Source organism: Neophocaena asiaeorientalis, unplaced genomic scaffold (genome assembly GCF_003031525.2).
Source record: "Neophocaena asiaeorientalis asiaeorientalis breed wild unplaced genomic scaffold, Neophocaena_asiaeorientalis_V1.1 scaffold357, whole genome shotgun sequence".
Taxonomy (NCBI): Eukaryota; Metazoa; Chordata; class Mammalia; order Artiodactyla; family Phocoenidae; genus Neophocaena; species Neophocaena asiaeorientalis.
In genome coordinates this window covers 2,095,109-2,163,082 of record NW_020173270.1, presented here as the reverse complement: position 1 = coordinate 2,163,082, position 67,974 = coordinate 2,095,109, and the positions used below count along the sequence as shown (strand labels likewise).

The 67,974-nt window shown below is 51.7% G+C and overlaps 2 protein-coding genes across 3 annotated transcripts in view; both read right to left on the bottom strand.

Annotated features, from left to right (window-relative positions):
• The window catches only part of TIMM44 (translocase of inner mitochondrial membrane 44), a 14,141-nt gene extending 3,264 nt beyond the window's left edge, over positions 1 to 10,877 (bottom strand). The window contains exons 1-10 of the mRNA XM_024745942.1: positions 10,744 to 10,877; positions 8,851 to 8,952; positions 5,902 to 6,072; positions 4,825 to 4,905; positions 3,955 to 4,104; positions 2,841 to 2,980; positions 2,461 to 2,546; positions 1,747 to 1,839; positions 1,526 to 1,650; positions 104 to 154 (exon numbers count right to left, since the gene is read on the bottom strand). Coding sequence (XP_024601710.1) covers positions 104 to 154; positions 1,526 to 1,650; positions 1,747 to 1,839; positions 2,461 to 2,546; positions 2,841 to 2,980; positions 3,955 to 4,104; positions 4,825 to 4,905; positions 5,902 to 6,072; positions 8,851 to 8,952; positions 10,744 to 10,827 — 1,083 coding nt within the window. The 5' untranslated portion in view covers positions 10,828 to 10,877. The remainder of the gene's footprint in view (positions 1 to 103; positions 155 to 1,525; positions 1,651 to 1,746; positions 1,840 to 2,460; positions 2,547 to 2,840; positions 2,981 to 3,954; positions 4,105 to 4,824; positions 4,906 to 5,901; positions 6,073 to 8,850; positions 8,953 to 10,743) is intronic.
• Positions 10,878 to 30,918: 20,041 nt separating this feature from the next.
• Positions 30,919 to 53,997, bottom strand: ELAVL1 (ELAV like RNA binding protein 1). 2 transcript variants are annotated; one of them, XM_024745769.1, is made up of 5 exons: positions 53,804 to 53,997; positions 47,202 to 47,305; positions 43,175 to 43,328; positions 38,320 to 38,455; positions 30,919 to 35,534 (listed from the first exon to the last, which is right to left on the bottom strand). In XM_024745769.1, exons 1-5 carry the CDS (start codon positions 53,973 to 53,975, stop codon positions 35,210 to 35,212), a joined length of 891 nt encoding a protein of 296 aa, XP_024601537.1. In that variant the 5' UTR covers positions 53,976 to 53,997; the 3' UTR covers positions 30,919 to 35,209. The 2 variants fall into 2 exon arrangements, with proteins under 2 accessions (XP_024601537.1, XP_024601536.1); XM_024745768.1 differs by having other exon boundaries at positions 30,922 to 35,534; positions 38,320 to 38,545.
• Between the last annotated feature and the right edge of the window lie 13,977 nt (positions 53,998 to 67,974).

Sequence of the window (67,974 nt, the reverse complement as noted above, 5' to 3'; positions counted from 1 at the left end):
CGACATCTCAGCCCTTCTCGGACTGAGCCACCCAAGCAGATCTCCTCTGAACTGTGATTTCTTCTGAGGCCTAAATAGGGGGGGAAAGCAAGCAAGCACTTACAGCTTCATAGCACCAGTCTTTGAGAATGTCGAGCTCTCCAGAAATCATGGCCTAAAAAGGGAAAGACAAAAAAAAAAAAGTGTGAGAATGAGAGTGGGCTTTTGAGGCAGGTAAACTCTGGAGAATACTCTCCAGTTAGAACCTTTCCTCTGCAGACCCCCGGCCCCAGCCTCCGGGTCCTAGTCTGGGGAAGGGAGACTGGGCCAGGCTGCAGCAGTGGGAGCAGAGCCCCCACAAGTGACAACGGGGCAGCCCAGGCTGGGTCCCAACGGCCTGCTGGAAGGAAAAGGAAGGTGGCAGCGTTTGGGGCTCTCGCCCTGGCTGGGAAACCGACCCAAGGAGGCCAGGCAGGGCATTCTACCTCCCCTGGGGACGAAGAAGCCTTAGGCAGCCAGGTCCACGTGGGACGGGGCAGAGGGGAAGTGCAGGGGAGGGTTCCCAGGGTGCAATGAGAGAAGCTTCCACAGGAACCCAGAGACAGGGCTGGATCTGGTGAGGGAGAGGGTGGGTTTTGGGGGGAGTGGGGTGGTGAGATGCTGGTGGGAAACCACAGGGAATCTGGGGGCTGAGATAATCTCAGCCCAGAAGATTCTGCCCGTGCTTGGGCTGCTGCTTTGGGGAAATGCTACACTTTCACCTCCTCCCAAGCCCGCCAAGTGTCGTGAGGGATCTGGGAACTCGGAGGCGGGAGAGGGGGCCAGGCAGATGCGGTGCGGGAGGAAAGGATGGACATTCTCACGGGGCTGGACGGGCTGCCTGCGGTCCCACTAAGGCCGTGCCAACAGCCCCTGGCTTGGCTGGGCTGCGGGATGCCTAGGCTCCAGCCCCAGCCTGGGGCGGGGGGGGGTCTCGAGGAGGGTGACCTTGAGCAAGTCGCCTCCTCCTTGTTTATGTGCCAAAAGGAGAGGCGAGAAGACCAGAAGATGAGCTTCAGGGCTCCCAGAGAGGAAAGGCCCCTGGGCTGCTGTGCTGGTCCTGCCTCCCTGCCCTGAGTCATGCGCTGCCCCCCGCAACCTTGAAGCAGCAGCCGGCTTCTCCCAACCCCTGAAAGGCCCCTGGCCTCTGGGAGACAAACACCTGGCCCCTGGCAGCTTCAAGGGAACAACTTCAGGAAGACAGCTCGAGGGAAACAAGCCACGGGGCTCCAGGCTCCAGTGGGTGAGAAACTCAGCCCCTGGGGCAGACACACCCTGTGGGCGAGGCAAGAATGGTCAGGGCACCGGCCCAGGGACCAGCGGGGGCTGCAGGAGACCACAGCGGCCTGGCTTTCTTGAGCTGCTTGACTAACAAGGGCTGGGCGTGTGGGGTGCTCAGGCCTCTGTCAACACTGGAGCCACCTCTCCGCTCAGAAGCCCTGTCCACAGCCAAGCGGCCCTGCCAGAACTCTCCACAGGGCCGCGGCCCTGCCAGCCGCACACCCACCTCCAGGACGTTGGGGATGATGTCGTTCTCACACTGCTGCAGAAAGCGGTCCTTGTCGAAGGCGGGGTCCACCCGCAGGATCTCCGTGAGCACCTCCGACATCTCCGTCTTCGAGAACAGGCCCCCTGGGGCAGCCGAGCCAGGAGTGGGGTGAGGGTCCGGGACCCCCTCCCACCGCCGGCTCGGGCTGTGGGGGGACGGTCCCGGGGCAGCCCACTCACCCAGCAAGTCTGTGACCTTGTCTGTCAGCAGGCGGGACGCCCGGATGAAAGCGTTGTCGCTTTCGTCATACTTCATCTTCATCTCGAAGAATCCTGTCGGGGGTGGCGGATGGGGTCACGGGCCCCTTCCGGAGAGACACACCCACTCCATCGCAGCCCCCTCCGAGCCTGCTGGCCGACCCTGGGAGGCTGCAGAGACCCCTCCGCCAGGGGCTGAGGGGAGCCGAGTGAACGCCGGGCGCCACCCCTCCTGGCTGCGGCTGTCGCTACTGAGGGAACACAGGCCTCTGGACATCCTCATTTGAGGAGGGCCAGGGCTCCCTGTCAGCGCCTGGGAAGCCACGTGCCCCAGACTGAGCAGAGAGCTCTGGGCCTTGAGCTGGCTCCTGGCCCGTGAGGGGGTGTGTCGAGGCCAAGTTCACACGGAGGGGTGGCTGGCGCGTGCACCTGGCTGCCTCACAGCGACACTGGCTCCAGCCAAGCTGGTGGCCCAGCCCTGACGGCGGCCGCCTGCGCCCGAGAGGTACTGCTCGCTTCCCCTCAGGCTGCCCGCGCCCTGCGCTCCACTGCTCACTCGCTGGGCGACCCTGTGGGAGTGACTGGTCCTCTCCGACCCCCGCCTCCTCCTCTGCCTCGTGCCCGGCCCTCGGCGAGCACTCGGTGGGTGTCCATCACCGGCCCGCTGTCAGGCAATTCTGAGATGCGAACACTCACGGTTAAACACCACGTTGTTGTCCCTGAAGTCCTTCCACTGCTGATACCACCTGGAGTCCTTGTGCAGCACGACCCCCAGGGCCTCCCTGCGGAAGGTCGGGGAAGCCAGTGAGCGCAGCCCGGGAGCTGCTCCGCTCGCGGCCAGAGGGGGCAGCAGGACGGTGTGATGACCCCGGCCTCCTGCCTTCTCTTTGCCCCTTCCTGCCACCCTACCCTTCCCCTCCCGGTTCTCTCAGGGTGCCTGGGAACCTCGAGCAGAAAGAAACCCCACAAACTGACTTGGGTAGGAACCCTCTGCGGGTCCTGGGAAACGGACAGCAGTGCAGGTGCTGCAAAGGGAGGTGGTGAGAGGTGGGCCCCTTGGCAGGTCTGGTACCTACTCATTGGCCTCAAACACTTTCTCTTCCTTGAATTTCTCTCCGGAGAACTCTTTCCTTTTCCTGAGCCGCTCGGGCCGCCTGTAGGGCCCGGTCTGCCCCAGGACACTCTCGTCGATCTCCTTCTTGACGGACTCCACACCCTGCAGAGCACAGCCGGCCACGTAGGAGCTGGGGCTCCCCAACACCCCAGACCAGCAGCTGTGGACCCACCCCAGGGCCATGCCTCCCAGGTCTCAAGGTCACGTGACTCGCAGGTGCAGGGCAAGGACACGCCCAAGCCTCGGGGGGGAGGCAGAGGGGAGACCCCAGCTCTGACTTCTGCCCCCACCTGCCCCCCGCCAAGAGCTGCCCCCAGATGACCCTCACATTCTGAGGCCGATTCCACACTCTCGCTGGAAACATTCCTTCACATGGACCAGAAACCGGACAGGCGTCCTGAGAGGCTGCCTCTGCCCCACCACCTCCATCCGAGCTGACCCAGCCTCTGGATCCCACCTCCGCAAACCTCTGGAGCCCATTTCCCTCCTGGCTCCATCACCCAAGGCACTCTCCGGCCTCCTCTGAGCTGCTGCCGGAATCCTTACCGGGAGGCTGTGCTTTCAGGATGAACCTAAACTCCCCGCACAGCCTCCAGGACCCTCTGATGTCCCTGCAGCCACTCTGGCCACACCTAGCTGCGTGGGGCACCCTGAGCCGGTGATGCCCGCTCCCCTGGCCCGGCGCCTTCCCCAAGCGTTCCTCTGTCACGTGTTACTTGGAACTGCCTGCCCCTTCCCTGTCCCTATTCCTGTCCCAGGATGCTCTGAGAGCAAGAACTCGGACCTTCTCTCCTGAGGCCCCATGGCCAGTAGAGGGCCCAGCGTGTGGTAAGTGATATTGACGGAATGAATTCAGGACCTCAAGTGACCCAGAGCCCGACAGTCTCTGGGTTCTGGATGTGAGCTAAGGGTGTCAGCCACTGACATCGGGTTATGTGTAGCTCCCTCGGGGCTGTGACTTGCCCGAGGCTGCTCAGCCAGGAGGGGCTGAGGCCTGGTGTGCCCTGCAGCCCTCGGTGAGGTATCTCGGGGCTGAGCCCAGAGAGCCCGCGGGCACAAGCCCCAGCCCGGCTCACCTGGGAGAGGGCTTTGAAGGCGGCGGTCCTGCCGAGCTTCTCCCCACCTTTGGACACAGACTCAGCCGACTGCTTGGCGGTCTTGGCTGCTTCTTCCACACCCTCCTTGATCTTCCGGCCAAGGTCGCTTCTACTGACTTCGTCAAGACTCTACTGAGACAGAGAAGAGGGCGGTGTTGGCGTGGCACCCGGTGGGGGCCTGCGGGAGCTCCCCCCCGAGCTAACAGCAGACCCGGCCTCCAGAGGGCGGGAGCAGGTGTCCTGAGCCCATCTGGCTCACGGAGCCAAGACTGGGGTGCACATGCCCCAGAAGGCTGCCTACGATTTCTGGGGCGCTGGACCCTAGGGCTCCGGCCTGGAACACGCAGGAAGGACAGTACAGGAGCAGCAGCCCCGGGGTCAGGACACGAAGGGGAAGTAGGTGTGTCCAGCGCGCCAGGCTGGCCTCGAGGTAAAGCCCTGCCCCTCTCTCCAGCCCAGGAGAAGCAACAAAAAGAAAGTCTCCCAGGCCCTCCAGGAGTCTCGCCCCCACCTCCACCCTGTCGGGGTGGGGGGCGGGGCGTGCAGGGTCCCAGCTTCCCTCTAGCCTAAGGCAGGAAGAAAAGCATCCTCCTTTCACCCTCCTGTTCTCGCCTGTAGTTCAGAGGCTTCTAACCTAAGTGGTGACTCGCAGGCCAGTGGGTTAGTCTGAGCTCTCCCTCCTTCCCAAAGGCATCCTGCACTTTGATTCCGGAAGCCTCCCGACCAGGCAGCCTCCCCCGCCTGCTCACCCCCGGCTGCCCCCAGCATTGCTCCGACTCCTCCGCCAGAGGTGAGGAACAGATGGGCTCCGGGGGCCCTAAGGGGCCTTGGGGGTCCGGAGGCCATTACCTCCTTCACGGTGCCAGTGATCTCCCCCAGCTTCTTCCTGATCACCTCGCCCGTCCGCATGGTTTCTGATTCAATGGTTCTCTAGGGTAAAGGATGTTGTATCTTTGTGTTGCGACACACGGTCTAAAGAAGTGTTTTCTCAGAAGTCCCTTCCTTCCTCCCCAGACACACTCCGTTCTTCCACCCCCTCAGCCTGTCCACCCGGCCCCTCCCGGCCCCCCAGGGTCCCTGGCTGTAGGCTGGGACAGGGACCCTCCTGAGCACAGGGCCCCAGGCCCCGCATCTGTCTCTGGGCGGCAGGGGGTGATCTTGCCCATATGCTCACCAGTGATATATTGGGGGTGGGGCGGGGCATTCTCAGCGTCATCCTGCCTGGCTCTGCCCCCTCCCCATCACCCGGCCCCAAGCTCGGCCTGCGCTGCCCCCAGACGACACCTCGGCTCACTCCTCTTCCTTAATGAAAAGGAAGGGCGATCTCCCGCAGGGTCGGATCCCTCACAGGTAGTTACATACAAGTGAGTGACTTGGGGAGACTCAGGGGTACAGGCGTCGCCCATGGCCTGGGAGGGGCGCCAACAGAACAAAACCCCCGAGGGGCCTGGGGCAAATGCCCACAACCCCAGGCTCAGCTGCCCACAGGTGAGATGGGGGTGCCGCCGGGCAGAGCCCTCAAGGGCAGACAAATAAAGGGCGCCAAGCCCATCCGCTGGCGGGTGCCTGGCAGCTGCTCCGTGAGAGACGGCGGCAGCGATTGCTATAATAATTACACCAGCCCCGCAACTCACTTTCTACCCATTTCAGTCAGAGGCCCTCAGGAGCAGCGTATCTCAAACCTAGTGCCCGAGGGGCCCGTGGAGATGCAGATCCTGATGCAGCAGGTCGAGAGGGCTCTGAAACCCCGTCAGTGCTGCTGGGCCGTGTGCAGAGAAGGCTGCAGTCTCACCGCTGAACTGGAAGGCTGGGGGCCTGCTCCTGTCCCCTCACTCCCCGGCCGCCCCAGCACTGCACTGGGAGGGAACTCCTGGCTCTGAGAGCAAGTGTGACTGCCCAGGCAGACTGAGAGCAAAGGGGACTCACGTATTTCCTCCTGGCTTCCTGGAGTGCGTCGGACTCTTCCAGCTTCCGGGCCTCGTCTCGGAACTTTTTTATACTTTCTTTCATTTCTTTGTTTTTGGCTAATTCTTGTTTGATATTATCTAGCAAGCCGGAGAGAAAGCCTTTCCTGTTTCCAGAAGAATAGGATCTGGACTAGAAAGAATGTAAAAGGAACGAAGAATTTTTTCATTTTCTCCTTTCTGTTGATATAGGTTTAACAATGAATACAAGCCGCACGGCGTGGCCAAAAATAAATAAATAAGTAAAAAATTAAAAATAAATAAAAACAATATTTGGGAATTCCCTGGCAGTCCAGTGGTTAGGACTCCACACTTTCACTGCCGAGGGCTCGGGTTCAATCCCTGGTTGGGGCACTAGGATCCTGCAGGCTGCTCCGTGCGGACAAAAACAACAACGAAAACAAAACAAAGCAAAACAAAAGGCAAAAAAACCCCATAATGAATAGTTATCTCTTTTAGAAGAGATAACAGACAAAGTAAAAAGCCACCAGGCGGTAAACTGTGGGACAAGATATTCAGCAAGAAAAAGAAATGAGTTGGGCTTCCCTGGTGGTGCAGTGGTTGGGAGTCCGCCTGCCGATGCAGGGGACACGGGTTCGTGCCCCGGTCCGGGAGGATCCCACATGCCGCGGAGCGGCTGGGCCTGTGAGCCATGGCCGCTGACCCTGCGAGTCCGGAGCCTGTGCTCCGCAACGGGAGAGGCCACAACGGTGAGAGGCCCGCGTACCGCAAAAAAAAAAAAGAAAGAAAAAGAAATGAGTTATCAAGCCATGAAAAAAATACAGGAGTCACATGACATGTTATGTCAATTACATCGCAATAAAACAAGATGCGGAGGAACCTTAAGGGCATATCACTAAAGGAGAGAGGCCAATCTGCAAAGGCCACAGGCTGTAGGATTCCAACTCTAAGATCCTGGAAAAGGTGAAACTATGAAGACAAGGAAAAGGCCGGTGGTTGCCAGGGGCTGGAGGAGGGGAGGGAGGGTGGACAGACAGAGCACAGAGGATTTTCACCGCAATGAAACTACTCTGTAACCATACTGTTAATGGTAGATACGTTATACATTTGTTCATACCCATAAAATGTACAACACAGAGAGTGAACCCAATGTCAACCACAGACTAAAGTCAACAATAATGTGTCAATACTGGCTCATCAATTTTAACAAATGTACCGCCCTAACGGCAAGATGTACAACCGGAGGAAAACTGCGTGCCCGGTGGGAGGAGAGGGGGACAGGAGGTTGATGGGCAGGCCCTGTACTTTCCACTCAATATCCCTGTAAAACTAAAACTGCTCAAAAAAATAAAGTCTATTAAAAAACAAAAGAAAATGCCAGGCCCCTTCTCTCTCTGGGGTGAGAGAAACAGGCACAGCTTGGAATCCTCATGGGGCCTCACACACGCCCACCCAAGGAAAAGGCCAACACCCAAACGGACCCTCGTCCCAGGACTAGAGTTGAAAGGACTCTGTGGCCCCTTATCCCAAAAGAGCCGGCCCAGGCACTACTCCAGGGGCTTCTGGGCCCAGCGTAACTTCTTCCTTTGGGGCCACTCCCGAGTCCCCAGCTGGGCTTTACATGTCACCCAAGGGCCTGGGGACTGGTACAAACCTCCCTCTCTTGGCCCACAGGATCACAGTCTCTGAGAGCCCAAGCTCAGCGTCCCCCCTCCAATCCCCACAGGAAAACCCAACCGAACACACCCAGAGGCCAGAAGACAGCCTGAGGCCCTGCTCCAGGCACTGCCCTACCCGAGACGCAGCCTTCGGGGTCAGACACAGCCGGCTGTAGATGCCTGCTTCGCCCCCCGTGTAACTACGTGCAGGCTCGGGAGAGAGAAATCTTAGAGGCGGACCGTGAGCCAGTAAGTCACAGGGAAATAGCTGCACGGGCTCAGCTGCTCCCACCACCCCTGCCGGTGTGCGGGGTCCGCTGCAGCGGCTGGGGGTTCACCCTACCAGTTTCAGGGGCGACTGCTTACCCGGTCCCTGTCCAGCCCCAGGGAGAGCAGCAGCAAGTCTGGGTGCCGCCCCACAGGTGCGGTGGCCCGGCCTGGCAACAGCAGGCTGCTGTCTGGTCCAGATGTGCCCTGACCAGCCTTGCTCCAGGGGAAGTCCAAGTTCTAAGACTGTCAGGGACTGCGCCAGCTCGCGGCAGCCCCACCGCTCACTCCAGGGCTGCAAACTGGGGGTGAGGGCGGGGCTGGACAACTAAGGGGAAGAGCCAAAGGGCATGTCCCAAGCCCACAACAGCCCCAGGACAGGATCTGGGAGATAAAGCATGCTGAGGCTAGAGGGCTGAGATGAGACTCAGAAGGGAAGGGAGGGTGTGGGCTGCCTGAGCATGTGGATTTGGAGACTGTGAGATTTCAGGCTTTCTTCCCCATGGTGGTAAGGAACCAACAGAAACGTGGTTGAAGAGAAATGACAGGGAGGGCAAAAAAGCTCTAGAAAATGCTCTCTGTGAGGAACAACATAAAGAGGAAGGGAGAGATGGCCTGGGGAAACCCAGCTCCAGGAGATGGATGGGTGACTCTGCTCAAATGCCCAGAGGGCTGTCACCCAGCAGAGGGCACAGCCTTGCTTAGCGAAGGACCCACACGTGGGAGCCACCGGGAGGTGGATTTCAGCTCAGCTAGAGGAATGCCCTTCTAGCCATCAGAGCTGAGACACGCTACTTTGTGTGAGGCAGGAGCCCTACCCCTAACAGTGTCGAGCACTTCCCGGGATACCAAGAGGACCAGGCCCACTGGGCTCTGTAACTCCGGAAGACCTTGGATGTGGAATGCCTGCCAATCAGACACCCCCAGCAGTGTGGACAGCATCCTGCAGCCCTCTCTCCTGTCAACTAGGTCTGATTTTCACACCTCCCCCTCCTGCCGGCTTGCTTGTATCCTGAGTCACTCACCAGGGTCAGCTCTCCACTCGGCCGGGGCATCTGATAGGTACGATGGGGTAGTGGCACTAGGTTGTGGCTGGAGAGAAGATGGACTCCCCCTCCAAGGCATCTCTAATTGAGGGAGAAAAGAGAAAGATCCATTTAGACTAGAGGGTGATGAGGAAGTAGGCCACGCTAAAAGAGCAGGGGTTGTCTGAGACTCATTTGACGATTTTTATCACATGTCTGCTCCATGCTAGATGCTTGACCATCTTCCCAAATTCTGAGAAGCCAGCGGAATCTGGTGGAAAGAGAAAACGCTCGATTTTGCACCTCCGGGGCCCATATCTACCCTCCTGCCTCTGAACGTGGGGGAAACCGATGGGTCCTAGGAAATGCCAACGTATGGTGGAAGAAGGCTAAATATGCCAGTCTAGCTGAACACCTTAGTCTGAAAATGGGCAGGCTAAGACTCGATGCTGGTGGCAAGCAGTCTTCTCTCACCAGCCCACCCTACTTCTGCCAGCCTTGGAGGACCAGAGGCCCGGGCTTCAAGGGGTAAACACTGCTAACTTGTCCCAGGCACAACCTTGGAATAAAGCTACCATGTCCTGGTCCAGGGTTGAGATGTGAGCGGAGCAACTTAGGGGCGTCACCTGGGCAAAGATGCTGCTAACCTCATGTGCAGCGCCTCTTTGGTAAGCATTTCTTCTCCTACCAAATGATGAACTTAAAGCTCCATGAGGGAAGCTCCATGCAGGTCCTGTTCAACGCTACACCTTAGCACCCAGCACGGAGCTAGGTACACTGATGTCAATGACCTGATAGAACCACTCTTCCATTTCCACATCCCCTGGGCCCTTCCTCTCCCCATTCCATGCTTCCTGTCTCCAGTCACTCTAAGCAACACCCCGAACTTACACAGATGCCACACTCTCCTATAGTTACTCAAGAGTAACTCTTGGGAGTTGAACTAACTTGTTTTACTCCTCTGAATGCCTACGCCCACTGATCCTGGAGCCACTGACTTCAGCAACAGCCTGAAATAGAAGTGGATGGTTGTCTCACTGAGGAGAAAAATCCCCCAGCAGGACCAAACCTGAGGGTGGTTCTCCTTGGGACGTGTCCAAATCCAAACACGTGTACATGCAACCTTTAAAACCTGCCTCAAAAGACAAGCAAGTCCAGAAAAAAAAGCTCAGTCCTGAGTCAAAAACACCTTCTTTCTCCTGACACTCAGATTCCTGGCAGATATTTTCCTTCCTCCAGAGTCTGGCTCTGGCGTCAGACTGACCTGAGCTTTGGACCAGGTCAGCCACCCCACTAAACTCTTGAGACCGTGCGCGGCTTGCTTAACAATTCTGAGTTCCCAGCTTCCTACCCTGTGAAACAGCGACAAACAGCTGCAACGTGAGTACTATTTTCTGAAGCCGCTTTACACGCCTTGACCCCCAGGACATCTATGAGCCCAGGCTCTTAGCCAGGGCGACAACTACCTCCCACACTTTCAGAGGATTAAGAGAGGCGATGCAGGAAATGCTCCTGGTAGGGGGACGTGGCATATAAAGGTGAGCTGTGACTGTCACGGTTTTTTGCCTTTTCCTCGCTACTTTTTCTCCACTGAGCACCACGGACACCATTCACTCCTCGGTACACATGGGGTCAGCCAGGAAGTGAGGGGCGATCCGCTCCCGGCCCGGCACGCCCGGCCCCCGCCCTCCGGCCTTGCTTCGGGATCCACGTTCCGAGGCCTCGCTCCGGGGCCCCCGCCCCGGCCTCGGCTGACCCAGCGACCAAACTCCTAGCCTCTCGCCGAGCTCAGGGAAGAGCCGAAGGGGTCAAAGGCCTGGGGAGAACGAGGCCCTGGAGGTCACGGGTCCGGAGCTCCCTAAGCCCGCCCCCCCGGCCCCGCACTCTGCTCACCCGCGGGCAGCGGCACCAGCATCCCCGCAGCGCCGCCGCCGCCGCCATGCTGGAAGATCCCGTGTGACCTTCTCGCGGCGTCATCCGATAGCGTCATCCGCCGCGTCGGCCTAGTGCGGCCCGGGCCTGGGAAAAGCGAGACCTGCGGGTGGGGTTTGTGGGAGGGAAAGGCCTATCACTGGACAGGGCTCCCAAGGAGGGCGGCGCCGTGGAGGGAAATCCACGATGGGGGCGTGGCCTAATAGTGGGCGGGGATTCCTAGAGAGCTAGGCCTCTGATAGGGCAGAATTTCGGAAGAGCGGGGACTGTGACTGGATGTGACCTGGGGGGCGGGTACTCCTGTGAGGCAGAGACGTATGGTTGGATAAAACAGCGGGGGGGCGGAGCCTGAGGGTGTGGATTCTGTCGCGAGCTGTGATTCTCCGACTGGCAACTCGGGGTTCTCGTGGCCGGAAGAACGGGTAAACAGAGCCACCCACACCGACGCACCAGCCCGAAAGCCACTGACTCTGGCTCTCACTGACAATGATGGACAGTGACCAACAGACGGGCAAGTGAGTTGCTTCACGAGCAAGGGCGAATGAGCCCACTTTTGTACAGCACTTTGGGAAGGCGCCTGTTGGTTTTGGTCCAGAAAAGGAACGGGGAGCTGAGACCTGGGTGGTGGTGGACTACTCCTCCCTCCATCGATTCATTGTGAATTGATACACCTGGCCCTGAAGAAGCTCAAGCCTCTGTCATGTCAGCACCCAGATACTATTTTCCATTTGGAGAATGCCGCCACCAAGTGGCGGTACCTTGACATGGCCATGCAATCTGAGGCTGGGGAGGGGTGGTGGGCTGGTACCCCGGGGAGAGTTAATGTATGTTGCCTTTGCCCTATTGAAACCTTTTCCATTACTAAACTGTGATAAGGTCTATGGGACTTGAAAGGGAGGCAACATACATTCCCTGGCTTCAGGATTGGACAGATCTGCGTTTCCTGTAACTCAGGACCTCCACCTCGAGGTGACAGAAGGGATGAGGGCTTCCACTCGGCTTTGTTTGAAATGTCTTTACTGCAAGAGGAGCAAACTAGTTAAGAGGTTGGGATATACAGGTTTGTTGTTGAGAAAGAGGTCTGGGCTTCTTAGTTGTAGTTGAAACCGTGGAGTTGGACAAGGGCACCCAGGGGGAGTATGTCAGAGGGGCACATCAAAGCCCCATAGTCAAATGGAGGAAGAAGAGCCCTTAAAGGAGACTGGGAAGGACTGGTCAGCAGGTCAGAAGAGGACCTAGAGGGCCTTGGAAAAGGCAGGTAGAGTAAACAGTGCTAAATGTTGTAGAGAACTCAAGCAAGGTAGACCAGGCCAGAGCTCTATCTGTCGTTCTTTTCATTTTGTAGTATGGAGGAGGTCCCTGGGGAGACAGGCTAGAGGGTTTTGGTTGAATGGTGGCTGTGGAAGCCAGGTTTCAGTGGGCTGAGATTTTTTCTTTTTTTTTTTTTTTACAGAGGTGTACTGGAGCCAGCTTGTACTGCCTGACAAGAGCCAACTATCAAATTTTCAGGAATTTTGGGGCCAGTTGTTAAACACAACCATTATTTAAAAATTGATTGTATAAACTTACGATCAACTGGATTATATTAAAACAAAGGTAATAACTACTCAAAACTCAACACTTCTTAATTATGTTACTATCTATGTTACTGAGGTTATTTGCATATATCACATCTGTAGGCTGGAAATACCATACTATATGCGGTGCATCTCTTATGCATTTGGTCTTTAATGACACCACATTAATAGCCTGAAATTGGCCGTGGTGGGAGTATTTACTCCCGTGGTGGGAGTATTTAGGAATTGACAAACACTACAGATCGGTAGCTTTCTGGTTTGTTTGGAGGGCCAGTTATTAAATGTTTAACCACCACATAGAGAGAGAGAACAGAGACGCCTCCAAGGAATCTTTGCCGTGCTTAGAAGGTGAAATGATGACAGCTGGAGGGACATATGGGGTAGAGTGAGGGTGGTTTGTGTTATTCCCACCTTTTTATTTTGAAAAATTTCAAAGCTACAAAAAAGTTGCAAGAACACTATAATGAACACTCATATACCCTTCACCTAGATTCATTTTGCTACACTTGCTTTAGCATTCTTTCTCTATGTATATGCAAACAAACATATGTATGCAAACAAATATATATGTGTTGTCAAACTCAAGGTTGTGTGCCCAAGGAACAGTGAGGCAAACAAACCGAAACATTGGACTTCGGAGCAGAGAAAGGTTAATTAGTTGAAGAGGCACCAACCTGGAAGATGGGAGACCTAGACTCATCTCAAATCCATCTTTCTGGCTGGCTGTGGGCACAAGGTTTTTGTTTTTACTGAAGTATAGTTAATTTACAGTATTGTGGTACTTTCAGGTGTACAGCTAAGCGATTCAATTATATACATATATGTATATGTATAATGATTAAAAATTTTTTTTTCCATTATAGTTTGTTACAAGACATTGGAAATAGTTCCCTGTGCTATACAGTAGGTCCTTGCTGTTTATCTATTTTATATATAGTGGTGTGTATCTGTTAATCCCATACTCCCAATTTATCCCTCCCCCCCTTCCCCTTTGGTAAACGTAAGTTTGTTTTCCATGTGTGTGAGTCTGTTTCTGTTTTGTAAATAAGTTCATTTGTACTATTTTTTAGATTCCACATATAAGTGACATCATATGGTATTTGCCTTTCTCTTTCTGACTTACTTCACTTAGTAAGCTTTTCTCTACGCCCTTCCATGTTGCTGCAAATGGCATTATTTCATTCTTTTTTATGACTGAGTAATATTCCATTACTTATTATATATACCATTACGTATACCACATCTTCTTTATCCATTCGTCTGTTGATGGGCACTTAGGTTGCCTCCATGTCTTGGCTATTATAAATAGTACTGCTCTGAACACTGAGGTGCATGTATCTTTTCAAATTAGAGCTTTTGTCTTTTCTGGATATATGCCCAGGAGTGGGATTGCTGGATCATATGGCAACTCTATTTTTAGTTTTTTAAGGAACCTCTATACTGTTCTCCATAGTGGCTGTACCAATTTACATTCCCACCAAAGTGTAGGAGGGTTCCCTTTTCTCCACACCCTCTCCAGCATTTGTTATTTGTAGGCTTTCTAACGATGGTCATTCTGACCAGTGTGAGGTGGTACCTCATTGTAGTTTTGATTTCCACTTCTCTAATAATTAGTGATGTTGAGCATCTTTTCATGTGCCTGTTGGCCATCTGTTTGTCTTCTTTGGAGAAATGTCTGTTTAGGTCTTCTTAAAGGCAAAAAAAAGGTAAAAGGGAAGGGGTCTTTGTGATTTCAGCTCCCTGATAAGACCTCAGTTGCAGACTTACCAGCTTCGTCTTGTGACTTGGTGTGTCATTGGTGATTGTGATTGATCTACATGTTCCTGCAAAGCATGCTAGTAAATCATGGTCTGTTGTTGAAGCCACCAGTGGGTGTGGTGTTTTGTTATAGCCGCCCTAGCTGACTAAGACAAGTCTGTTCTCCCGGATCAGCAGACTAACCCCAGGCTGCCTGGAAACCTTCCCAATGCCGTCCAGTGAGTGTGTGTTACAGTGGGCTGGGCACAGTCAACAGCAAGGCCAGGAGTGGGACATGGACCAAGGCAATGGGGAGTGTGTGCGTGGCAGTGTGTGCATGGTGTCCCCGGAAGGGCAAGATCTGGGGCTGAGATGATCACAGAAAGACTCTTTGTATTATTCATCTACTGCTCTGCAACAAATTACCCAAAATGTAACGGCTTAACAGAGAGTAGGATGGTGGTTGCCAGGGATTGGGGGTAGATACACAAGATGCGTGAATTCTAGAGCTCTCTCATACAGCCAGCCTGGTGCCTACAGTTAATAGTCTTGTACCGTGCACTTAAAACATTTCTTAAGAGGGTAGATCTCAGTAAGACAGAGAAAGAGAGATATCATATGATATCACTTATATGCAGAATCTAAAAAAAAAGTGGTACAAATGAACTTATTTACAAAACAGAAACAGACTCACAGACTTAGAGAACGAACTTGTGGTTACTAGGGGGGAAGGGTGGGGGGCAGGGATACATAGCGAGTTTGGGATTGACACACAAAAAATTGTAAATCACTATATTGTACACCTGTAACTTATGTGATATGGTACATCAACTATACATCAATCAAAAAGAAAGTGAAAAAAAAAGAGGGTAGATCTCATCCTCCCCACGCCCCTCAAAACAAACAAACAAACAAACAAACAAAAAGCCAAACACAAAACACAAAACAAAGGGATACATAGAAAACTTTGGAAATGATGGACGTGCTCATCACCTTGATGGTGGCAACGGGGTCTGTGTGCAGATGCTCCAACCCATCAGATTGTATACACTGAATGTGTGCAGCTTGTGTATATCAATGGTACCTCAATAACGCTGTGTGTCCTCACATGGTGGAAGGGGCAAGGGATCTCTCTGGGGCCTCTTTTATAAAGGTACTGGGGCACTTTGATGAGAAGCATCTGGAAGTTTGCCCCCCTAGGCCCAACTGGGGGAAGGTTCTGCTCCAAGGTCACTCACGTGGCTGTTGGCAGGATTCAGTCCCTTGCTGGCTGATGGATGAAGGGCCTCCGCTTCCCACTGACTGTTGCCTGGCGACCCTCTTCAGTTTCTGCTTCCATTATGGCGGTTGGCTCCCATCCGAGGGTGCAAGAGAGGGCCAGCAAGACAGTCTTTTGTAACCAAATCTTGGCTGTGACATCCCACCACATCTGTCATATTCTGTTAGTTGAAAGGGACTCGCTAGGTCCTGCCCACCCTCAAGGGGACAGGATCAGACCAGAGCATGAATATCCTGGAGGCTACTTTAGAGGCTGCCCCCCACCTACACTCTTTGTAAGTGTTAGAGCAATTTGATTCTATGGCCTGGGGAGGCCAAGACTGAGGGCTAACTCAAACGTTATTTGTTACGGTTGTACCAAACAGAACCTGGGGCAGAAAAAGGACATTAGGGGAAATCTGAGAAAATCTGAATAAAGTATGGACTTCAGTTCATTATAATGTATCGGTATCAGTTCCTTAATTGTAACAAATGTCTCCTACCAGTCTAAGATATTGCTAATAGGGGAAATGGTGTCTGTGTCATTATTTTTAATGAATAGATGCATAATTTTAATGTATTCGCCTTACTAGTCTCAATATAGGCATTAACGTAAAAAAAATAATTAGGGACCATTCTTCGTCTTCTGTTGGGTTTTTTTTTTTTTTTGTAACATAAAACTTTATTTTTTAGAGTTTTAGGCTCATAGCAAAATTGGGCAGAAAGTCCAGGGAGTTCCCATATAATCCCTGCCCCCCAGCCGCCCCACACAGCCTCCCCGCCACTGTCAACATTGGCACCAGAGTGGTGCCTTTGTAACAATCAATGAACCTGTACTGACATCATCACCACCCAGAGTCTATGGTTTACATTACGGTTCACTCTGAACATTCTATGGGCTTGGACAAATGAACAACGACCTGTATCCACCATCACGGTATCAGACAATCATTTCATTGTCCTAAAACTCCTCTGGGCTCTGCCTATTCGTCCCTCCCTGCCCCATAAGCCCTGGAAACCACTGATCTTTTTACTGTCTCCATAGGTTTGCCTCTTCCAGAATGTCATAGAGTTGGAATCATACATCACGTAGCCCTTCCTGATGGGCTTCTTTCACTTAGTCACGTGCATTTAAGTTTCCTCCATGTTTTCATGGCTGGGTAGGTCATTTCTTTTGAGTGCTGTCCAGATATACCACAGTTTATTTAGCCACTCACCTGCTGAAGGACGTCTTGGTTGGTAATTATGAATAAAGCTGCTGTAAACATCCACGTGCAGGTTTTTGTGCGCTGGTAAGTTTTAACCTCGTTTGGAAAAATCCCAACAGGGGCAACTGCGGGATCAATTACTTCTTTTTTATACACTCAGAATTACTTCTTTTTTATACACTTCTTTTTTATACACTCAGTACATTCAATATATACACTGATATTCAGTTCTCGCTGCAATTAACGCCTCTGTCAATGCCTTCTAGTCCTAACATTTTTTTCCGTTTTATTATTGTATTTTATGAAGGCTCTAGGTTTAATAATGCCACAGCTCCAATTTTACGGTAACGGTAATCGTTATATAATCAGGTTCTTAATATTTTTGACCTCATTGATTTTTTTTTCTGAAATTAATATCACTGATCAAATAATCCTTAGAACAATAATAGCTACGATTTGTAGAGCTCTTACTGGGCTAGGCAGTGTGCCAAGTGCTTCACACATTGGTTTAGGGAGGCCCTCTGTGGCTGGAAGGAGCCTGAGTTGGGTGGGGGGGGGGGGGGGGGACAGCCATCTAACCCTGCAGCTGGGCCTCGTGGGCAGAACTGAACTGTCCCTCCAGCCTCAGACTGGGATGCAGGCACTTGGTTATTAAGAGAAATCTGTTGTCTCCAACCTTCCTGCTCCCCTTCTCCCAACGACCCCCTCACCAGCTGTTATAGGCAGAGTGGTGTCCCTCCAAAGTCATGTATTGAAGTCCTAACCCCAGGACCTCAGGATGTGTGTTTGGAGGGAGGGCCTTTGAGGTGGTAATTACGGTAAAATGAGGTCACCGGGGTGGGACCTAAGCCAGTATGACTGGTGTCCGTATAAGAAGAGGAGATTAGGACTCAGACACACACAGAGGGACGACCATGTAAAGACACAGGGAGAAGACAGCTGTCTGCAAGGCTAGCAGAGATGCCTCAGGAGAAACCAACCCTACAGACACCTTGACTGTGGACTTGCAGCTTCCAAAACGGCAAGAAAATTAATTTCTGTTGTGTAAGCTGCCCAGACTGTGGTCCTCTGTTAGGGCAGCCCATGCAAACTCAGACAACAGATTCTCTACCTCTCCCCTCAGGCTCAGAGCCCCTGCGCACACCCAGCTTCTGCTGCCCACGGGCCTCCGCCATCTGTCTCCCTTCTGTCTGGCCTCCTTCCCACTTCTGCTGCCCCCTCTACCCGGCTGACTCTCTCCTCCTTCTCCTGTTCTCCTTCCCCAGGAATAATAATAGCTGCTGGCACTGGCTGTGTGCCTTCCCTGTTCCAGACGGCGCGCCAGGCCCCAGGAAGCGGTGTCTCATTTAGCACCAGCCCACCAGCCTTCAAGGCGGATGCTATCATTAGCGCTCTCGTACAGACCGGCACCCAAAGCTTGCAGAGGGAAAGGAAGCTGCCCGTACTGACCAAGTCAACAAAGAGAATCTAGCTGGCCCGGTTAGGGCAGAGCCTCGGACCCAGGTCACAGCATAGACCCCTGGCCCCGTCGGCTGTGCCCAGACCAGGTGATGTGAAAGCAAGGGCCGTCTGTAAGACAGGCTTTGAATCCTCCTTCATATCTGTGAAGCTGGTGGCATCATTCCCTTTCCTGGCAAGGAAGCAAAGGCCTCCAGAAGTTAAGCCACTCAAGTGCTAGGATGGGGAAATCGAAGGCGTTTGAAAGGAGCCATAAAGGGCAGCTAGACTAGAAGGCTTGCTGTGGGGACAGCACCAGCAGGGGATGAGGACAGATTGGGGAAATGTCAGGGGGAGCAAAAGAGCTTGGCCGGAGAGACTAGGCAGGGACAAGATCACGAGGGTTGCCTAAGCCAGGAGCTCCGGGGAGTTTTAAATGGGGCGTGGCGGGGTGTTGTGTGAGCCATACGGTCAGTTCTGTTTTGTGGAAAGATTCCCCCTCTCGCTCCAGTGAGGAGGCCACCGTGGTCGCTAGGAGATCACAGTGTCCCAAACGAAGGGGACGTGGCAGATGGGCCTGCTGAGCAGCCAGGAGTCAGGGTGCTCAGGACTCAGGGACAAGGAAACCTTTTATGGTGCAGGTCGGTGGCACACCTGGTTGTCAACCTCCAGGTGCGGCCGTGGTGCAGTGCCCTTGGCCATTGCAGGCGGGCGATCGGGAGGGGCTTCTAGCATCTCCAGTGGCCCTTGAGGACACTCTCTCTCTCTGGAACCTCATCTCTCTTCTCACAATTATTTGCGCTTATTAGAGTCTATGGAGGGTGTGGGTGGAATAGTCAGGCAGTAGATGCAGGGCTTCTAAGGCGATCAGGCCTTTCAAAGAACCAGGCCTGACCTCTTAGCAGGGCTGACCTACCTATTAGTTGCCTAGGGCCCACGACACTTTGGGGGCCCTTGCAAATGTTTCACTTTTTTTTTTTTTTAAATAAGAAGGAAAATATATATAATCTAGTTGGAATTATAGTCATCTTTATGCCAACTTAGTTGTAAAATATAATTTAAAATTTTTTTTCTTTTTTTCGTGAAGGATGGGACCCATGAAGGCAACAGTGCCTGGGACCCATGAAAGTCACAGTGGGGCATGATTTTAGCTTACTTCTTTGGCCTTATCACGCTAAGGTCTGTCTCTTCAGTCTTGGGTGCCATTATCAACTCCTTTGTTACCATGACCCAGGAAGGGGAGGTGGGGAGGGAAGAGAGAAAAAAATAAGCAGTGGGACCAATGGAAAAACGAAATGTGGTCCATCCAGACGATGGAATGTTATTCAGCCTTAAAAAGGAATGAAGTTCTTTTCTCTTTCCTTTTCTTCCTTTCTTTTTTTTTTTTTTTTTTTTTTTTTTTTTTTTGGCCATGTGGATTGCAGGATCTTAGTTCCCTGACCAGGGATGAACCTGGGCCCTGGCGGTGAAAGCACTGAGCCCTAACCACTGGACCGCCAGGGAATTCCCAGGAATGAAGTTCTGATACATGCTACAGCATGGATGAATCTGAAAACATTTGTTAAATAAGCCTACGGTTTCTGAAATGCACGAAACTCTACATGTAAAGAGCCTTTCTCCTCTCAGCATTTGGGTGGGCTTAAAACACAGATCTGGTGGCCTCGCTTCCCCTTCCCCACTTAAAATACAGCATAGACCTATAGTTGGCTTGAATGTGCAGAGTTTTTCGGGAGGGATACACACAGGCAGCTCGAGAGAGGAAAGCGAGGTGGCTGGGAAACCAGAGGGAGGGGGAGCTTTCCTTCACTCATCTTTGGACCTTGTATGCTTTGCACAGTGAACATTACTTATTAAGAATAAACACAGGGTTCCAAAGAAGACATACAGGTGGCCAATAGGCACATGAAAAGCTGCTCATCATCACTAATTACTAGAGAAATGCAAATCAAAGCTACAATGAGGTACCAGCTCACACCTGTCAGAATGGCCATCATTTAAAAGTCTACAAATAACAGATGCTGGAGAGGGTGTGGAGAAAAGGGAACCCTCCTTCCTATGCTGCTGGTGGGAATGCAGTAAACTGGTGCAGCCACTCTGGAAAACAGTGTGGAGGTTCCTCAAAAAACTAAAAATAGAGTTGCCATATGATCCAGCAATCCCACTCCTGGGCATATACCCAGACAAAACTATAATTTGAAAAGATACATGCACCCCAATGTTCCTGGCAGCACTATTTACAATAGCCAAGATATGGAAGCAACCTAAATATCCATCGACAGATGACTGGATAAAGAAGATGTGGTACATGTATACAATGAAATACTGTTCAGCCATAAAAATGAATGAACTAATGCCACTTGCAGCAACATGGATGGACCTAGAGATTATCATACTAAGCCAGGTAAGTCAGAAAGAGAAAGACAAATACCATATGATGTAATTTATATGTGGAATCAAAAATATGACACAAATGAACATATTTACAAAACAGAAACAGACTCACAGATACAGAGAACAGACTTGTGGTTGCAAAGGGGGAGGGGGAGTGGGGGAGGGAAGGATTGGGAGCTTGGGATTAGCAGATACAAACTATTATGTATAGGATACATAAACAACAAGGTCCTACCGTACAGCATAGGAAACTATATTCAATATCCTGTGATAAACCATAATGGAAAAGAATATGAAACAGAATATATGTATGGATACCTGAATCTCTTTGCTGTACAGCAGATATTAACATTGTAAATCAACTATACTTCAGTAAATTTAGAAAAAAAGAATATACACAGGAAATGGCGAGTTAGTGCTTAATGGGGGTAGAGTTTCAGTTTGGGGTGATGAGGAAATTCTGGAGATGGATGGTGGGGATGATTGCCCAATAAAGTGAATGTACTGAATGCCACTGAACTGGACCCTTAAAAACAGTTCAAATGGAATCTAAAAAGTGACACATATTTACAGAACAGAAATAGACTCACAGACGTAGAAAACTTATGGTTACCAAAGGGTAAAGGGGGGGAGGGATAAATTTGGAGTTGGAGGCCAGGGTTGGTCAGGAGGTGGGGGGTGGAAGGTGGGGCTGGCGGGGAGCGTGTGCAGCAGCCTTTATTGTGGTTTCCATGGGGAGAAATGGGCAAGGCTTACACTTGGCTAATTTGAATAACTTCAGCAGGCTCTGGGTGTAGGGGCTGGCCCTAGTTGTCTGGCACCTGGTGCCGGGGTGATCAGGGCAGAGGGATATTACCTCCTGGAGTGCGAAAGCCTGATAAAGGAGGTGGTTGCCGCTCTTGGCTCTGGACTGGTGGATTTGTCCACCAACACAAAAGGTGCGCTTGTTGGTAAGTTGCTTACTCTCTCTAGGAATTAGCTAGCCCTGGGAGTCTCTCCCAGATCACCAAGGCCCCAAGATGTCAAATCATCAGAATACAGAAAATAAAGGACACAGTTAATATGCAAGGAACAGGAGTAGCGTCGCCAAAGGACAAAGACAGGAAGGCTGGAGCAGGACTGAGGGCAGGTTCTACGACATGGGTGATGCGGGAGGCTGGGATCGTCAATGCTGAGACCTCCCCCCCATCCCTCCCAGGCCCTCTGCCTTCGAGCCTTCTGCGGAACGGAGGGGATTGCCAGGACCAAGCTTGGGGTCCAGGCTGACAACGCCGGCACCACCGGGGCTCTGTCTTCTTCTGGCTTTGCTTACGGCTTCTGGCAGGTGCTGCTGTGTCTGTGGATGGAGTCGTCCCAGGAGCCCTGCCCCTGCCGCCCTTGGATTCCCCCTGCCCGCTTCCGCCAATGGCTTCTCCGTCCTCCTGCCTACCCTGGCCCCTCCTGATTGGATGAAATCCCCACCCAGTTGCTTGAGCCCCCTCTAGACTGGGCCCCTCTGCTGCCCCTTCTTGAGGCTCACTGTTCTTCTCTAACAATGGATAGTGAAGCATCGGGTTGTGGTTGTGCTTCTTTTTAAATTTCCAATCTCTTGTGAAGCAACGCGCGGTTCTGCTGTATGTGGCCAACACACAGCTGGGAAAGTGCCAAGCGACTTCTAAGACTGGCTTCGACCCTGGGCAAGGAGAAGGCTTAGCTGAGGACGCGCTTGGAGGTCGCAACGATATCAAACGGCTTCCCGCATTTCTAGACACCTCTGCTCCGGTCCTGTACTTGTTTGCTGTGCTCAGCCTTGACCAGCGTAGCACATGCTCCGTGCGGACGGGGACTGTCCTTTTGGGCTCCTCTTTGTACTCTCAGAACCAGCGCATCGTAGGTTGTTATGGGTTGGATTATGTCTCCCCAGATTCATGTGTTGGAGTCATAACCCCCAGGATCTCAGAATGTGACCGTATTGGGAAATAGGTTCATTGCAGACGTAATTCATAAAGATGAGGTCATACTGGACCCCAAATCCGATAGGACTGGTGGCCTTATTTGGACACAGACACGCACACAGGGAGAATTCCATGTGAAGGTGAAGGCGTAAATTGGAGTCAGGCTACCAGAAGCCAAGGAACGCCAAAGATTGCCAGAAACCATGGAAGCTAGGAGAGAGAGATTCCCCCTCACAGCCCTCAGAAGGAGCCAACTCTGCTGACACCTTGATCTTGGACTTCTAGTTTCTAGGACTGTGAGAAGTTTTTCTGTTGTTTAAGCCACCCTAGCAAACTAAGACACGTCTTTAGTTAATGCCCGTTGCACGCTAATATCTGTTCATGAATAGACTCAATATTCCCTACGTGAGCTGACCAATTTGGAGTGCCGAATGGGGTCCCCACATGGGCTGAGCACGCATGACTGGGTCAGCTGATCCACCACGAATGTCAGACTCTTGGCAGTGGAAAGCCCTAAGGTGATTTTTGTTTTTTTAATTGAGATAAAATTCCGGTATCAGAAATTTCTATTTTGTTCTATTTTGTCTTATTTTATTTGCTGTGCTGTGCGGCTTGCAGGATTTTAGTTCCCCAACTAGGGATTGAACCCATGCCCTCAGCAGTGAAAGCACAGAGTCCTAACCAACTGGACTGCTAGGGAATTCCCAGAAAATTCACCATTTTAAACTGGACAATTCAGTGGACTTCCCTACACTCACAAGGTTGTGAAACCACCACCTCCATCTTGTTCCAAAACATTTGCTTCACCCCAGAAGGAAACCCTGTGCCCATTAAGCAGCAGCTCTCGTTCCCTCCTCCCCCAGCCTCTGGAAATAACTGATCTACTTTCTGTGCCTGTACTGGGCATTTCACATCAATAGAATCATATAATGTGTGGCCTCTTGCGTCTGGCTTCTTTCACTGAGCATCACGTTCTCTGGCTTCATCCATGTTGTAGTGTGTCTGTCCGTGTTTCATCCCTTTTTACGGCTGAATGACACTCCACTGTATGGATGGACCACACTGTGTTTATGTTCGTGTGTTGATGGCCCACCTGCCTTAAAATGTTCTACCCGGTGAACATGTACGGACTGAAAAAAAGAATGACCGGAAGGATAGAGGTTGAGGACAGGTGAGCTGTGGGGACAGAGGCACAGGTGGCCCAGGCCCTGCCGCCCTCCCTCAGGGCCAGGAGTCCAGCGGGGACTCCTAGGTCAGCCAGGGGAGCATGGGAGAGGGGGGATGTGGGGTAGGTGATGGGGGGAGGGGAGCAAACTTCGTCCTCGCTCAGAGCCGGGCCTGACCTGCTCCCCTCTCTAGGTGACTGTGGCCGAGGCCCCCCCCTTGGGGTCCTACGGTTGGGACCCCAGCAGGGGCAGTCCTCCACCTGCAACACCCAGACCTTGTCAGGAGGGAAGCCAAAATTCTGCCCTTGGGACCCGATCACCACCCAGCTTGCTTCTCTTTGTACCGAGTATGTCTGCCAGCAAACGCACTGTGGATTTTCATACAGAGAGACCTGGGCTGCATCTGTCCAGGTGCTGAAGACACCAGCTGTGGGGAGCAGGTGTCTCCCCACCCGGGCACCGAGGGCGACAGCATCTTGGCTGCACTGGGAGGTCTGCTGGCTGCACCGGAGGGGGATGCAAGATGCAGCCAACTGGGGCAACGTCTGGTCCCCGGGCTGGTCCGTGCTCAGTTTCATGCTCTGCTGTTGCCATCCTGAAATTCTCAATACATCTTAAAAAACTTCATTTTTAAGTGCGGTAAAATACAAATAACATAAAATGCATCATTTGTAAAAGTGTTCAGCTCAGCAGCATAGAGCACATTCACATTGTCGTGCAACCATCCCCACCGCCATCTCCAGAACTTTCTCATCTTCCCAAACTGAAACTGTCCCCATCAAACACTGACTCCCCATCCCCCTTCCCCATCCCCTGGCTCCCACCATCTACTTCCTGTCTCTGTGGATCTGACTCCTCTGGGGACCTCGCATAAGTGGAATCAGACAGTATTTATCTTTCTGTGACTGGTTTATTTCACTTACCATCATGTCCTCATGGTTCAGCCGTGTTGTAACGTTTGTCAGAATATCCTTCCTTTTAAAAGATGAATAATAGTCCATTTTATGTATATACTAACATTTTGTTTATCTGAAATTCTGAATAAGTTTTGAACAAGGGGCCCTGCATTTTCATGCTGCACTGGGCCCCCCAAATTACATAGCCTGTCCAGCTGGCCCCTGTCACACTAGATCCAGTAGGAGAAATCCTTCCAGGCCCAGCCGACAGCTTACTCAGTCCCCTCCTCCCTGAAACTCCCTGAAGGGAACCCAGAGGGGGTTAAATGACTAACTCCCCCCCCCATATGCTGCTTTGGGGAAGAACTCGGAGAAGACCCAGTGACAAATTTTGAAGGGCCTTTTATGGGTTGAATTGTGTCCCCCACAAAACGTATGTTGAAATCCTAACCTCCAGGACCCCAGAATGTGACCGTATTTGGAGATACAGTCTTTCGAGAAGTAATCAAGTTAAAATCATTGTGGGCCCTAATCCAATAGGACTGGTGTCCTTATAACAAGGGGAAATTTGGATACAGAGACAGACATGCACAGAGGGAAGACGACGTGAGGACACAGGGAGGAGACAGACATCTACAAGCCAAGGAACGGCGCCACCCCTTCCGCTGAGGCTCGCACGGGGCAGGCACGGGGAGAACCCAGGCCTGTGTGAACCCACCCGCCTGTGGATGCCCAGGGGCGGCTGGGATGCTCTCAGCCTCTCCCTTCCCTCTGTCCCCTGACTCCCTGACATGGTGCCCACACCTTCCCGTCTGATGCAGGACCTATCCTGCACTGGGCAAGGGAGGATTCAAAGGGCCTGTAAAGGGGGAAGGTGAGGAAAGGGGTGCTATACACACATCGCGTCTTTAAATGGAAAATGTTTACAGGTTGCATCTTCGTGTGGCCAAAAGGGTTTAAAAAGAACTTGATATTTATTTTTTTGGCTGCGTTGCCAGTCGTCACTGTGCGCGGGCTTCTCATTGCGGTGGCTTCTCTTGTTGCGGAGCACGGGCTCTAGGCGTGCGGGCTTCAGTACCTGTGGCATGTGGGTTCAGTAGTTGCAGCACGTAGGCTCAGTAGTTGTGGCACACGGGCTTAGTTGCTCCGCGTCATGTGGGATCTTCCCGGACCAGGGATCGAACCCGTGTCCCCTGCATTGGCAGGCGGATCCTTAACCATTGCGCCACCAGGGAAGCCCCGAACTTGATACCTTTTAACGTTCTTCTTCAGTCACGAAAGCAGATGAGTGAAATGCTTTAAGATTTTTAAAAATTACCCAAAAACCCCACAAGAGACCAAGCCTTTTGAAAAAGCATATTTAAGGTTTACACTTTTGGTTTTCTGTGGGTCCGGGGCCCCGATGCATCCACAATCAATGATCGTCCTCCTTCGCGCTCTAAGAAGCACGTTGATACCTCCATCTGGGTCACATCTCTTTGTAAGTTTCCCTTTATTCATTCACATTTTATTGTCACCTTGAAACGCTGCCCTGTGGTCCATTTGTTCCTTAGCCCCAGGCCTCCTGAGTCAGAGCACAGGCACCACCGCCAGATGCCCCGTGAAAACCCTTTAGTGGCGTTGCCCCCTCGCGCCCCGGCCCAGTCCACGAAGCCCGGGAGGTGGAGTTTATGCCGAAGAGCTGACATGAGAAGGGCAAGGCCACTCCCAGCAAGGGGAACAGCAAGGGCCAGGCCTGGCATCCGAGGAACACGGACCCCTTCACTGCGGGTGTGACCTCAGCATTCGAGGCCTCCACCGCCTTGACTTGTGAACCTTGAGATAGACACACCCAGTGAGTGCCCCGTCCCCGGGAAAGGCCTGCGTGCACATCTACGCCGTCTTTCAGGGTCTGCCTTGAGATTTCTGTGCAAGCACACACGCATGGCTCTCTGAGAGGCCCTGGGCTTTTGGTTGCCGTGCATCCTGTATGTCAGGTGAGACATGCCCATCAGGCCACTTCCCTGTTTTCCAGGCATGCGGCGATTTTATTGATGTGGATGTGCATTTGTCGGTCACAACTGGCTTTAGTTTCAGAGCCTCTGGATCCTAGGGTCTCTCCCGCGGGGCCCTGGTGGTCCTGGAGCTCCAGCCCCTGCACAGACGATGTCTGAGGACTCGCTCTGCCCCGCTCCTCGGTGCTGCCCCGGGGGCTGGCTGCGTGGCTTGGGTCGGGCAGGTGGGTGGTTTACACAGTTGATCCATCAAGCGTCTCCAAGAGGCCTCACTTGACAGAGAGAAGAGGGCATTCGTGCCTGTGCCTGCCCAGCCCCATCTCTTGTCCTGGGATCCCTCCAACCGGAAATGTCCCTTCAGCAGGGCCTGCCGCGAGCCCTGGTCCCTCTCCCCGACACCCACCCAGCGGCTCTCTGAGCTGCAGTTTCTTCCGGGACCCAGGCCCTCACACCGCAGGGCCCAGATGCCGCTGTGCTCTGACTCTTCAGGCCCTGCACCAAATCCTTCAACTCTGAGAAAACCAATCAGACGGAAGGCGGTCCTTGGAATGAAGGGAAAGGTGGAGTTTTGTTTTTTTTTTTTTAATTAATTTACTTATTTTGGCTGCTCCGGGTCTTAGTTGCGGCATACGGACTCTTTTGTTTAAAATTTATTTATTTATCTTTGGCTGCGTTGGGTCTTTGTTGCTGCGCACGGGCTTGCTCTAGTTGCGGCGAGTGGGAACTACGCTTTGTTGCGGTGCGCGGGCTTCTCATTGCGGTGTCTTCTCTTGTTGCAGAGCGCGGGCTCTAGGCGCGCGGGCTTCAGTAGTTGTGGCTCGTGGGCTCTAGAGTGCAGGCTCGGTAGTTGCGGCGCACAGGCTTAGGTGCTCCGTGGCATGAGGGATCTTCCCGGACCAGGGCTCAAACCCGGTCCCCTGCATTGGCAGGCAGATTCTTAACCACTGAACCACCAGGGAAGCCCAGCATGCGGACTCTTAGTTGCAGGCATGCATGCGGGATCTAGTTCCCCAACCAGGGATCAAACCCAGGCCCCCTGCACTGAGAGCACGGAGTCTTACCCACTGGACCACCAGGGAAGTCCCGGGAAGGTGGGTTTTGAGACTCCACAGTCTCCAGGAAGCCCAAAGAAAACCAGAAACCTCCTGAACAGAGAGGGTGGCAGGCCGTGGGAGTGGGACCCGTGCTTCCACAAGACCCCAAGCTCAGAGGGCCCCATGCCCCACGCTTGGTTTAACGCTTTGCGGTCACCGACTTGAAATTCTTGGTACTTTCTGAACCAGAGGTCCCTGCAAACTCTGTCCCAGTTCGGTGGAGTTTAGGAGAAGCCCTCGGGCTCTCAGAGGACACTGCCCCTGGAGGTCCAGGCGGGGCGGGGGGGTGGTGGTGGGTGGGAGCTGGCTGTGCGCACACGACGCAGGGGCTCAAGAGAAATTCTCTCCCTCGCTTGCTCTGGGGTGACTGAAAGACCCCCGGGAGAGCTGGGGGTTGGGTCCAGGCCCCTGGCACGTGCCCACGGGCACCTGAGCCTCTCCCCACCCCTGTGCAGTTACACAGGCATAAGGTCTCACCTGTGGGAGGAGCCCTGCCCCGTCCAAACCCCCAACTTCCCATCCCTGACTGAACCCCAAAATGGACACATTCAGAGGCACAGAGCTACGGGGCAGGTCCAAACCCAGGATGCTCTGTATCAAACCAGTGAAAAAACCAAAAATCACCAGCACCAAACGGTGTCTGTTTTTCCAACTGGCTAAGCTTCAGGGCATCACCTTTAAATGAGTACGTGGGCAATACTAAGACCTCGCTCACAGTTCAGTGAAGTACTCTGTAAGGTGCACAGCACGCTAGTAGCTAACAGCGATCACCTCTCACCACCACCTCCTGGCTCCTCGGAACTTGCTCCCGCTCGGACGCCACGCCCCGGAGGGCCTCACACGCCCCGGCACACCCACACGTGGGATGGGGGTCTTCGGTCTGTTCTTTTGGACCCCTGGGTGGGCAAAGCAAGGCGTGAACTGGGGAGAAATGCTCCCTGGCCAGCTTGAAGTTTGCTGCGGGACTTCCAGGCGGCTTCCCAGAGCCCGGGGCTGCCACTTGTCCAGGCTTGCAGGCCCACGTCACCACCATCTGTCCTGCTCTGAGTGGGCTCCAGGCCAGGGGCAGAGGGTAAGATCCACTGTGCTGTCCCTAGCGCCCCCGACGCCACGGTAAAAAACACTCTCACAGCAGAACGGTCCTTCCTGTCACTAAACAGAAACCATGGTTCTCAGGGACAACACCAGTGTCTATGATTTTCTCCCTTCTCTTTAGGAAATCCTTTGCAATTGTGCTAGGAAAGTACTGAGGTGAAACAAACAAAAAGACCCAAAAGACAGGGACTTCCCTGGCGGCGCAGTGGCTAAGACTCTGCGCTCCCAATGCAGGGGGCCCGGGTTTGATCCCTGGTCAGGGAACTAGATCCCATGTGAGTGCCGCAACTAAGACCCAACACAACCAAATAAATAAATAAATATTTAAAAAAAATATATCTTAAAAAAAAAAAAAGACCCAAAGCAAAGGGATGCAGGCATTAAGCCCTCAGAGTCTTAACCTTGCACGGAACCACGAAGACGGCACCCCCCACCCCCACCCCGGGCAGGCTGGCGGCAAGAGCCCCCCACCTCGCACGTGGACTCAGCCTCTCAGCTCTGAATCCTGGGGTGGGGGGAGTCGGAAGCTGTCCTGCGCACCAGACGTGGAGCTGGGGGCGGCAAGGCTTTGTGACAGCACACCCCCACTTACACCACTGGCTTCTCAGAGAGGGTCCCTGGAGCATCGGCATCACTTGGGAGTTGGTTAGGTTAGCAGTGCAGAGTCTCGGGCTCAGCCCAGAACTGCTGAATCCGGATCTGCTTTTGAACAAGGCCCCTGGGGGAGGGGGACGCACACTCTGGTCTGTGATGCGCAGGCAAGGGCTGACGCCCAGACCCCTTCTCCTCAGTGCAGTAGGTGTAGACGGCGCCTGCGGAGCTGCCTGGAGGTCCCAGGACACCCCTGGAGCCACCTCCAGCTGGAGCCCAGCCGCCTTCCCCAGGTGGTGCCCGCCTGCCCCTCTGCCAGGGACTCAGGCTGGGTATTCTGAGGGACCTCAACACAGAACCACAAGACACACACATAGAGGAGAAAGAAAATCCAGTGACTTCAGGAGAGGCCCTGTAGTGCCGCTGGGGAAGCACGTCCGCGGGTTTAGCTGAGCCCACTGGGTGCCGGGGAGCCGGGGGGGTTCCTGCTCTCTCTGCCAACCCTAGTCTCTCTCCTTGGATGCGTCTTGGCTTCAGAGTGGCTGTGGTGTGTTACCTACTTGATCTGTTTTCCTTTCCACAAGAATCCTATGGGCTGGGCGTTATGGACCCCATTTCACAGCCGGGGAGACTGAGGCTCGGAGAGAGTCAGGGGCTTGCCTGCGGTGCACACTGGGGAGGCGGCAGAGTCACGATTCAAACCGAAAACTCCGACCCTAAGACTCTTATGCTCCGTCCTGCCTCTTGGTGAGTTCGAACTCACCTTCCGTCACCCGAGGAGATTAGTGTCAGAAGACATTTGGAATGGCCAGGGGCTCAGGTGTGGGGAGCAGACAGACAGGCAACACTCAGGGACAAGACAGGAGGCCCAGGAACCTTTGAACCTGGAGAAGAGGGGTCCCTGGGTCTCCAGGGGGAGGGGGCTGATTTGTGAGTGCGTCCAGGGGGGAGGCCAGCATCTGGGCAGGGGCAGAGGGAGGTGGGGGAGCCAGTCACAGGGCGTGTCCTGGTGCCTTCCTCTCCGTCCTCCAGGCTGGGCTGTCTGAGGGCTCCCTCCTTCCCCACGTGGGTCAAGGCCACGGCCTGGCACAGAGCCTGGCGAGGGGCAGCCCACGCTCACCTAGGAAGGAGCAAGTCACCTGTGGCCCTGGCTGGCGCGTCACTCGGCGATGGCTGCTTACGAGTCACACACCATCACCCCTACACCACCGTGTCTCAACGATCCCACTTCATTTATTACCAAAATATCACAGAGGTCCAGTCATAGTTAACATACAGCGTTTAACACAAACCTGATACCTGTGAAAAGAACTAAGTATTCGGACAATCGAGTCGTTTGGAACCGTAACGCCCCAAACCGTTATCACTCCGTACTCCAAAAATACACTTTTGAGAGCTTTGGAAACTGAATTAAAATGTCTACACAGCTATGAACAATTGTTTAATAAAACTTTTTCATGTTTCCATTACATGTAAATATATCAATTTGGCATCTCTATAAAAACTCTGAAAATGGTGCAAAAGTTTCATCTCTTTGAGAAAGCCATTGACAAAAAATATTCACACTTCACTAAAATTCTGAAAAATGGTCTTCTTTCAAAGCTTCTTTATTAATCTGAAATCTTCTGGATTATCAAAATCTAGGTTTGCTTTTTCCTCCTAAAACACTAAAGAACATTTATTCACAAGGATAAAAAGGCAAACTCGGGGAGATGGAAAACTGAGAAGGACTTTTTTTTTCTTCTGAAAAGCAAAAAAAAAAAAAAAAAAAAACAAAAAAAAAAAAAAAGAAAAAAAAAAAAAAAAAAAAGGCTAGTTACATAAGCATGCCCCAAAGAACACAATGGGATTCATTTTATTGTTGACTTTTGGACAGCAGTGTCATACTTTATTGAAAACAAACCCATGTAAAAACAAAGTTAAAATGAAAAATGGTACCTGAAAAATAAATTATTTTATATAAAACAAATCAATAACTTAAAACACACTAATATACAAAAGGTCTACCCATCTACTGTACAACATGGGAACCAGCTGGGAAAGTGCCCCCCAGAGCAAATCACTGTAAACGGAACGTTACATGGTAAAGAGGTGGCCCCAACCAACAGACAAGCCTTCTCTCCTGGTGGAGGTGAAACAGTCCTACCGAGTCGCAGCAAACCACCGGTCAGCCTATCTTCGGTCCTCATGGGGACTTACAAGGAGTCATTTATTTACTTATTTAAACTACCAAGCAGAAAACTGAACTCTGTCACCAAAAGGTTGTGGAAAAATACAATCGTTAGAAGCCAGAGTCCAATCAAAAGGTGTGGAAATGTGAACCCTGCCGGGGGCCCTACCGCTAGCTACTGTAGGACTGTCCATTCTCGATGCCGCTCAACGGAAAGCACGTGGGGCTTCGGGTGGGGGCCGGGCCTGGGAATCTGATGAGCAGCAGGTGTTTTCCTGAGGAGCTGCCTCAGGGCCCAGGAGGTACCACGGGTCCTGGGAAGATGGGAAGGATTCCAGATGGAGGGTTTGGGGGTTATGGGGAAGAGAGGCCCCCAGCAGCTTATTCTCACTCTCTGTGATCCAACCCAGGATGGGTGCGGAAAGCACAGAGAAGTCCGGTCAGGCTGAATCGGATGGGAAATGGGGCAGCTGGGAGACGTGAACTCTGATTTTCAAGGCCAACAGCGACTGGGGTCAGTCCATGGCCCTAGTCTGGAGGCAAACCAGCGATAAGTTATTGCCAGTGAGTGTCTTGGGATTCATCTGTCTGCCTGACCCGGCAGGGCTCCCCTCGAGCTGCCAGCTCCCGAAGGGCCGACTCCCTAAGCAGCGCGGTTCAGACCCTGGGTTTCCAGCACTAACACCAAGTGCAGACTCTCGGAGGTTAAGGCAGCTGCCCTTGGCAAGGGAAAGACTCACCTTTCGGGGGACAAAGAAGGTGAAACCCACCCGGCGCCACCTGCCCACGGGCTGAGCCCAGCTCCTCCGTTATTCTGGCAAGAGGGTGGCCGTGGTGGCCGGGGGAATCACAGTCACAGGACGCGTGACCAGAGGCACAGCCAGTGCAGAAAACCACAGCTTGCCATATCACATCGAAAAGCTAAAAAGAAAGGCAGCGCCACGGGGTAATAAACAATGGATAACTCAACTGGAACCAGGTTCACAAATCTGGAGCTGCTTAGTGAACAACTCTGAGGGGAAGTTACATAGGCCAAAAGAGAATTCAATCGATTCAATCAAAAGAGAATTCTTTGGTATTTATGTACCAAACCAAAGTTTCAATAAATTAACATCATCTACTCTTAACTTTTTCATCAAAATTCCCAAATAAAAGGAGAGCACTCATTTTACGAAATACAAATAAGATTGATCTATGTAAAAAAAAAAAAAACACAACGTTTTTTTTAACACAGTTTCTTTTGGATTGTAACTTTTAAAAAAATGGCATCTTCCTTTTGCAAACAGGCCTAGAGAGAAGATGTAATGAACTTTTTGGACACAGGGCCAGCGTCTGGCACTTCCATGGGAGTGACAATTACTTTTCAGGAGTAAAACATGTCAAAGGCAAAATCCTCCCGCACGCTCACAGATTAAAACTCCCGAAGAAGCACATTGGGGTTTTCAGCCAGAAGGATGTTCAAAGAGTGGGGACCACGTAAAACGAGAATTTTACTGAGAAACTTCAGGCAGCTCTCAAAGGTCCGTATGCGCTTCACGTTTCCTGTTCGTCTGTGCCAGCACCAGGATAATCAGTGTGGTTCCAATAAAATAGAGGGGAGGAAATCAGCTGCGGTGCTGGCTGTGAGCCCGTCACTTCGCAGTTTAGGCCTCTGACAGAATTCTCGTAGGAAATGGAACACTAGTGCAGGCTGGCAGGATGGTGTGTCAGCGAGGAGACTCAAGGGTCACTCTCAGGACTGGGAAGCTCATCTTCACTGAGATGTTGGCCCGAGGCTAGCACAACCTACACGGCATATTTTTCCAGGAAAACATCCCAGTCCCGGGGTGCAGAGCGCTCTGGGGCACACGCAGCGGGGACCCTCTTTGCATCAAATCTGGGCAAACGGGCCTTGGTTCCAGGAAGAGGCACGCAAGCTAGCTTTGACTTAGAATCTGGAAAATTCTGCTGCAGAGAGGAGGCCCTCCATGGCACTTGGCCAACTTATAAGACAAGGCTTCAACGTATGAACTTGGCCCTTTGTGGGAGAAGAAGAGGGCAACATGGGAAATTCAGGAGGATCACGCAAGCAGCTGGCAGCCCCTCAGTGAAGTATGAGGGAAGCAGTGCGGGGTCGGGGGGGGGGCGGGCAGCCTCAAATGGTCCAGGGGTTGCTCAGAACACAGACCCGCTCTGGAGAACGCTGTGCCTACTGCCCAATGTCTTCCACTTAAATAAATAGATAGATAGATAAATAAATAATGTCGCAATTTCATGACATCAGTAACTAAAAAGCAGCTTATTGTTACATGCTTCAGTCTCGTGTCAAGGTTAAAAACTGCTGGCACTAAGTTACTGTGTTTTTGATTCTCTTGCACACTGGTTATTTATAAAAATCAGATCACGCTCCTGAGGGGTTGCCCGGAGATCGGGCCCTGCCTATTCACTTCTCAGGCCCTCTCTTAGACTCTCCCTGCCGGCTCCCCATTTAAAAAAAACACCATCTGTGATGGCACAATCCTAACGTCACAGATTTGTAAATGCTTTGTCTTGAGGCAAGTATGTTTGTTTCTTAAGATCTTATAAATCCTCCCTGAATGCTGGGCTGTCTGTACCTTACCTAGCCAAAAAGAAAGAAAAGGTAAAATAAAAAACAAAACAAAATTCGAGCAAAACAAAATCAAATTTAATGGTCTTAAATGCAAAAGTAAAAACAAACGAAAAACACAAAAAAGCAAAAGAAAATTAACAGAACAGAACAACCCAAAATGTCAAGGCAGTTATGAAGAGAACTTTGAAGGTTAATCTTTAAAACTACAAATCAAAGGGTTTTTTTTCTTTTTTTCTTTTTTCTTTTTTTTTTTTTTGTTAATAGGTAACTGGCAGGAAGTAAGTACTTTTCTGCTGAGTGTTCATAGGAAAGCAAAGTTTCAAAACAAAATCCGACTAAAATAGAAAAAAGCCTAGCGCTCACGAGAAGGGATGCGAGAAATACAATGCTCAAATGTTTCTGTGTCATTAAAAAATAGAGCTATTTTACGCACTGGGGCCATGTTCAATGCTCTTGAAAACTGGAGAGATGATTGTGAACAACAGTATCTGATGTGTGGAGGCACCATGCATGCAATGTGTGGACAGGAATCGGGATGTCAGAGGAGCAACACGTCTTCAGGCGTGCCTGGAGCTGAGATCTGACTCTGGAATATACTGGAGTTTCCCTGAAACTCTTTGGTCCGTTCCCATTGGCGCCTGGGCTTAGGAAACCCACTCGTGTCCTCGGCAGAGCCTGGCCCGGCCTGGTGTGTGGCCCCCCTCCCCGCTTGCGGCCCACGGCAGACGGGCCCGCTGCCACTGCCGGGGCCAATCGGCTGAGTGAGCAGGAGGTGGCAATGGGACCTGCTTGGGAAAGCAATTTCCTGTCAACCAAAGCAGAAATCGCTTAAAATGTTGAAGCGGTTGAGAAACGCACACAAGGCATCTGTCTAACATCTTTAGTTTAAAAACTAAAACTAAAAGGTCATTTCTTTTTGTTTGTTTGTTTCTATCCAGTTTGTGGAGACATCGAATGAAACGCGTGTTAGACAGTCTCAGAAGTTAAAGCATGCTTCAGTTTCACCACCATCCCGAAGGACTGGTTAGTCAATGCAGTCTACTTAGATTTCTGTTTAATATATATTTTAAAGGAAATAACTTAAGAAACTTAAAATTGGTCTAACATTGTGGGATTTCAAACATTTGAACATGTCGGTTGCATCCCAGAGTATAAAAACCTTTTCACTTCTCATTTAGACTAAGACAAACACTTGTGAAAATTGGCGCAAAATGAGTTGTACACTAACAAAAAAGTTTCAACTTCTTCACTCTTAATTATCTATTCCGTACAAAAAAAAGCATGAGCGAGTTATTTGTGGGACTTGTTGGTTTTGAAGGAAACCTGTAAGATTTTGTCCCCCAGGCGGTAGCCGTTCAGACTTGCTATGGCCATCGCGGCTTCTTCATAGTTTGTCATGGTCACAAAACCAAAGCCTTTGCACTTGTTGGTGTTGAAGTCGCGAATCACTTTCACATTGGTAACTGCACCAAAGGGGCCAAACATCTGCCAGAGGATTCCCTCATCGGCATCTTGACCAAGGTTGTAGATGAAGATGCACCAGCCCGAAGAAGCGTTGCCTGGGACATTGACACCAGAAAGCCCACTCATGTGATCTACACCCATAGGGGAGAACCTAGCAAACAGAGAGCACAGCATTCAGGTCAAGGTCAGTGCGGGCCAGCGAGCTGCACGCAGCCCACGTGAGGCGCTCGGGCTGACACACCCACTCAGTCAAAATCAGGACTTTTCAACTGAGAGGAACTCAATATGGGGGCAGAGGGAGGGCACGGGCTCCCTGCTCTGTAGGGAGTCGACTCTGAGGAGAGACGTCTGCTGCCTGCAGGGGGTCAGGCCTCAGAGCAACGGCCTCTAGTGGCCTCTGACCAGCCGCTCCCTCCACCCCTCCCACCTTGGTAGGGTGGTCCTGTTGAGTCACACCCGTACTTCCCACATTTTAAGTGATGGAAGCTTCTCCACATCCTCTGAGGTGCTGTTACACCCCCAGCTCTCCCTGGAGGAAACCATTCCTCATCCTGTGTCTGTGTCTGTATGTGTGTTTGCGGGGGTATGGTGGGGGTGGGGAGAGGGCTGAATTTTTTTCTTTTCTTTCTCTGAATTTTATACCCCAATCCCACCCACATCAGCACCCTCACTCTCCGAGGGTTCACGTCCGAGCGGTGCCTACATATAGCACACTCCCGTGAAGGGCCACTGCCGGCAGGGCAAAGCTCCGGACACCCTTCCGCTGCTGGCTCTTAACAGCCCAGAAGGGCCAGGGCTGTGAACTGTAAGTCCACCAAGCTTTACCAAAAATGTGGAGCCCCTTTCTAAAGCACAACTTTTAGTCACATCAAAAATAAGCCTTCTACAGGTCGTGGGCAATAAGGATTAAGGAAGATGACAAGATTGTTACTGAAGCCACGTGGCCCTTGAGATGTTTCACAAGCTCAAAAGTAACTGTTGGAGGATCAATTTAAGAATATTTGAGCACGATACAGCATCTCTGAAGCCACACAATGCAACTGGCGAAGTATTACCTGCTCCAAAATAAAATCAGGTTCGAGTTGTGGGTCTGAACCAGGGGTGAGTGGGGGTGCCTTCAAGTGTCACTAAACAGATTCACGCACTCAGCACACGTGGGAGAAGAGTGGCCAGCCCTCGAGGTGCAGACCACTGACACAACGGTGATCGCTGATGCAGGTACAGAAGAATCAAGGCACACTGTGGGCCATGGTTTTGAATTTGCGAGAATAATTTTAAACAGCCCGTACCAAATGTCTGAATTGGTTAGATGACTCGGGAGGCTTGTTAGTGGTGAGACCACAGTATCACTGAAATGGGGGTGGGAAAAGGCACCCAAGTATCTGTATGAGCTGCTTCTCAGTGAGAAATGGAAAGACATTCTGACTTTTAGAAGGACCTCCTTTTCTCCAAGTTTCGTAGGACACGGCGGACCCGTTATCACAGTTAACTAATTCCTGAGATAGATGTTATACTGAAAATAATCGGAGGTAATATTTTACTGTCTTTTATTGACATGATTCTCATTCTTATTCATTCTTGTGAGTTTTCTCCTGCTAGTTGGAGCTGATCTGTTTCATCTCAACTGTCATGAAACCCACCCCCATTCTTTCCTCTGATGGTACAAGAGGAGAACTGACTCTTCATTGACTTGGGGACTTTTCCCAACGTGATAAGAACGGACTGCAAACCCTCTCCTCTTCTGGGTCTTCTTTCTTCTCCTTCTCATCTTAGTCGGCCTTCTGGTGGCGAAACTTCCCGCCCACCCCTTCCTTCCGTCCATCTCTGGAGGTCACGGTCCCTCTCCTGCCTGGCCCCTTCTGCACCTCCCATTTCTCCTTTCTCTTCTCCTCCAAGCTTCCTGGTTTTCCAGAGTTCCTGGGTAACTCACTGAACTTGGCTATCTATACATCCCACCCGATCACCAGTGAGGCCGACCGTGCTGACGTTCAAAACTGGATTTAGCTCACTTCTGTCCAAAGACGCTTCCCCTGCTTTGCCTTTAAAGAAGAGCCAACGAAGGAAGGCCAGCTTTGGAACCTGAGCTGAGTTGAGAACACTGGATTACTGGACTGTGAAAATAAGACCTTGAAAAACAGCATTTGTGGAAATGAGCGGGGTGTTACCCAACCTCACTGCTTAAAACAAAAGACGGGAACCCCGAAAAGTCGCAGAGAGAAATCCTTAACATACCTGAGATTAGCCCTCATGCCACTTCTCAAAACTGGGAGAAGTGGGATCTCAGCTGTTCGTGAGGCAGTAACACACCTGATTTGAGTCCAAGTTACTGACTCTACTTGTCTCTGTTCTGCTAGATCCTGGCGACTAGAATCATTTTATATGGAAAGACTAAGGAAGGTGGGAAAACAGTTCACCTCTAGGATGCGGCTTTTAAACAGAAGGCATATAATAATATTTCGACACCAAATGACTCCACAAGGTAGGTGTATGAGAAAGGTTTGCCTTAGGGCTGCTGATCAAATGTCTAAAACCTGTTTAAAACGCTGGAAGAACGGCTCTTGCCTAAGCACCCCTAAAGCTGCATCTTTTCTCTCCCAGATACGGGATGATCTTTTAAACTCATGGGTCTACTCACGTATCACTAGAAACTGCGGGCTGCAGCGCTATGCACTCACCCTCCTGGGAGCTGGTTGGAGCTGCACTACCTTTTTCATTCTAGTTAAAGGCAACACTTGGATGGAAATAAACAGCTTCCATACAGATACCTTTCTGATGCAGGTAGGGGACATGGAGACATGAAATGGCCGTGAGCGCGACTTTCTGATGTGATCAGCCCAGAGGTTTCCACTGCACATAGTCACCCAACCAGCAGGGCTCCGCGCAGCCAGAAGGGGCCCGAGTGGCCGTGGTGGGAAGAGCGCGTCCTCCTGACCCACCTGAATCTCTGCGCCTGGTGATGAACGGGGCCTCCGAACCGCCTAGCTGGCGAGTGGTACAGCTGGGAGAGCAGCGCCACGTTTTTGTTCTGGTTGGGATTGGCTGCAAACTTCACTGTAATGGGCTCGGAGGAACCTGGGGGTTTATGACCATTGAAACTGGTAATTGCCTCTTCTGCTTCCGACCGTTTGTCAAACCGGATAAACGCAACCCCTCTGGACAAACCTTTTTAACAAACCAACAAAAATGGAGTTAGGGGAAAAACTGCAAGGATTTTTAAAACTGAAAAGCAAAAGTCAAGTCAGTCAGGCTACTGTGGTTCAAAACTGGATGCTTGGTTAATGAGATAAACAAAAATTAAACCTAAATATGGAAACATGAACAAATTAAAAAAAACAAACAACAACTAATAAAAGATTAAGGTTTCAGACTTTCTTCTGAGTTGAAGCAACGACTCCACAGCCTCAGTGCCAAAAGATACTTTGGTGAAAGGAGTCTCAAATAAGACACCCCAGACCTCTTTCTTAAAAGAAGTCACATTAGAAGAGATTATGACCTCCATCACCATCGCAATGCCAGGTGCCCACTGTAGTGTGGGTGCACGGTGTGCTGAGGGGTAGGTGGGTGACAAGGAATTGTCCCTGGGCTCCGGGAGCTCCCTCCCATGGCCTTCCTGGCCATCTGGCCACATACCCCAGCTGGGCCTTTGCAGCATGTCGCCTCCTGGGCTGGCCTGACCGAATCCCTGTTTGCTTGGTGCCTGGCTCAGCCTCCTGCATCCCTCAAGGGCGTGGGATCCTAGTAACCAAGCTGAACCCTGATGACTCTTTCCTGCCACCAACACCTCACTCACCTCTTGGATTCCACTGTAAGGTCCTGGGACCTCCTGTGGGCCGCAAATTGCCCTCAGAATCAAGTAAGGCCACGCATTCTTTTCCCAGAAAACTGCCGACAATGGTGCTGCCACACCCACCCACAGACTCCCCAGCAGCTGAAGAGTCCCCGTCTTGCGCCCGTTCATCGCCGCCTCAAGCTGCCTTGGGAGAACACCTTCTCTTGCCACGTGGACTGAGCCACCAAAGGCAAGTCCTGGGCCTGCTGTAACCCCACCCTCGACAGAGCAAGGACATGGCCCGGGACCAGGCTACCTGAGTCCCAGGCCCAACTGCTGAAGGCAGGGTCAGCGTAGTCTGGCACAAGTGTGGGGCCTGAACAAACCAGATGGGAGGGGCTCAGTCACCCTCTAGCCCCATGATGGGGGCCCTCGTCCCTTGAAGAACTCGAGGAATGGAGTGGGGCTGAGGTGAGGGAATGTGGAGCCGTGGAAGAAAACTGGCTCCTTCTCCTGGGGAGAAGAAACAGGGGTCAAGTGTGAAGGTCGAAGTGTACTGGTGACGGCCGAGGGCCAGCCTGGGGGTGACGGGCCTGGGCTGGAGGCACAGTGTGCCCTGGTAGGGGAGGCTGAGGCAGACAGCCGTAAGACACAATTTCTCCTCTAGACAAAGGCCTTTAGCATGTGGGCATGTGGTGAGTGACGACCATCAGAGCAGAAGAGCCCAGGGCCTCGGGCCACCGGCTAAGTGAGCCTGAGGAACGTCCCCCAGTCAGCTCCCACATCCCGGCACCTTTCCTCGCCATCTCCCGCAGGGTCCCACCTATCGTCCCCACGATGGGCAACAAGGCGTGGGTATCCCCAGCTGGCCCCAAGGCCGCGGAGGGGCCTGGGAGATTCGGGCACACCAGGCTGGTGCGGAGATGACAAGTGTCACTGCAAGGCGCGGTCGTCCCCTTGGGGCCTAGAATCCCAAGCTCTGTCCTCACTTGCATGCAACACCGTGGGCCCCCTGTGAACAAGCAGACAGTAGTCAGGGGCCCTCGGGCAGGGGCTCTTTCTTTACAACAGGAGCGTCCTGTGGATGCCCTCCGCCACGTCCTAAAGCACACACCCCAACTCTCCAACTGGGAAACTCTGCCTTCTTGGGCACCCCCAGCACAGCGGCTCCTCATGGCCTCAGGGCTGCCCCTGAATTGGTTCCATCACTATTTAAGTATAAATTTAAAATTGACACAGCCAGAGATGCTCACTGAATTTGTGAGATCAGACCCAGCAATTCACACGTGTGCCAGGAAAATTCTAGAGCCTGAGCCCACTTTAAAATTTCGGTTCAGAAGGAACACCTGAAAACATGTACTTGGCATACACTGTTTTTATTTACTCTTAAACGGCACGAACGACAGCTTAGACAGATGGGAACCCGAACGAAATCTAACTGCAGGCAAATCCCACTGGAAGCTGTGGTTGGCTGGCTGCTACAGAAAGCTGTCTGCAGGATACGGTTCCACTCTATTTATAAAGACCTTGCAATCAAGCAGACAGAGTGTGTACGCGCAAGTGTGGTTTCCCTGTTTGGTTTTGCAAAATGACTATCAAATGAAAACTGCCTGAGTGAAATGAAGAAAACCTGAGAAAGAGAGAGAATGTTACTTAAAGTGAGGGAATATAAACTCACTCAATGACTGGATGAATGTATACTTTTTGAAGATGACTGTGGATTTTTTTTTTCCTATAGCGTTTTTAGGATTAAGAGCAGAGACCAATAAATGGCACGATCTCCAGATGAGTCAACTATGAAGTTCACAATTAAAATGTATAAAGAAGCAAAGGCATTCTCTGAAAAAGTTCTGTCAGCTCAGCAGATTAAGGTTTTTTAAGAGAGCTTCTGTTTCTTTAAAAAGCACGTCATATGAAGGACACTTGACACACAAACTTGCTTGCCCCGCTATTCTCTGCCCCAGCAGCCGGGGCTCCACGGGGTCCCAGCAGAGGAGCCCTGCATGGTGGCCTCCTCTGGAGCAGAGGGAAGGAAGGGGAGCCCACAGTCCCGGGGGCTCACCTTTCTACTCTCCAATTCGACATGCGGCCTAGGGGAGGGCTGTGGAGAGGGAGGAGCCCTGGGGGCTCCCTCGCGGCTTCCATCCCCCCGCCCTCGCAAAGCTCCTGAACACAGACAGAGGTGTGGGGTAGGGACCCTGTCCCCTCGCCTAAGTGGCAGAAGCTGGTGGGGAGGCCTGAGGGCACAACCCTGAGGTGCCCCCAAACTCTAGGAGACACCAGCTTTGCAGAGGGAAAGGAGGCAAAGTCCCAGCAGAGGGGTGAGGGAACTGTCTGCAGGAGACCTCCCTCAGGATGATGCAGACAAAAGCTACGTGGCAGGGGGTGCGTTCTCGAGGTGGGTGGACTCCAACTTGAGAGCTGGGCCCTGCTCAGCGGTGCTGGGCTGGACAGAGACAAGCAGAGGCACAGCAGTCCATACAGGATCAGGAAAAGCAGGGCCACGGAGGCAGAATACGGGCCAGCACCGTCACCCCCGCCAGGTCTCCAGGTGGCCCACTCAGGCACTTCTGTGCAGGTGGGGCTGGGGATAAATACATGTGCTGACCAGCCGATGGGATCACTCTCTCAACTGGCATTTGAAGATAAGTAAGGGGAACTTTAGGGACCACGGGAAGCTCTTCTGGCACAGAACAGGAGTTTACACCAAGTACACAGCATCTTTACCTCACGCCCATCCCCCGGCCCGGAGCCGAGGGGCAGAAAGAAGGAGGCCGGGTGGGTGGAGTCTATGTCCCTCCAGCAGAGCCTGGGGTCCAGAAGCCCCTTCTCCTCCTCAGGCCCCTGGGAGACTCGAGCTGTCCACTCGTCTCCAGGCCGGGCCCCAGCCCAGGACTGCAGCCTGGGCAGCAGGTAGGGCCAGCCCATGCCAAAACGAGCTTCCACAGCTGGGACAGGACAAGGGAGTGCAGGTGACAAGACTGTGGGCCCCAGAGCACACAGCTTAGGGGGGATGTGGGAAAACACGCATGCACCTCCACCCCCATCTGTCATGGGCCAGGATACCCTGCCCACCTGCTCTCTGTGTGGCCCTGCAGCCTCCCGGGGGAGGTCACCTCAGAGCCACGACTGCTCTGGCCCGACCACCCAGTGTGTGTCTGACTACCTCAGCCTAGGGGGTGGTGAACACGCTCTGTGCTGGAAGAACATAAAAACCAACCGCAGACAATTCCACTGGCTTCGCTGAGCTCCCTGAGCAGTAATCTTTTTTGCTAGTTGGTCAGTAAATTCCCACTCCTGCTGAGAACAGAGATGAAGGGACCTAAAGCAGGGTGGCCTGAGTTCGCTGCTCCCCAGACGGAGCCACACACAGGGCTGGGCGGGGCCGGCCCGACCCCAGTGGGGCAGGTGGCTGCAGTGAGGGGCTGCTTCCGGGGTACGCAGGGCTCAGCTTGGCGGTGCCTTACTGCTTTATGCAAAGCCCATCGCCCAAGCTGCTCGTGTCCTGAACTGAGACGACCTGAGAGGGGCTGGCAAAGTGGCCAGGATTGCCTGTGAGAGGAAGTCACTGCCTTTGAGCTCTGAGCTTTGAATGTGCTACCCGAGGTGGGAGCGGCATCCAAGTCATGAAGACTGAAGAAGAGCTCCTCAGAAACAGTCACCCTTGGAGCTCTGGGGTAATGAAAGGTGGGGACTCTGGACCTCAGCTAAAGACTGTCTCACGCAGCACACCACTGCCTGCAGTAAGAACGGCAACATTCGTAGTCCAGGCTAGGACGTGTGGGTGCCTGTAGAAAGTGCCAGAATCTCTTGGTGTTTTCACCATAATAGGCCTAAGCTTTTATGTCAGGGCTGCTTTTATGCCACTTAACCTCCCAGCCTCATTAAACAAAAGCCAACGTCTTCTCATTTTGATTCTGTCCTCATTAGTGGAATAACTAATGACAGCGATCTGTCTTCCCTAGGAGACCCAGCCCCTGCCTGGAGGAAAACCTCGCCGTATCCTGGGCCACCCGCCGTACCTGTGGTCTGATCCACGAGGACCCGGGAGTTGATGATCCGCCCGAACCGAGAGAACATGTCCTCCACATCCTTCTGGGTCATGTTCCTCGGAAGCCCGCTGATGTACAAGTTGGCATCTTTGATGACCTCTGAGCTCGGGCGAGCGTACGACACCTTGAAAACAAAACCGCTCACTGGCATTAGGGCAGATGTGTGGCCAAAGCATCGAGGGAGGGTGTTAAATTTTCAGGTGAGAAAAAGCCAACCCTATGGAAGGAGGTCACCTGCAGCAGCCCGTGCTGGCAGCTCCCCTTGGGCCAGGCAAGGGCCCTCACACACCCTGATGACATCATCCTTGTTTCACAGTCGAGAGTCTGAGGGTCCATGGCTGTTCGGGGGCAGGGCAGGGAGCCAACCCCGGCTGCCTGTGCTCCTACCGTGGCCTCAGGCCTCTCGGGACAATGAGCAGGGCTGGAAAGGGGACCTGGTCCTGCCTGTAAGGAGCCCAGGGGACAGCGGGCTGGGTGCTCTGGGACCGTGACACCCACCTGACAACAGGCAAGCTCACCATGGGAGCCCAGAAGGGGCCCGAGTGCTGGGGGGTACACGCATATTAAATGACCCCATGCTTTTTAGGCTTATGTTCTGCAAAGCTGAAGAAAGGCTAAAGGGAGCCTGTGCAGTGGTTTAGATAAAAGGGTGCGTGCGTGTGGGGCTGGTAGCAAGGAAAGGGTCTCTGGCGCTCTCCCAGGTTGGGGCGACAGCTGGGTGGACCCTGCCAGCCAAGGGGGGCAGCACAAGGGCAAGACGACAGGTGTGTTCTCACCACAACACTCAGGCCTGCCAGGAAGGGCAAGGGTGTAACTCTACATGCTAAGACCACACACTCACATACACACACCCACCCCTTCATTCATGTGCTCGTTGACTCTCAAACATGTGAGGTGCACCTGGGACATTCCAGAAAAGGAGAAGACAGACGCCACCTTTGCCTGCAAAGCAGAATGCAGTCTAGCGGGAGAGACGGCAGATGGAAGGAGAAACAGCGTGGCGTGGTCAGAGCCCAACTCCACCCGAAAAGGAGCTGGGCTCATGGAGGTGAGTGTCAGAGGAGAGTGGAATAGAAGTGATGCTGATCAGAAGGATGCCCCAGGGTACCGGGTCCCGTCAGGGGCTGGTGGCCTCCACAGAGCAGTACTGTACAAGCTGACATTCCCTGAAAGCTTCCCTGCACTGCAGCCAGGCCTAAGGCACTCTGGGGACACTTTGGGGCCACCCGATGGTTTGTTCACGACCTGGGGCAGAGGCAGCACTGTCCCCAAGAGGCCACCTTGGCCCCTGGGGCCTCCCCAGGGCCTCCCAGGTAGGCGTGGTCACGCTCCTTGACTACCAGGAAGGACGTTGGCCCTACTTCTGGGCCTCCACTTTCCGGATCTACGTCAACCAGCCTCACAGAACACCCCACTCAGACTCCTGCCAGAGGGGGTCACTCCAACCGTCTGCTGTCCAATTTTATCAAATGTCCCAACGAGGGGCGTCCGATTTCAGGCAGGACAGCTGGAGGGAGGCAGGCCTGCCGGGACTCAGGCTAGTCTGTGCTTTCCCAGGATCAGGCTGGGCCAGTAGGGAGCTGCCTCCCAGGACCATCCTGTCTCGTCCCTTGCAGATGTGTCCAGAACAGGTTGCATTTGGGGTCTGCCCTTGGCTTTTGGTGAAGGTCACTGTGGGAAAGAACATTCCCAAATTAGCACCGTGGGAGTGGTGTAGAGGCTGGCACTGACTGTAGTTACAATTGTCCCCTGATAAAGCCCCAGAGAGGCAATGCTTTCAAAGCCAACTGCGCTTCAATTCCTTTCAGCAGAGGTGTCTCCAAGGACCTTGATGGCCACTGCAGCTTTCCTTTTCTCTTCAGTCACTGTCAAGCTCAGAGTCAAATCAGAATCCAAGAAGACTGCACTAGAGAACCCGCTCGCGGCAGGTGTGTGATGATGCAGTAGGTGTGCCTGGCCCCGCTCTGAGACACTAGGCCCAGACCCCTCTTTTCTAAGCTCCTGGCACCACCTGCTCCTTTGCCTCAATCTGGTCTACTGCCCTATTCTTTTTTTTTTTTCAGTATGTGGGCCTCTCACTGCTGTGGCTTCTCCCATTGCGGAGCACAGGCTCTGGACGCGCAGGCTCAGCGGCCATGGCCCACGGGCCTAGCCGCTCCGCGGCATGTGGGATCTTCCCGGACCGGGGCAAGAACTCGTGTCCCCTGCGTCGGCAGGCGGACTCTCAACCACTGCGCCACCAGGGAAGCCCTACTGTCCTATTCTTAGGAAACATTCCTGTGAGAGGTTTTTGAAGAACAAGGAATTTTTGAATTACGTGCCCCCACAAATTCACATGTTGGAGTCCTGACCCTCAGTACCTCAAAATGTGACCTCATTTGAAACAGGATCATTATAGATGCGATTAGTGAAGATGAGGCCAAAGCGGAATAAGACGGCCCCAAATCAATGACTGAGGTCCTTATAAAAAGGGGAAGTTTGGACACAGACATGCACTCAGGGAGAACCCCGTGTGAAGATGAAGGCAGAGAGTGGGGTGATGCTTCTATAAGCCGAGGACTGCCCAAGATTCAGTGACCACCAGGCGCCGGAAGAGGGGCACGAAACAGATCCTCCTTCACAGCTCACAGCCCTCCGAAGGCATGCAGCCTGCCACACCGGATCTTGGACTTCCGGCCCTCAGAACTAGGTGGGAGGACTGGAAGGTGCAAAGGCTCAAAAGGATGATCTCACTCCAGTGGCGTCGGGCCGAGGGACACAACTCTGGTGACTCTGGCAGGCATGCGTCTCAGGAATGAGGGCTGACTTGCCAGTCTGCAGGTGAGGGGCAGTGGGCAGAGTGCTGAGAGGCTGCTGCAGGAAGCCGGGTCAGGGTCCTGCGTGGGGCGGGGGTAGGAGGCATATTCTACAGGAGGGCTCGGCAGGGACCGATGCTCGGGAAAACCCAAGGTTGGTCCAGGGGTAGGCAGAGCCTGAAGACAGACACTTGGGGTGGGGCTCCGGGCTGAGAGAAGGAGGGCGTGGTTAGCAGTGGCAGGTTGAGAGGAGCGTGAAGGTTGGGGAAGCCACCCTGAGGCCTGGAGGACTCGCTGACTTGTCCCAGGAAGCCACCACACAGCCCTTGAACTGGGAATGACGCTGATGACGGTCTGCCCAAGGCCCTCCGAGCTGGTGCTGCATGGCTCCCTCACTCCCCTCAAGTCACCTCAAGTCATCATGAACCACCCCCCCAGGACACGGCGCCCCTGGGACGCCTACCTCTGCCACACCTGGCTTTCACTGTTCTGTTTATCGTTTGTGCGCACGCACGCGCGCACACACACAGGCCCAGCCCCACAAGGGCATGGAATTTGTTTTGTTCACCGTGTGGCATATAGTAGGCACTCATAAACATCTGCCAAATGAATGCTGAGTGACTGGTGGGAAGGATTACACCAGTGATGGAGCAGGAATGGAAGCCTGAGCAGGAGGCGGGAGGGACGATGCTGCTGCTGCCGCCGCCGCCGCCACCACAGCAACAACCGGGCGCGAGCAGGAGGGCAGGGCAGGCCCAACACCCGCTCGGCATGAGGTCGGGAGCTGCAAGAGGATGGGAGCACTTTGGCCAGTAGAAGAGACCGGTGGGGAGGCCTTCGGAGGAGGCTGCTGTGAGCCAACATACGAGGGACACCCGGGGCCAGGGAGAGGGATGTCCCAGCCTAAGTCCTTCACGGGGACCCTCCCGTTGCTGGTGGGCTGAGGAGGACATGAGCCAGAGGCACAAGGCCTGGGACGGTCACCACCCGACACATCTGACACGCAACGCCTCTCTTCTCAGCAGACAGGAGGCCCCCCAGACGCCCTGGAAAAGCGGCAGGCCTCTAAGGCGCAACTGTGCTAATGGTGCAGTGACGGTGATGGTGAAGTAAGGGTGGGGGGAGTCTCTCACCCAGGCCAGGGCTCAGCACAGACCTCTGTGCAGCCAGGAATGAACGAGATGGTGATTGCAGCTCCTTACCTTAATGGTTTTTGACTGGAGCCGCAGGCCGTTCAGCGTGTTTATCGCTCTCTCTGCATCCTTTGCAGTCACGTAGTTCACAAAGCCGTAGCCCAAGCTGTGTCCTGTGTGGGAGAACACAGGGACATGGGTGAGCCACTGAGAGCCAGTGAGTGAGCGAGACAGACAGATGGGGAGGATGAACAGGACTATGTCCGGCTGGGCTCAAAAGGACAAGAGCAGAGAGAAGACCGAGAGAGAACGCTAAGAGCCAAGGCCTCTGGGAAGGTGGGAGTTAGAGATCAATGGTTACAATCTATATTGATGGTGTATTTGTTACACTCCCTCGGCCAACCTGTACATTTTCTGCAAGGAACAAATTTACAAAATGTTGCTTTTTTAAAAAAAGTTTATTTAAAGAGAAACACTGTGTTACTAAGAGCATCCTAGGGAACCCATCACCAAAGCAGTGACAAGGAGCCGTCCCACTGGTGCCGGCCGCTCTGTGTGGCTCCGCGGGGGACTGCGTTGGGGGGGTGAGGAGGACAGTCACAGCAGCACACAGGACAGGCTGGTGGGGAGAACCTGACTACGATCAGCTGTCAGTGTCCAGGCTGTTTTCCTCGACTTCCACGCCCAGAGTGGGAAGGCCTGCTGGGCTCTGGCGCCACCCAGTGTCGGTTGCCCTCACTTTCCCAAACCTGCCGCCCAGCTCGGGGAGGAGGAAGGAAGCACCGGGAGAAGCCGGGGGCCCCACCTCCACAGCCCTGGCCAGATATCCAGAGCCCCCCTGGAAGCAGCTCCCTCGGCAACAGCCTCATTAGCCGAAGCCGAAGCCTGGGGGAGTCGTAAGGCAGGTGCAAACCTGAGTTCTTCCCAAAGAAGTCCAGGGTTACAAGCAGGGTGTCCCCACTCCCTCTTGGGGAACTGTTCAGAAGTGGCAGGAGTGACCACCAACTGGATACACAGGAGGGACACAGCACAGGAGAGGGGCTGTGGGTCCCCGGGAGGGTTGGAGTGTTCTACTTTCTGTGGTGGGCAGCTGTGTGCGCCAAGAGGGAAGGCGGGTGAGGAATGAAGGGGAGGCCCTGGTTTCGTCCACTGGATGAGGCCGGTGACTAAAGCGTTAACACACAGTGCTGAGTGCCCACCTCCACCCTTTCCTTCACTATAAACCAACTGCTCTCAATTCTAGCCGCTTGTTAGAATCACCAGGGTGGCTGCTAAAAACTATCACTGCCCAGGCCAAGTCCCGACCAATGACATCAGAATGGGGGTGGGCGAGGCAGGAGTGGGGACAGTTTCAGTTGTTTGTAAAGCCCCCAATGATTCCAACTCAAAGCCCAGGTTGAGAACTGTCGCTGGAAGTGCATGACAGGAGCGGGGCTCCCCGTGGTTATGCAGAAGAGCCCCCACTTAAGGGGCTGTGATCAGAGCAGGTGCCTGGGGGAAGGCCCTCACTTCCCAAGTTACTGTTTCTCTAATAGGGGCCACAAGCCACGCGGGGTAACGATGCAGCACCCCAGGGCCCTCCTCAGCCCAGGACCCAGGACGTCGGGCAGGCGTCAGGATCCACACTTCCAAGCCCCTTATAGGTGATCCTGCCCCTTAGAGGCAGCGGGCCCGCTGCAGTCAGTGCCTTGAAGGCAGGTCAGCTGCTGCCCCCTCCCGCTTTAGGGGCGATGGAAGACCAGCCCTGAATGAGGGGGGTCTGAGGTCTGGTGGGGGAGCAGGGGGGTGGTGCTCAGGCACAAGCCCGGTCAGTGCGTGGATCCTGTACAGGCTGCTGGGGCTTGAGGAGGGCGAGGCCTGCCAGGGTCAGGAGTGGGGGCAACCAGAGCCCAGGATGGGAGATATGGTGGAGGGCGGAGGTGCGGGAGATGAGGGAAAGAAGGACGGGGACGGAGGATGAATAAACCCTGGGCCTGATCTAGAGATGTATGAGGCCAGCGCCCCCCAGCTCTCACTTCCCTGCACCGTAGGAAGGGCACTGCTTCTCAGCTCTGGTTCTGACTATGCCCGGCACCGGCGTTGCCCTCCCTCCAGAAAGGTTCAAACACCCCAGACTGGCCGACTCAGTGGGTCTGACTGGGGCCTGAGAGGCATCTCTCCCAGTCCCCAGGTGCTGCGGCTGGTCAAGGGCTGGCACCCGGGAGTCGCTGCCCTGGAGAAAGCAAGGCTGTCTCCACAAGGGGCGCTCTGCTGGGTGACCCCTGGGCCAGTGCTCTTGCATTGCCAAACATCTTTCTCTCTCTTTAGACAAGGGTTAAGACTAAGAGACGATTCCATGGCATTTCGCCTTGCTTTCGTGGACCAGAGCAGCCAGACATAATGTTTTAATCCCTTAGTGTTCCTCACACTGACCTGGGGTGCACAGCTGAGGAAGGTGAGTGCCCCGTGGACGAGGCCCTCCTCTGCAACGTGAGTCCTTTCTCTAAAGGTCCACGGGGCTCAAGGGAAGACATCACTGATGGAGAGAGACTGGGTCTTGGGGGGGATGAGTGAATTAATTAGGCAATAAATAAGAAGTAGCAAATGTCCCCAAAGGAAAGAAGATGGGCAAAGGACAAGAGTCCTTTTACAAAAGAGGAGTACAAACAGCCAGAAGAGATGAACTTTACTAGAAATGCAAACTGCCACCACGACCAGATGTCATTTTTCACTTAAGAGGTGAGAAACCCTGCCTGGCCTAGGGGATGGCAGGGCCGAGCAGAGGGTGAACCGCAGACCCCTGGAGGGCCAGTTGGCAGTAAGGGTCACTCTCTCCCCTCTGCGGTTCATTTCTAGGAAGACTTCCTACAGAAATAACCAGTCAGCAAAGATTTGTGCCAGGATATTTATCTCAGCCAGGCTTGTAACTATGGGAAAACAGTTACAACCTGTTGTAAACTCAGAACCTGCATGCAACAGAATACCACGCAACCCCTGTGACAGCTATGTTCAGTGACAGGGAAAAATGTTCACAGGTACAGGAAGAAAAGTTCCCCACACAGCTTGGGAGGTGCGAGCCCATTTTTGTAAAAGCACGTGACTGCTCACAACCATAAATATGTAAAGAACACAGTCTGGACGGACAAGAACCAAAAAGCTAACAGTTGTGGGATTATGGGTAACTTAAACTTTTCTTCCTGTTTGTCTCATGTTAAATTTTTTTCTAAAAGGAACAGAGGTGATTTGCATGGTCCATGGTCGGCACTCAATAAATATTTGCTGAATGAATGAATGTCTATGTTGATCTGCATTCTCCCCCAATCCCTAGATCTACTCATTCATTCACTCAACAAACACTGACTCTGGCTACATCTGGGAATACAATAGGGTCCTTGCCTCCGAGAACCATAAGGACCTACTGGACCAGAAAGTTCCAACCCCAGTGCAGTGTGGAAACCCACATTGCAGGTCTGCCTGATTGCTATGGGGACCCAAAGAGCATCTCACGCCGAGTAGATCAGGCCAGGAAAGACATCCTAAAGCAAACGGGGCCCGGGAAGTGAAGGCTTTAAAAGCAGCTGAGTGACAGGGTACATCTGGTATGTTAAAGAGAGATTCCTTTGCCGCAGTTGGGAGAATGGGCTGGAGGGAGCATGGCTGGCCAGTTAAGAGCCTAAAGCAACAAGGCAAGCAGAAGACGATATGGCCTGGTCTAAGATGGTGGCAGGGGTGATGGAGGAAAAAGGATGGAAGCATCCAGAAGGACCAGTGTCAGGGACACACGTCAAAGGTCATGCTTAGACTTCTGACTGGAGCCACTGAGTGGACAGTGGTGCCATCTGCTAAGATGGGGACCCTGGGAAATAAGCAGTCGGTTTGTGGGAGAGTCAAGGTCAGTTTGGGAAACACTGAGAGGCTGAAGGACCTAGAAAGTTCTCTCGGGAGAACTTTCTGGTTGAAAGAGAGGTGGCCAAATTGAATGTCCAGCTAAGCTGTGGGTGTGCATCTGCTGACCCGAGGGTTGGCTTAGAAAGAAGAGGAGGCATGGGAATAAGCCGAGGACTGCCTAGGTCAGCGCCTGGGAAGGAGCCGCAAGAGAGACAGAGGGAGGCCTCAGAGGTAGGAGAAAGCCAGGTTCACGGACCCGAGGGAAGAGGAAGCTTCCAAAAGGAAGAAACAGAGGAGACAGCTCTGTGATTGGGAGGAGAGGGAGGACATCAGCTAGAGCAGCTCCTCAGTCGGGGGCGACTCTGCTCCCCAGGGACATGGCAACATCTGGGAACATTTTTTGGTTTTCACAACTCAGAAGGTGCCCCTGGCGTATCCACTGGGTGGAGGCCAGGGATGCTGCTCAACAGCCTGCAATGTACAGGACGGCCCTCCCACAAGAGTGATCTAGTTCCAAACGTCAACAGTGCTCAAGCGGAGAAACCGTGAGCCAGAGGGAGTCCAGGCATCTCTTAAACAGCGCAGAGGCGGGAGCGTGTTTGAATGCTGGCAGGTGACCCTGGAAAGACCCACCAGGAAAGTGGGTACTTGCATAACTTGAGGTTCCTGGGATGCCGAGAAGGGAAGGGATCTAGCACAGAAGTGAGCCAGCTGTTATTTTCACTGTGAAGTAGGAAGCGGTCATCATGTGAGAGGAAAGGGGGCCTCAGGGGAGAAAATGCGCTGAAGTGGCTGCTGTGGCACAGGGATGCCCGTGTTGTGAACCTGGTTGGGGGTTTGATCAGACGGGGTGCCTGTCTGCTGGGGTGCAAGACTCTCTCTGGGGTGGGCACCTGAGCCAGGCCAGGAGAAAGCAGTCAGACGAACATAACCAAGTCCGGGGTTTCACCAGAGCGGTGTAATAAAGGACAAAAGGGAGTGAGATGTGAGGCCACGGCCCCGGGAACAGCCTCTAATTAGTTTTCACACACCGGTGGCAGGAGGAGAAAAGTGAATGCAGTAAGTTTTCCATAAAGTCAAGTTCATTCAGTTTAAAGAACTGCTAGCAAGATGCAGAGCTGAAATGCCAACCCAGGCCCACCCACTCCACAACTCCCGGTGCATTACACTAAACTTTGCCCAGAGAGCAGAAAGGGACTATTTCTGTACTGAAATAATTTCCAAATTACGCTTTTGCTGCTTTCACTGGTTCTCAAAACCAGTTCTCTCCGGACTGATCTTGCCAAATCTAGGTGTTCTTATTAACATAGCTCACATTCCTTTGAAAACCACAACAAGCCAAGAGACAAAGAAGTCAGGAATATCAACAGGACTGAAAATTCCCTTCCACCAGAACATAAAACGAAAAAGGAAAGACTCAGTAGCAGCGCAGGAGAATTTCAAACCCCTCTGAACAAGGACTCTCTTATTCAGGATGGTCTCCTGGAACTGGAGAGAGAGTGTGGCTTCTAGAACATTCCAACACTTCAATTTTGTGTATTATCTAAAGATCCTATTTTGAAGACATTTATTACATTGCAGACTCTCAGAATTGGAAGGGTCCTTAAAGGACTTTTGCGTTCAAAGTCCCGTTCTGATGAACCAACTCCCTGTACAGTAGTCAGCCAGCCTCTACAGGAGTCATCTCGGGTACAGGCATCTTCACGTTACTGGCAAAGGCTGAAAGTCGATGAAGCAGGATGATGAGTACATGGGGTTCAATAATATTATTCTACTTTAATGTAAATTGAAATACAATAAAATATTAGGTTTCTATAATAAATACGGCTTTTGACTTTGAAATTATTTTTCAGTGTAGGGAATCCTGGTCCCACAAGCCAGAGTGGCAGCCAGAGCCCTCCTGAGAGGACCGGCCATTCCTCAGCCCAGTTATGCAGAGAGGAGGAAGAAGAGGAGGAGGGGGGAAGAGGGGAAGAGAGAGAGGAGGAGGCTCCCTAAAACGTTCCTCCCTGGGGAGGAAAGAAAGGAAGAAGTGCTTCGGAGCACCTGGTCTCCCCGTGTTTTTCTCCAGAGCCCCTGAAACCACGCTCTCAGAACAGAGGCCTCTCTGTAGGGAGGGCCTTACCAGGCACCGGGCCTTGTGTAATCTCTTAGGCAGCTGGCAGCATCAGGATGTAGGCGCCACCATCCCCACTTCATGGATGGGGACACTGAGACAGGGTGGGAGGGTGGGGCTCTGAGCCAGCCTGCTAACCCCACAGCCCGCCCATGACCCGCTGCCCTGCTCCAGCCCCCCTGAGAGTGCAACCTCAGTTTCAGACGTTAAGTTGATAGCACAACAGCAGACAGTCAGGGTGGCTCAAACCTAACGAAGGACAGCCCACAGGGGACTCAGTGTTCTGCTGCGGGCCTGACCTTGTATGTGAGCCTGGGAAGACAGGGTGGACCTGCCTGGGCCTGCCCCGGGCAGGGCGCTGGCCAGAGTCCCTTCCACACGTGGCACCACGCCCCTTCCAGCTCTCAGAGTGTCCCTGTTCTCCTGTCTTCTCATTTTCCCTCCCCTCCCACCGTCGTGTTTTGTATATACTCTCCATCTTATGATGGGTTTTTCTCTTTGGGGAACCTACGTCCAATCTTAGACCTGGGTGGGGGCAAAACAGAGTTGAGATAAAAATGAAACTTCACAGCTATCATTTCAAGGCTGTGGCTCTTCCTGGCTGAGGAGCACTGCAGGGCAAAGAAGACAGTGCTTAGCAGGACGGCCACACGTACCCCCTTTACAAAAACGGCTCTTGTTTCTTTACCTGCTACTTTATCCCGAATAAGTTTTGCAGATTCAACTTCACCAATACTGCTGAACAAACTTCGTAACTCATCCTGGGTCATGTTCTGAGGGAGGTAGTTGACAATCAAATTTGTTCTCCCAATATCATCCCTGCAGTCTTCAGCCATGTGGTCTTCATAACCATTAGACATTGTATTTTTTTTTTTAATCTGCAGGGGGAAAAAAAAAGGGAAGTAAATTCCAAATGTTCATAATGCAGGATATTAAGGCAACGCTTGTGACTGTGTTGCATTTAGACATTTTTCTTTTCAACACTAGAAGTTCAACTTATGTCCACACAAAAACCTGCATGTGGATGTTTATAGCAGCTTTATTCATAACTGCCCCCAAACTGGAAGCAGCCAAGATGCCCTTCAGTAGGTGAATGGAGAAACACACGCCAGTTGTCTGGTACATGCACACAATGGAGTGTTATTCAGTGCCAAAAAGAAAGGAGCTAGGAAGCCACAAAGGCATGGGGGAACCTTACATGCACACTGCTGAGTGAAAGAAGAGCTTGAAAGGCTACACACTAGAGGGTCTCAGTTATACGACATTGTGGAAAAGGCAAAACTAGAGAGACAGCAAAAAGATTAGTAGTTGCCAGGAGCTGCTGGGAGGGAGGGTGAATAGGCAGAGCACAGGGGGTTTTACAGGGCAGTGACACTATTCTGTATGAGGGTGTAATGGTGGATACACGTCATTATACATTTGTCCAACCCCACAGAACATATAACATGAAGAGTAAACTCTAAGGCAAACCCTGGGCTTTAGCTAGCATGTAATAACAACGGCTCATCAATTACAACAAAATACCACACGAAGGCAAGATTTAATAATAGGGGAAACTTTGTGTTGGAGGAGGGGTTTATGGAAACTCACTCTGGACTTTCTTCGCAATCTTTCTGTAAACCTAAAACTGCTCTAAAAATAACGTCTACCGAAACAAAAACAAAACAAGCCCAAGTCCAACCATTTCCACTTACCAAGAGGGCTTTAAAGAAACAAACCTACAAACAATTCCAGCACCACAATTCAAGCCTCTGGGAAAAGTGGGTTGTCTTGAGAACGTTCCAAAGATCTTTGATTGCTTTCTCTCATCTCCACGTGCACTACTGATGCAGCTGTACATGGAGGAGCCTGCGAGGTGCACCTGAGCACCCCACCCAGACACGCTGTCTGTACTCTAGCAGGCAGGTAATGGTCCTCTGTGCCCCTTTATTCCCAAGACAGAGCAACTGAGCCAAGAAAGAGGTTAAGATTTCTCTTCCTGTTATAGGAGCTTGGTCTCCAAAGCTGGCAGGCTCTGGAATACCTTTAGCCGCCTGTACAAATCTTTACTTTCAGTGACAAATACCAGAGCACAGTGATGGCTTCGGACTAGAGTCAGCTCAAGACCACTCTTCTGGAAGCGCCACTCACTCTAGGTTTTGCTCACAGGCACTGCTTTGCGGCTGCCTCGTCCAAGATGTCCTGTGTCTCTGCCTCTAAAGAAATAGGCACCCCGTGGGGCTCAAATGTCATCACTGAGAAAAAGGCCCTGCTGCCCATCAGTCGAAGTAGGTTACAGGGGAGCAGCCCACTCCTTTCTCCAGATTCCTACTGCCTAGTTCCGATTTTATGCTTCAAAACCCAGTGCCCAGGGCTTCCCGGGTGGCGCAGTGGTTGAGAATCCGCCCCTCAATGCAGGTGACACGGGTTCAAGCTCTGGTCCGGGAAGATTCCACATGCCGCAGAGCAATGAAGCCCAGTGCGCCACAACTACCGAGCCTGCGCTCTAGAGCCCGTGAGCCACAACTACTGAAGCTCGCACGCCTAGAGCCTGTGCTCCACAACAAGAGAAGCTACCGCCATGGCCTGCACACTGCAACAGAGTAGCCCCCGCTCGCCGCAACTAGAGAAAGCCCATGCACAGCAACGAAGACCTAGAGCAGCCAAAAAAACCCCAAAAAACCAACAACCCAGTGCCCAGTGTCAGGAGCATTTAGCCTCCTCTAAAAATAGCCTTGCCAGAGGTTATACAGAAACCTGAACACATCTCCTGCACAGGATTTCCCACCTGCCCTGAATCAAGAAGCAGAGAGGAATCAGGTCTGGTTCCCTGTTTCCTGGTGGAGACATTCAGGTCTTCTCTACCTTCCCACCCTCTCACTTGCTTCAGACCATACACAACATGCAAAATTAGTCCAGTCTCCCAGTATTTCTTTTATTTATTTGAAAATGTTCTATGCTTCCTGCTTTTTATAAAATATTTCAGCATCAAGAGCCATAAAAGGAAAGATTGGAAACCTAGACTTCATAAGGTCAAAAACTTTTGGATGGCAAACGCATCACACACAGACAAGCAGCAGACTGGGAGAAAATGCCTGCTGCCTATCATCTTATTTAGAGCTGCGGGTCTCACACTGGGTGATTCTGCCCACCTCCCCACCCCCCAGCCCCTGGGACAGGGGCAGTGTCTGGAGACACTGCTGGCTATCAGGACTGGGGGGTGGTGCTGGGCCACTAGCACCTAGTGGGTAGAGGCCAGAGATGCTGTTAAATACTCCATAAAGCACAGTACAGGACAGGACAGCCCCAACCAAGAATGATCTAATCCAAAGTGTCAGTACTGCTGAGGTTGAGAAAAGTTGATTTGGGGCATCTGCAAATTAAAAAGAAAAAACCCACATATCACTAGCAGAGAAGTGGACAAAATACATGAGCTGCAACTAATAGATGCTGGCAATTCATAGAGCTAATAAGCCATGAAAAGAAGTTCAAGTTCACAAACAATGAGGAAAATGCAAAATAAAAAGAGATGCTACTTTGTGTCAGTCAGATGGAATACAATCCAGGATGGATAAAACCCAGTGTAAGTAAGGATAAGGAGGAAAAAACACCCTTATACACCATCGATATGAGTGTGACATGGTACAACCTTTTGGAAGGATAACATGGCAGGTCCTATCAAAATGTTTAATGTGAATGCTACCCTCTGACTCAGAGCTGTAGGAAACTGCTCTACAGAAATAATCATACATATGCAGGAAAACATGTGCGAGGAACACACCGACCCCATGGCTGGTAAAGTGCTGGACACAATCTAAGTATGTTATTAGTGGGGGATGGTTCAATAAATAACAATTTTCAGTAGAAAGCATGGCATTAACGGGTTTAATAAGGAAAAACTCCACAAATCTATTAAACCTTCTGTGGCCATGAGACTTTAAGATAGATCATTAGCTCAAAAACAAACAAACAAAAACATCTGTTGAAGCCTGAACCAAAGTACAAGGGTTAACTCTGAAGAATTCTAATGCACACTGAAGTTTGCTCAAAATGTGACTCAAACGTTTTTCTTCCTCCTTCCTCTTTTTTTCCTTTATCCCCCTCTCTCTTCACTCTTGTCCTGAGTTAGGCACCCACTCTTCTGCCTTTTCCCTCGCCCTGCTTTCATGGAAGATAAACTGGGCAGTAATTACCCCATTCTCGCTATCCAGAGTGGGGTGTCCTCTATGCCTGGTAAAAAGTTAGCTTCCTAAAACAGTGGTTGGCAAACCACGGCCTGCAGGCCAAATTTGTTCAGTCCACCTCCTGTTTTCATAAATAAAGTTTTATTAGCACACAGCTACTCCCATTTGTTTATGAATTGTCTATGGCAGCTTTTGCACTCCAGTGACAGAGCTGAGTAGTTGTGACAGAGACCATATGGTTCACAAAGCTGAAAATATTTACCATCTGGCTCTTTACAGAAAAAGTGTGCCGACCTTTGTTCTAAAATGTAAACAACAGAAAAATTTCTTGGAGAAAATCTTTGTGACACCAGGTGAGGCAAAGAGTTCTTAGATACCATGCCAGAAGCCAAATTCATTTAAAATAAATTGACAAACTGGATATCATCAAAATTTAAAACTTCTGCTCCTGCAAATGACACTGCTAGGAAAACTATAATCCACAGACTGGAAGAAAATATTCAAATCACATATCTGAAAAAGGACTTGTATCCAGAACATATTTTTTTAAAAAACCTTTGAAACTTAACAATAAGAAAAAAACAACCCGATTTTAAAATGGCAAAAGATGTAAACAGATACTGAACCAAAGATATACGGATGGCAAATAAACACATGAAAAGTTTCTCAACATTATCAGTTATTAGGAAAATGCAAAGTAAAACCACAGCAAGGGAATTCCCTGGTGCTCTAGTGGTTAGGACTCCACACTTTCATTGCCGAGGGATGGGTTCAATCCCTGGTCAGCGAACTAAGATTCTGCAAGCCGTGCAGTGCTGCCAACAAACAAACAAACAAACCAACCACATCGAAATACCACTACCCGTCTAGGAGGCCTAAAACCAAACAAAACAAGCAAGCAAGCAAACAATGATGACAAAACAGACAATATCAAGTTCTGGTGAGGATGTGGAGAAACTAGAACTTTCATGTACTGCTGGTGGAAATGTAAAAACGTTACAGCAGGGCTTCCCTGGTGGCGCAGTGGTTGAGAGTCCGCCTGCCGATGCAGGGGACACGGGTTCGTGCCCCGGTCCGGGAGGATCCCACATGCCGCGGACTGGCTGGGCCCGTGAGCCATGGCCGCTAACCCTGTGCTCCGCAACGGGAGTGGCCACAACAGTGAGAGGCCCGCGTACAGCAAAAAAAAAGAAAAAAAAAGGAAAAAAAATGCATAAAGCTGCTATAAATGGTATCGCACAGGTTTTTATATGAACAAAACTATTTCTTGTACGTGAGGACTAGGCAAAGGTTGCTGGGTCATATGGTAAGAGTATGCTTAGGCATAAGAAAGTGCCAGTCTGTTTCCCACAGTGGCTGTAACGTTTCGCTTTTGGTTTTTTTGCGGTACGCCGGCCTCTCACTGTTGCAGCCTGTCCCGTTGCGGAGCACAGGCTCCGTACACGCAGGCTCAGCGGCCATGGCTCACGGGCCCAGCCGCTCCGCGGCACGCGGGATCCTCCCGGACCAGGGCACGAACCGGTGTCCCCTGCATCGGCAGGCGGACTCCCAACCACTGTGCCACCAGGGAAGCACTATGCATTTTTTTAACACTCGGTTTTTATTATTTATTTATTCTTTTTCATAGTCTTTTCCATTATGGTTTATTACGGGATATTGAATATAGTTCCCTGTGCTATACAGTAGGACCTTGTTTATCCATTCTTTATATAATAGTTTGCATCTGCTAGTTCCAAACTCCCACTCCATCCCTCCCCTCCCGCTTGGCAACCACAGTCTGTTCTCTATGTCTGTACGTCTGTTTCTGTTTTGTAGATAGGTTCATTTGTGCCATACTTTATCATTTTAAAAATTTTATTTATTTATTTGTTTTTGGCTACACTGGGTCTTCACTGCTGCACACGGTCTTTCTCTAGTTGCGGCGAGCGGGGGCTACTCTTCATCGCAGCGCGCGGTCTTCTCATTGCGGTGGCTTCTCTTGTTGCGGAGCACGGGCTCTAGGTTTCAGTAGTTGTGGCACGTGGGCTTCATAGTTGTGGCTCGAGGGATCTACAGTGCAGGCTCAGTAGTTGTGGCGCACAGGCTTAGCCACATGTGGGATCTTCCCGTACCAGGGCTCAAACCCATGTCCTCTGCATTGGCAGGCGGATTCTTAACACTGTGCCACCAGGGAAGTCCCCATGCCGTATTTTAGATTCCACATATAAGTGATATCATATGATATTTGTCTTGCTCTTTCTGACTTACTTCATTTAGTATGATAATCTCTAGGTCCATCCATGTAGCTGCAAAGACATTATTTCATTCTTTTTTATGGCTTAGTAGTATTCCATTGTATATATGTACCACATCTTCTTTATCCATTCATCTGTCAATGGACGTTTAGGTTGTTTCCATGTCTTGTCTATTGTAAATAGTGCTGCTATGAACATAGGGGTGCATGTCCCTTTTTGAATTCGAGTTTTGTCTGGATATATGCCCAGGAGTGGGATTGCTGGATCATATGGTAACTCTGTTTTTAGGTTTTCTGAGGAACCTCCATACTGTTCTCCAAAGTGGCTGTACCCATTACATTACATTTTTTTAAAAAATATATATATTTAAGTTAATTAATTAATTTATGGCTGCTTTGGGTCTTTGTTGCTGCACGCAGGCTTTCTCTAGTTGCAGTGAGCAGAGGCTACTCTTTGCTGCGGTGCATGGGCTTCTCATTGCAGTGGCTTCTCTTCTTGTGGAGCACAGGCTCTAGGCACGCGGGCTTCAGTAGTTGTGGCTCACAGGCTCTAGCACGCAGGCTCAGTAGTTGCGGCGCACGGGCTTAGGTGCTCCGTGGCATGTGGGATCTTCCCGGACCAGGGCTCGAACCTGTGTCCCCAGCATTGGCAGGTGGATTCTTAACCACTGCACCACCAGGGAAGTCCCATGTGTAGAGTTTTTGATGATGGCCATTCTGAGTAGTGTGAGGTGGTACCTCATTGTAGTTTTGATTTGCATTTCTCTAATAATGAGCAATGTTGAGCACCTTTTCATATGCCTATTGCCCATCTGTATGTCTTCTTTGGAGAAATGTCTACTTAGGTCTTCTGCCCATGTTTCGATTGAGTTGTTTCTTTGTTATTGAGTTGTATGAGCTGTTTGTATATTTTGGAAAGTAAGCCCTTGTCGGTAGCATTGTTTGTAAACATTCTCTCCCAGTCTGTAGGTTGTCTTTTTCATTTTGTTTATGGTTTCCTTTGCTGTGCAAAAGCTTATAAGTTTGACTAGGTCCCACCTGTTTAGTTTTGCTTTTATTTCTATTGCCTTGGGAGACTGACCTAAGAAAACATTGGTACAATTTATGTCAGAGAATGTTTTGCCTATGTTCTCTTCCAGGAGTTTTATGGTGCCATGTCTAATATTTAAGTCTTTATTTATTTTTGTGTATGGTGTGAGGTGGTGTCTTAACTTCTTCGATTTACATGCAGAGCAGCTTTCTTCATAATCACCCAAAACTGCAACAACCCAAATGTCCCTCAAACCTTCAGTGGATAAACTACAGTACACCATACAATGGAATACTGCTCAGCAATACAAAGGTACTGCTATTCACGCAATTTGTATGAATCTCAAATACATTGAGAAACAAACCAGACTCAAGGCTGGTTTGCTCAATGAAACAAACCAGACTCAAGGCTACTGCATGATTCCATTCTGGAAAAGGCAAAATCACAGGGATAGATCAGTGGTTGCTGGGCGCAGGGAGCAGGGGAAGGGTTGACACAGGGGGAACATGAGGAAATAGTTTTGTTTCCCGGGCAATAAAATTTTCCAATATCACGATCATGGTGGTGGTCACTCATTTATCAAAACTCAACTCTACACCAAAAATTGGATTAAAAAATAAATTTTAAAAGATTTAAAAAGTGAAGCTTCTGCACGACGCCCTGCTCCTCGGCATGCTGACTCCTCATGACTGACGGGCCCAGCCAAGGCTGAGCAGCCCCCTGCGGGCCCCCTTCTTGGTCAACTGGCAACAATGAAGAACCCAAACACCAAGAGCACAGTTTCTCGGTGCTTCAGTGCCACCCTGCCATCCAGGCCCCTTCCCCCGACCTTTCCAAACCTGCATATCTGATACAGGGCCAAACCAGCTCTGTTCCCACAAGTACCAACTACAACCTGGCCTTGGCATCTGCCTGACAATCAATGACTCCCAGTCATGGCCACCTCTGGCCACCTCTGACTCAGCGTGTCTCTCCGCGTGGCTGTCCTGTGCTCTCCTCCAGGTTGTCGCTCTCAGCCCCATCAAGCTAGCCCCTCCCCCGGCCTCCCTGTCAGTGGGGTCACCACCTGCTGAGGCTCAGAGGTTACATGACTTTGCTCAGGGGCAGTCATCACACTGTTAATCAGTGGCAGGGCCAGGCCCTGAGCTATGGCTACAGAGCTGTCTTTCAAGGATGAAACACCAGGCCCTTTGCGATGGCCCCTGCTTGTCCCCCTTCTCCCCTCACTTGAGCTCCCCCAGCACGCCGCAGACCTTCATCTTCCTGTGCCTTTGTTATGGCTGCTCCCTTCGCAGGGACTGCCCGCCGTCTCCACCACCTCCTCACTTGTCTTTAAAGAGTCTCCCAGGACGCTTGGTTGCTCTAGTTCTCAGTGCTCGTATACCACTGGTGTGAACCTTTATTATTGCATGAATCACTCCAACTCGTAATTAGTTGCTTTTCACCCACAGCACTGGTGAAAGCCTTGAGGCCCAAGGCTTCAAGGCCAAGGGTCCCCAGGTAAACCCAAGGTACCTGGCAAAATGTAGGTGCATCACGCAGGCACACACAGGAGGGGGGAACAGACACAGGAGGGGGGAACAGACACAGGGTCTCAGACTCACCTGGGAATCATGTGTATTTGGTGCATTCTTTTACATTAAAGAAGGGTGGTTGGAAATTGTACTGACAGTCTATTAATACACTTGGTATCTTACTTTTTTAGAATCATCCCATCCCATCCCAACCCACAGAATCAAAGTCAATTGCAGGGAGCAAAAGGGAAACTTAGTTTAGCAAAGCAATTCCTGCTGATTTGGAAATGTTTCTGGTAACAGATATACCAAGCAGAAGTCCTTTTAGGATGATCTCTGAGGGTTTTCAGCCCTACTGCACTATTTTAAGCGATCCTGGTTGTCTGTGTGACTTCACAGATGTTGTTCACATCAGTAGTATACCTACTATGTATATAAGGAACAGATACAATATCTATGTACGTGTACATGTGTATGTATATATATAAAACATGCGTAGATGGTACCTATGTAAAGGAGCAAGACCGGATTCCATCAGGCACCCCTGAGAATCTGTCTCATTTTATAGTCACAGAGCAGGCTTTCTAAACTACTTGGGCCAGAACAAAACTAGAACAGTCAAATATAACCTCAGGCTCAACCCTGACACTTCACACATCCTACGACAGGGCTTGGACTCAATTATTTCTGCAGTCCTTTCCAGATGTATAGTCCTGAGTTCTTCAAGGTAAAAGTCTTAGGAATGCAAGGTCACCCAAGAAACGCTGTGGTGCCAGAAAGAAACCGAAGGCACCACCTGACCCAATTATAAGTGCTACGCAAGGTGAGGGCTCTTTTAGGTCGACTTGATCCTCGTTTCCTTACTCGTCCCTTCCCACCGCCCACAGAGGGGAAAGATGCCCAGTGGGCAGCTCATCTAAGTCACAGCAACTCCACGCCTGCCAGCCTGAGAAGCCCAGGGGAGGGGCAGAGCAGGTGCCCATCGGTGCAGCCCAGTGTCTGGCCCAGTCAAAGCGCCCCATGGGTCCCAAGGGGACCTGATCAGACCCAGAGCGCTGCTAGGAGTCCTGGCTTCTTTCTGGCTGGTCAAGGGCCCTCCAGGGCTCTCACAGGGAACTGCAAAGCAACATGGCACAGCGGGAAAAACTCACGGGCTTTGACAGACCTGAGTTCCAACACTAACCCTACGGCTAATCAGCCGAACCATTGTGGGGACGTCACTTCCTTTCCCTGAGCTTCCGTTTCCTTGCCTGCAAACTGGGGTGTTACCCACTGCTCTGCAGCTCTCAGCACACTTCCCGACACTTGGTGAGCGCCCACTTCACCACTCACCTCAGGTTTACTAAGGAACACTTTGACCCTTTCCCCTTGGGACCCTGGAACCGATCCACACCTTTGAGGCCATTTCTAATGGGTCTGGGTTCCACGGAAGCCACATGCGGTTCTACCAGCCTGGGCCCACGAGCGCAGCGCCCCATGGAACGTGGAAGATCTCGCGGGTAGTCCTGCTCAATCACTCACCAGTCGCACACGCAACCTTGGACGAATCAACGGGCCTCCTTATCTGTTCACCAAAGATATGAAACTTATTCAAGTCTTGTCCCCCTACTCTTACTTTATCAACAAAATCAAGGTGAGCGCGTGTCTCCCTGCCCTCCCCACCTCCAGCTGCAAACACCTTCATCTCCTCTCTGCCTGTCCTCGCCCCCCTCTTCAAACCTCTTCCTCCCCCGAATTACTTCATTTGGTGGCACACGCACGCACTTGTCCCCCAGGCCACCTCTGTCCATCCCCCAAAACTAAGTAAGCACCAAGTTCTGCCAGTTTTACACCTGAGATGTCTCACTCTCCCTCCATCTCACTGCCATCATCCTTGTTCAGGTCACTGTCACCTCTTGCCTAGACTGACTCCTAACTGGTCTCCCCGCCACACGATTATTTCGAACCGAGAGTCATTTGGTCTTCTCCCTCCAGATCACTCCTGTTCCTTCTGTCTCCCCATTTCTGTTCGTGGTGACATCAGTCTTGCCACTGGGTTGCTCTGGACTGTTCCCTCTCCTGTAAATCTTTCCTCTGGCATGAATGCCTGTCTGATGGATCCAGTCACTTCTGAGCTCCTTTCTAACTCTTCCTTTGCCCAGCACACACGGAGTGCGACCACGTGCCAGCACAAGCAAGGCAATGTGTGTATACGATAAAGAAGCAATCCCAGTCCCAACCCTCAAATTCAGGCCAGTACCAGACCATCTCAGTACCGCAAAAGCCTTTGACTGGTCTGTCCATCCTAACCTCTCACTCAGAAAAGCGATCTTCTGAGCTCACCTCTTGACTGTGCCCAGAAACCCTCTACCACCTGACCATGGCATACTTTTCTAGATTTATCTCCAAGTCCACCTTCTTGACCCTTGCCTGCCCAAACTGGTCCCCTCAGGCTTCTGAACCTGTTTGCACTCGCCTCGTTTCTTACTCACTTGGGCTGCTGGCCGCACCTGGAAACTGTTGCCTACGCCTCTCTGGTCACAGCGACCAGTTTGGACACCGGCTCTTTCATCAAGAACAAAACTCAAGCAACGTACAATCATTTCTTTCAATAGTCTCGATGCTGTCACCACTCACGGCTTCCTCCTTTCATTACTTTAATCTCACACATCTATGTCTTTTCTCCCCAATTCAGGGTGTAAATTCCTCAAGGAGGCAATTTCTTCCACTTCTCCCCGTTCCCCACAACGCGCAAGCGGTAAGGTTAGGCGGGCTCAGTCTATAAAACTGTGCTCACTGACTTGGCCAGTACACGCGAGGCCCTGGGTCACGTAAGGATGGACGGTGATCATATGAGCGAGTCCCGTCAACACATATGGACACAGACAGTACCTTCTGCCACCTTCCCACTTCCTGTCTGTATATCCACGTGCGCGCACCCTACTCGAGTGATGCGCTCTTTTGTCCACGTCTACATTCTAAACTGCTCCTTCTCCAGCCTTCTGTTTCTCTTAGTGACCGTATCCATCTGCCAGGCACTCAGGCAGGGACCCAGAATCATCCACCCATGTTTTCTCTAGCTCACGTCCCACAGCTAAACACCCACTGAGCCCTGTGTCCTTTACCCCCTAACCGTGTCTCAAACCCACCCCCTCTCTCTCCCGACTACAGTCCTGGGTCATATTAGCAACTTTTCTGCTTTATGGGAAAGTAATCACCTCCTCAATGGTTTGCCAGTCTTCAGCAATATCCGCCTCCAGCGTGCAGAACTGACCCCTTCACTTTGTGGACTGAAACTGCCCAACAGACACCCTTGGCCTGGCCTACAGGCCAACAGCCAAGCCCTCTGCACACCAGCTGTGCGAGTCCTCTTGCCGCCCCTCACTTCACCTTTCTTACCTCTGAGATACCAGACCCCATGTGGTTCCCTGAACAAACCTAGATGTTCCCACCTCCGTGCCTTTGCGGATGCTGTCCCAGTCTCCTGCCAAGCCCTTCCCCCACAGTCCTGGCCTGGCTAACCCCTCCCCTCACGCTTCACCTCCTCTGGGAAGCGTTCTGTGACCTCCTTTGCCCACCAAGGCTAGGTTAACAGTTTTTGTGCTTCCGTCAGCCAGCGCATAACGACCACCACACTCAACAGAGTGGGCTAAAACGATCTATGCACACATCGCAATCACCAGTGCCTCCCCAGAGCCTAGCACAGGACCTGGGACACAGTAGCGGAGCGGAGAGAGTTGGTTAAAGGCGGGAAGCAAGACTAACTTCCCTTCCCTAGGCTGGTTTCCTCTGGTCTTCCCCTGACCCAAAATCTCAGGTCGGCCTCGCTGCTTCACTACTTCCACCTAGGGGTGAAAGGAGGTAACTGCACTTCTTTCACCATTCAGCATTTAATTTGATTCCATTGAATGAGATGGGAACACAGGCGAGGTTAACAGTTGACTCCAGCGTGGGTAGAGAAAGAGTGGCAGTCAGGGGAGGCTTAAAATGGTGAGTGAGCTCTGACCTGGGCCACACAGCATGAGAAAGAGATCTCTAGGTGGAGGAAAACGGCATTCCAGGCAATGGGTGCAACAGGCAGAGGTGTCAGAGTTTAGGGCCTATGTGCAGGTGAACTCAGAAAGGAGGGGAGCGTTAGAAAGTGCAAGACCTGGGACCCCAAACTTTAGCTTTTAAGCCACTTAAAGAGGTTAAAAAATTAATTTTTTTTCCACCCAAAGACTCTTAATTGCGAGTAACATAACCAGATCTGCATTTAAAAAAGACAGCTCTTGCTGGAGTGTGGAAAGATTATAGAGATGGGAGGCGGGAGTGAGAGAGGCAAAAGCAAGGCATTAGGAAGATGGTATTTTCATAATTCACCTCTCATTTTCCACTTGCTGCCCCATGACCTCAGATTGAACACATCCAACCTGAAACTCCGCCTCCTCAAAACCAAGTGCTTCAACATAAACGTGATTTATTTCCACATTTTGAGATGTTCTTATATCTTGGCTTCTTCATGGGCCTTGAAGTCGCAGAATTTTATAACAGATCCCACCACAGAGCTTTGCACACTGAAAATGCTCAATGACAACTGAATGGAATGTCTCTCGGGGTCCCCCAGACCCTGGGATTATAAGAACAGTAAACCCCAGTAGTTAAGAGTAAGGACTCTGAGTCAGAGGGCCTGAGTTCAAATCCTGCCATCAGCCACTTTCCTGTGTGAGACTGGTCTCATTAAGTGACCCATCGAAACCTCAGTTTCTTTGTTCCTAAAATGGAAATTACAACACACAGCACCTACCTCAAGGGCTGGAGATAAACATCTGTGAGTAGAAAGCACACAGTAAATCCCCACTAAATACTACTGTCGACTACTTATATTATAAATTCAGTGTCTACCAGGCACAGGTCACGCACGATGCAAGGCGCTTCCCACACCCTTAAATCTGCAGGGCAATATTCTAATCCATCCCATTTTACAGATAAGAAAACTAAGGCTCCCACAGTTGAGTTTGTTCAACGTCTTGGGAGCACTGGATTCCAAGGCATCAGAAATGGGGCTAGGGGACCTTTTAGTGGAAGATCATTTAATCCAGTGGTGGTTCTCACACGTGTGAGTGTGTATGTGTGTGATACTCTGGGCAATGTCTGCAGATATTTTTGATCTTCACAACTGGGGAATGAGGACACTGCTGGCGTCTGGTGAGTAGAGGCCAGGGATGATACCCAACATCCTACAACACACAGGACAGCTCCCCCCACACCAAACCAAGAATGATCAGACCCAATATGTCAGTAGTGCCAAGGCTGAGAAACCCTTCTCTAGTGAATCCTCCTCCCCATCGTCCCACTTCTGGAGCATTGGCTATCCGGATCCCCCATGAATACTTTCAGTAAAGGGGTGTGTGTGCTCTATTCCTCCAGGGGCAGCACCTGCAGAAGTCCTTCCCCACCTGCCCTACACACGGCAGGTATTAGAACCCATTTTAATAAGCCTAGCAGCAAAGGACGCCGGAAAAGGAAGAGCATCCATCCCCCATTGTTCAATTGCGTGCAGTTTGTGTTTTCAACACACACACACACACACACACACACTTTACAAATCCAAACGTCCCACGCCCCAAAAATTGTTTGTTAGAGATGGCGTTCAAAAAAAATTTTTTTTTTCTAGGACTCTCATACATACTGAAGGGTTTGCACACTTCTAGGAGGACCTCAGATCGGCCGCGGTCCTCTGACAACGACCACAAAAGAATGTGTAGGATTTCCCGGGGGAGCGAGCCCGTGGGCCGTGACCTCTGCGCGCGGAAGACGCCCACCCCACTCCCTCGCCTCTGGCTTCGCTCTCCCGCCCCCGGATACCCGGCCTGCAAGGCTACTCGGGCCCGGCCTCGGAACCCGGCCGCCAGGCGCGTGCCCACGCCGTGCCCCCCTATCCCAGCCCTCCCGGCGGCT

What these genes read in the sequence shown, in the direction of transcription:
- ELAVL1 (XM_024745768.1), bottom strand. Translation starts at nt 53,975, where the DNA reads ATGTCTAATGGTTATGAAGACCACATGGCTGAAGACTGCAGGGATGAT. An exon ending in TCCAGTCAAAAACCATTAAG is followed by an intron (nt 43,329 to 47,201) that starts GTAAGGAGCTGC and finishes TTTGTTTTCAAG; the next exon opens with GTGTCGTACGCTCGCCCGAG. An exon ending in CACCAGGCGCAGAGATTCAG is followed by an intron (nt 35,535 to 38,319) that starts GTGGGTCAGGAG and finishes TCTGTTTGCTAG; the next exon opens with GTTCTCCCCTATGGGTGTAG.